This window comes from Eptesicus fuscus, chromosome 8 (genome assembly GCF_027574615.1).
Source record: "Eptesicus fuscus isolate TK198812 chromosome 8, DD_ASM_mEF_20220401, whole genome shotgun sequence".
Taxonomy (NCBI): Eukaryota; Metazoa; Chordata; class Mammalia; order Chiroptera; family Vespertilionidae; genus Eptesicus; species Eptesicus fuscus.
This window is the reverse complement of record NC_072480.1, coordinates 86,494,297-86,566,385: the sequence shown is the minus strand read 5'-3', so window position 1 is coordinate 86,566,385 and position 72,089 is coordinate 86,494,297. Positions and strand designations below refer to the sequence as shown.

Genomic DNA, 72,089 nt, shown 5'->3' with positions numbered 1-72,089 from the left:
ACTTCATTGTGATTCATTGTCATTCCAGTGTGATCAGAGAATATATTTTATTTGATTTCAGTCCTCTGAAATGCCTTGAGACTACTTTATGATTCTGTATCTATTTTGGTAGATGTTCATGCACATTTGAAAAGTATTCATTCATTTCTTCCAGTTTTATTGAGATATAATTGACAAATAACATTGTGTGAGTTTAAGGTATATAACTTATTGATTTAATATGCTTATATGTTACCACAAAATGATTACCACTACAGTGTTATCTTACACCTTCCTCATGTTACATAAATATTTTCTTTTTGTGGTGAGAACATTTGAGACCTAGTCTCTTAGCAACTTTTAGGTATATAATTCAGTGTTATTAGCTATAATCACTATGGTGTACATTAGATCCCCAGAAAGTATACATTTTATAGCTGAAAGTTTGTACCCTTTACCCCCTTTGCTCTCCCCACGTCCAACCAACCCCCAGTTCCTGGTAACCACAATTCTGCTATCTGTGTTTTTAGATTTCATATACAGAATGGGGCAAAAGTAGGTTTACAGTGGTGAGTACGCAAAATAGAGTTTATTCTTGTATTATATTTATTAATTATTGTATTATTTTCCATTCAAACAACTGTAAGCCTACTTTTGCCCAACCCCATGTAAGTTATATCATAGAGTATTTGTCTTTATTTGTCTAACTTATTTCACTTAACAATGGCCTCAAGATCCACCCATGTTCTCAAAAACAGCAGGATTTAGTGATGCTGAGTATCTTTTCATGTACCTGGTGGCCATTTGTATGTCTTCTTTGGAACTATATCTGTTCAATTTTTCTGCCTATTTTTAAATTGGATTATTTTTTGTTATTGGTTTATATGAATTCTTCATGTGTTTTGTATATCAATCTTGATCAGATATACATGGTTTGAAATATTTTATCCCATTCTATAGGTTACCTTTCTATTTTGTTGATGTTTCATAAAAGTATTTTTAAGTGTTTATTTTGGTTAATCTCTGAATTATTTTCTTTTTCCTCCCTTTTGATTATTAGTTACATTTTTCTAACTCTACATGTACCTAGCTATTTTCTATTTTATGACAGGTAATGTGTATAAAAGAACCATGGAGAGTGTAGATGATGCTATTTTCATTAAAGAAGGTTCTCACCGTATTCTGTTAGGAAGGAAGTTTGAAGGACACCCCACTTCAATCTAGTCATGAATTGGTCTGTGTTCAGACTCTGTTAGAGTATTTTTAAGTTACTTGTGGCTCTCTATATCCTTTGCATTGACATACTAAGAGGGTTCAATTTGGACCATTGCAGGTTTTGAATATAAATCTGCTTTTCCAGCTTAGTCTCCCCAGCCTCCTGTGCTGCCTCAGATCACAACGGACCCATGGCAAAAACTGACCTCATATCTGGGACTTCCCTAGTTCCTAATACATATCAGTAGCTACGAAGCCTCTGACTTCACAACTTCCTTTTCTTTTCCCATTATAGTCCCTCTTCGAGAGCCAATCTCAATCCTCGTGCCGATTTCAATGTTGTTAAATGACCCCAGGAAAGAAATTGGCTGGTAATTGTCTACTCTTCCAGCAAAGGCTTGTTAGAGTATGAAATTGTAGTTCTAGTCCTCATTGACTCCACAGATTTCTTATATATTTAAACATATTATTTTTGTAATTTATGTGTGTTTTTCCCTAGTTGCCAGGAGGAACATTGACCTGCCACATCTTTTCTACAAGTGAAGTTCATTTCCTGTTAAAGAGAAAAAGAAGTGAATCCCTTGATCTGTAAATCAGTATGTCAATTTAAGCTACTGAGCAAAATTCTAAAACTTACTATTTAAAAGGTAGATGGAGAGTCATTGCAAAGGGGCACAACAAAATAAATCTAATATAGGTCATTGGGAATATACTATCAGTAAATAGTTTCATTTTTTTATTTGTTAAGGTTACAGAAAAAATAGATATAGTCTACCTGAAATTTAGAAAGATATTTGATAAAGTTTTCCATGATATCCTTGTTGTCAAGATGAAGAAATGTGAGGTTGTACTATCACATTTAGATGGATTTATAGAGTCAGAGGATCTGACCTTATGACTCGAATGACTTTTTAAAAATATGAGTTTGAAAAAAAATGTGTCTGTGAGGATAGCACAAAGCTCCTTATGCAGACCACAGGGTAGATTTTAATCAATGAATTTGATGAAGACAAATGCAGTGCACAGGTTATGTAATGTCCGAGTGAATTCTAGTACATTGAAAGAATCAAGAACCAAAATATTTTCAGCAGGCTGAAACAAATAAAACTTAATGGGTACAAATGTAATGTCCTATAGTTGAATAAAACAAGAACTGTTAAAATGAAGGCTGAGAATGCCAGGGCTTAACAAGGATACAGGTAAGAAACACTTGAGAATTATTGTTGTCATGAGCCCAGAATGAGTCACCAGTGTGGAATGGCGGCCAAAAAAGCCAGTCTGATTTAGGGCAGCATTTGGTAGAGTATAAGGAACAGAATGAGGTAGCTGATGAGTCCATTGCAGTGAGTGCTCCTTGGACACATGCTGTTGCAGTATGTTGTGAGCATCATATTGTTAGAGAGGGGCCATATCTGAAGCTCACCCAGAGGAGATGAATAGAGTTATACCTACTGCTTAGTATATGGATTTTTAAAAAATGTAATATTGAGTGAAAATACTATTTATAGAATGATATATATATTCCATCTCTGTAAATGTTTAACTGCAAAACAATATTAAATAATGTCTATGGTTATAAATATGGAATAATATATAGAATCATTCATGATTGAGATTTATTCTTTGGAGGAAAGTAAAGAGAAGAATGGGGAAGGGTAAATGGGAACGCTTAATTCTATCTGTAATATTTTCTTTTTTGAAAAGTAAATCTGAAGCAAAATTGGAATGTAAATATTTGATAAAACAGGGTAATAGGTACATAGGATTCATTATATTGCTCTTTCTACCTCCATGTTTAATATATTTCATAAAACTTTTTTTAATGAGGACTCTCTTTTCCATGTCCTTGCTCACTTTTTCTTGAAATGAAATGAGTATAAGACGTAGTGGACTAAGATCATGGATTGGCCTAAGAAAAGGAAAGCTTGACTCTAGTTTAAGCCTCATCATTTAAGAAGCAAATGAGATTTTCAAGTTTTCTCTTTGGTTCAGCCCTTCACTAGGTTTGGTTGTCATACAGAAAATTGAAATTAAAGTGCTAGCTAGCAATGAAAAGTATTCAAAAATCTCTTATAAGTTGAGTGTGTTTTGAAGTAGTACAATGAGAGCATGTGTCCAAATGTTCAGAAACCCTGATACTGTTCACATAGAGAGATTGAACTAAAAGCAAGTTTCTATGGGAAAGGGAAACAATAGGAGAACTCTGGCCAGTTGGGGTCAATGTGGAGCCCCTGAGCACTAAAGAATAAAGGTGGCATTAAAGAATGAGTTGTAGATAGCAGGCATGAAAGCCCAAGTTAGCAACTTAATATTTTTGCTTGGGATAGTCTGGCAATAATCATCCCAGAAAATTCAACCATCCAAACAAGAATGCTTGGAAATGTGGCTTAATGATTAACAAAGCTCATGCTACTTTGCTCACTGGAAGAATTGTACCTGCATAGATGTCCAGAGAGCAACTTGGTCCTTTCTCTCCAGGGTCCTGTGGAAAGAACACAGAAGGGATGCTGCTCTGCCCCATCGTGCAGTGGAGGGAATGGATTCCCAGCATGCCACAGTCTGAGGTTGTAGTTCAAATCCTCCTTCTGATCTTTACTGAGAAGCCTTTATTCACCTCCTAGTGTCCTTAGAGAAGAATGTTCCGTATTCAGCAAGAAACTGACCTCTTTTAGATGTACTCAGTGTTTTGTATTTGAGCAACAAAGGAAGTGGCCTTGAGGACTCATGACAAGTATGTCTTGTCATTCAAGAGTATCAAGGGCTCTTAAAAATGCTCTCTAAAGAGGAAACTTTGCCTTAAGTAATAATGGTAGAGAAAGAAGTTCAGGAATTTAATTAAGGAAGGATTGGGAAACTTTAAAATTTAGATGTTTTTCCAGTGTCTATATTATGTGTATTTTAATATATAAGGAGGACTGGACAAATTGGTAGAAGAAAGTGAAGAGTTACAGATGTGAGAGAGAGTTAAGATGTGTAGCAGATAACGACAGTATGGAGAAGGCTTTTTGGTTCCCAATGTGGAAGGAGGTTTATGCTATAAAGACTCTGCATCAGGTTATTCCTTTTTTCACTTTAAAGACAATTTAAACTTCCATTGTTTAGCCTGTACTGCCTTCTCCTGGTTGGTTTTGGATTAGCAATGAAGACAGAACATAAGTAAACCCTGTATCAATGAACCCAAATATAAGACAGATGATATGTGCAGATGTTATCGCCTGCCCATTGTCCTTCAATAGAATGCTGGTTATCTATCTATCTATCTATCTATCTATCTATCTATCTATCTATCTATCTATCATCTATCATCTATCTAGGTCCTGAGGGCTGGCTTAGAGCTGTGATGGTCTCATTTCATGACCCTTGCTGTTGTGGTCTATGCATCCTTTCTAATAAAGAGGGAATATGCTAATTGACCCTCACACTATCGCAAAGATGGCGGCGCCCACAGCCAATAAGGAGGGAATATGCTAATTGATCGCCATGCCCTCAAATATGGCAGTGCCCACAGCCACAAGATGGTGGTGCCCAGTCCTCTCAGCCCCGCCGGGGTGGCAGGCACACTCTGTGCGCCTGCATCCGGAGTCCTCCAGTCCCCTCAGCCCTTCAGCTGCCCAGGGCCAGCCCGAGGTGCAGACAAGCCTTGGATGGCGGCTGCCCAGCCACCCAGGGCCACCCGAGGCTCAGGTAACCAGGGCTGGCCGAGGCTTGCGCTGCTGACAGTGGCAACAGCAGAAGTGTGATGGGGCATCGCCTTCCCCTGATCACTGGGTTGCCTCCTGCCCCTGAGGGTTCTCAGACTGTAAAAGGAGACAGGCTGGGCTGAGGGACCCCCCCACTCCAGTGCATGAATTTTCATGCACCGGGCCTCTAGTATATTAATAAAATGTCCAAGTAGAACAGTTAAGCTATTCCAAAACTGAGGCAGGCACATATGTGCAGACTGAAGTGTATGTGAGTTGCTTCCTTCCAAATGAGGGAGGTTGTTTTAAGCTCTAGTAATATATTTAAGCTTGTGAGTTCTTTTGTGAAGGGACATTTCTTGCAGGCCTCCAGAATTGACTTTAATCTTTCTTCTATGACCTGGCAGGAGTGAAGTAGATAGATTAAAACTACAGTGTAGTCTCCAGAACCATAGACAAAACTCAGTTCAAAGAAAAGGTAATTGATCTTTTCTCAGTGAGAAGAATTCTCATGTATAATAGGCAGATTTTGACATTCTGAGAATTATACCTATAAAGTGAAAGAAAAGGAAGAGACTATGAAAAAAAGGAAGCAGAAATATAAAATCACTGATTTTAAACAACAGGGAAAGCCAAAGCTTTACAAACACACATACACACAGTGTATGCACATGTATGAGCATGCACAAACACATATATTAGTATGTGCACATATATGTATGCATGTATATGTATCACGTCATACCTGAAAATTGTACAATATAGGGAACCTGTCAACAAGAAACTAAAGAAGATGGTACAGGACCAGGAAATGCTGATATAAAAGAAAAATATTAATGGCGAGAAACAGGACTGGGGGTCTGTCTCTAGCCTTCTATTAGAGCATCCATGTGTTTGCAAGTGCTGGAGAGAGAAGAGGTTCATGGATGTAGCTGGGTCATAAATAAAAGTCTATGTCCAAATGGTGGAACTTTGGGAGGCTAGACCAAGCCAAGGGCTAAAAGCAGGCTATGGTCAGCTACCCACACTGAGTAAGAATAAGAACTAAGTGAAAACCAGAAAAACTGAAGTGGGAGCCAGAAAGCCAAGACTGTCACATAGAGAAGAAGGCAGTGGAGCAGCAGGGAGGTCAATCCGGATCGCATCCCAAAGAACACGTAAAGTCACAATGGGAGCACACAGTGCTTACACTGGCCGAGTCCGAATGTACCTTCGTAGTTCCCTGTATTCTCAAATGTCTTTCAGTTCCTGGCCCCTCCATGCAGAGGCTCTACCTGTGGAGAGCCTAAGGCAGCAAGTGGTTTCTGAGGAATGTTGCTGGAAAAAAAATACCAGCTATCCTACTGAAAAGATTAGTGACAAATAAGTGTGTATTATAGTGTGTGTGTGTGTGCGTGCGTGTGTGTGTGTGTGTGTGTGTGTGTGTGTAAAATCAGTTTGTGCAAGTGAAAGGTTGGACACTGTTGTTTGTTTTGTTTCTTCTTAATTGATTACTTTGTCCTTAAAGTCCTAGAAAAACCCCATTCATGGACTTTTAAACCAGAAATAAAGGTTGACTGGGGTAAACTTGGAGTAAACAATACAGGCATAATCAGATAGGGTCCCCTGGATCCAAACTCCAACCTGCTGGTCCGCCAATTTCTAATAGCTTTGCTAACAAATTGATTTAGAACCAGGGACTATGTTCACCTAGTAAATAAGGACAAAAAGATCACAAAGACACTATAGAGTGATCTGATTGTCTATTTTTTTTCTTTAGGTTATGAAGCTGTGTGGGAGCCGCCCTGTCTGTTGTTTGTTAGAACCTAGAATTCAATAAATATTAGCTGACAATGATAACATGAAAACCTTCTTGGCTGCTCCAGAGGTAACAAGCCAAACCTCATAGCTTTTCCCAGAGATCCAATAAAAGCTAAAATAACTAATTAAGTAAATGAATGAAAGCCAAGCCAAACCACAAGAAGATGATCCAAGTTAAAGGACATGACCAGGCAGGTGGCTTTAGTTCTAGGAGGAATCTTTTGATAACTAGGAGCAAGATGAAAATGTCACATTCGTAATCGTCATTTTCCTTCATAGTTAAGATATCAGAAACCATAGCCTGTGAAAGCACAGCCTCTGATTCTAAGAGGCAATTTATTTTACTCTAATTGGAGAGGCTGGAAAGACTTTTGAGATTGTTATTTTAAATGCCTTTGCTATTAAACTGTGGTTAGGAAATCGGCTCAGTCAAAATGATGCTGAAAGAACATTGAGTTTATGAGTCAGGAAAGCTAGAATGATGCCAATTAGTTTACTGCATGTTAGCACAATCGAAGTCTTTAATATACAATGGACACTGCTTTAAAATTGATATAAGGCAGGGGATCAGAATCTTGGCTTCCCCCCACACCTTCCTTGATTACTGACCAATTTAAGGTTAGGTAAGCTATTGTGTGGATGCATATGAAAGACTCCTCTTCTGTAGAATGGGGTTAAAGATGGGCCCTTGGTTCTTGTGGGACACAGAGCAGGTTATTGTTGTGTCTTTTCAGAGTGAAATCTTTTATACACACACAGCAGGAGTGGGAAGCATTTCAGGTCTGACTTCCCCTTAGGTCATCAGATCTAACTTTCTTCATGCCCTCCTTCCTCCTTCCTCTCTTTTTTTCTTCCTCCCCTCTCTCCCTGCCACCACCCCCATTTCTTTTTCTTTTCTTTCTTCCTTCCTTCCTTTCTTTTTTTTTTTCATTTTTACCTTTCAAAAATCATCTACAAATTTCAGTTTAACCTAATTCCATCTGGTCTCAATATTCTGGGCAGGAAATGGCAAGGGAGGTGATGGAGGGCACATGCTGTATCGGGATTAATGGGCACAAATGTAATACCAGCATGCATGGATTAATGGGCACAAATGTAATACCAGCATGCATGGATTTCTGGGAGCCCTGGGGGTTCTTGACAGTCAGTATTCTCAAGGGTTGTCTCTCCACATACTATTCCACAAGGCCCAGAAATGCTTAATGAGATGGATCACTCAGATGCGGAGGAGGAGATCTGACTAATAGGATAACGAGTTTTACATGATTTTACTTTTAACAGAAAAATTTCAAGGGAAAGGCAAAGGACTTTCTCAGATCTCGGACTTCAGAGTGGAGGAAAGAGATACCAATGCAATTCCTGATGTGCTTTTTGCCCCAACTATAAAAGCAATATATGCTCATTTTAGGAAACCTGTAAAAACGCAAAGCAGTAACAAAAAAGCAAAAAAGAAAACTGTAATCTCACAACCAAGAGAAAACAGGGCTTGGTTTTATGCTCTTTCTTCCCAGTCTTTTTAAAAATGCATTTTTGTCTTTTAGATGGAATAGTATAGTACAAACTGTTTGGTGTCTTGTTTTTGTCACTTAATATAACAAACCTTTTCCTAGTTATTAAACTTGATGTGGATTTGATTATTTTTATTTCGTGTTTAGTTTTCTTGAATTCCTTCTTTTTAATTTATTTCTATCTCTTTTAATCTTTCAGATTGCTTATTAAAAAACCCAATCCCACCATAACCTAATGCGCAAAATCTGCACAATTCTGTTCTCTTTAAAGAGAACATATAGTTTCCTGAAATTCTCTTCTGAAAACTTCTGGAGATTTACTTTTGATTACTGGTTTGGAAGCATTTCTATTTAACTTACCCCATACTTCATATTTGTTATCATTTTATATGCTGTTCTCTTTATTTTTGGCAAGCAAGACTTTTCTATACTTGTTTACTGTTCACATGGGTGAGTGAGTGGACTTTGAAGCAGCCGTTTCCCCTTTAATTTGCTATGTTTCTTATACATAAGCTTTTTACCTTTCTGGAGCCCAAGGGATAAGGTAGAGAAGTCAGCTCAGGGTTGGGCCGCAGGAAGAAACAGAATTAGCAGGACAGAAAAAGGTCTCATGAGATGTCCTGGGAAGAACCAGTTTCTCCAGAGAGATTAAGACTATTAAGACTATTGGATACCACATGAATGAATACAGGTTTGAATAAAAACATATGCCTCGTATGTATTTCTTGTACTTCGAGATTCCAGGGCTTTGTGGTAAAAATAACACAGATCTGTACACACAGAAGGGGCAGGTTGGCAGGAGACTTCAAATGGCAAAAGTGGTAGGTGGGGAATCAAAGATACCTCTGGACTCTGTGTGCTGTGTGTGTGTGTGTGTGTGTGTGTGTGTGTGTGTGTGTTTTGTTGTCAAGCAGTGTTGGGAACCTAAGAAGAAAGCTCTCTGTTTGTGGAGAGTGTTTATTTCATCCTACTCTATGTAGAAAGAAGTATGGAGAAGACTAAAGGCCTGTTTTATCCTGGAGGTAATAACAATGTAATGCCCTGAGAATGATGTTGGGCCCCATGAGCACTTTTCTCAAAAGTAGAAACCTTTAGTCTATTTGAACCCATAATCTGATGAGGACTAATTATGCTGTCGTTATACATATGAACAATCATGTCATTAGAAACTGTAATTGCCTAATTATGACTTGTACTGATGCGGTGATTCTTGTTAGATCTGAATTCCAGCTATGGGACTATTCTGCCAAATCTGGAGATAGAAATCAGAGTCAATTTGAGTGAGGTTGGTGGTTCTTATTTTTTGGTAGCCTTGGGTAAATTCACTGGTACAATTTCTCCCTCCATTGTAGATCCTGAACCCTTGACCTTCCTCTGCTATATATTTTACATCATCCACTCAAAATTTGCACAATTGCTCTTTAAATTAAGTCATTCACATGTGACTACTACCTGGAAATGACAATAAAGGTATTGATTTAGCGTATGTGTTATTTTTAAAATTAGCATGGAAATTACATTATTCTTCAAAATCCCTTGCAGACTGAAACCATTCCCTTCCCCACGTCACTGAGATAAAAACAGGGTCAGGATATTCCTTGGGAGTCACATGCAAAACTAACAGGCGCCTAATGTCCTGACAACTTTCCAGCAAGCTCTTCATTACTGGGCTGCTCTCCTCCAGACCTCCTTTCTCCCACTGGTCTTTATTTTTATTTGTTTCCTGGAGGAAAGTCTTGCAAAACAGACTCCCCAAATCTTATTTGGAAGACCGATGTATGGGAACATTTACTCCTGAGCAAGTGAGCTGTCCAATGCTGCAAGCAGAGGGAATAGTTCATTTTTCTCTGTCTTTGGAAAACTTGATGGCTAGCAGTCGAAGTTTGCAGAGAGAAAACAAATGATGTGTAGAAAGTCCTGTTTGGAAGACTACGTTTCCCGCATTTGGTGGTCTCTTCGTAGTATTACGTGCTTCCACAATGGCCAAAATGAGGCTGGTTCTACAGGAGCCTTTCTGCTTGGAGGCATTCTTTCTTCCCGGTTTTAGGTGCACGAGTGTTAAAAAGAAGTCAACAGGGCATCTTTCATAATAAGTCCAAATTGGATGACATCCAGGATGAATCTGTACACCAAATTCTGAATTATAATGAATAGTATTATAGCAGAACCCCAGAGTATTTCTCTTTGTGTCCTTGAATGTTAGATATTTTTGTCTGGCCGGCACATAGGCAAGTCCCAATCTTGCTCTAGTCTGATAAAGCTGTTCTTGCTGTTGATCACCATGCCAAATGTTTCCATTACTCCACTTTTTCCTCTGTTTGTAAACTGCTGGGGATGTGTGTTAACATTTGATTTCAGTGTCACAGGGAGTAAAATTTGTGATGGTGGGAGGCAGAGGCAGGGGTGGGGAGGATGTTGCGTTATGAATACACCTTTTTAACTCTACTATTTCCTCTTTAAAAAATCTGTTTGAAGAGGTGGATGAGCCCTAACTGGTTTGGCTCAGTGGATAGAGCGTCGGCCTACAGACTGAGGGGCCCTGGGTTCGATTCTGGAGAAGGGCACATGCCTGGATTATGGGCTCGATCCCCAGTAGGGGGCATGCAGGAGGCAGCCGATCATTGATTCTCTCTCATCATTGATGTTTCTCTCTCTCTCTCCCTTCCTCTCTGAAATCAATAATATAAAGAGATGAATGAGTATTTGTTCTAAGTTAAATGTAGTTCTGATCATCACAATTCTATGCTTATGTTTTATTGCTAATTAGTTTCCTAAGGTTGTTGCAATGAGGTACAACAAATTGGGTAGCTTAAAACAATAGAAATTTATTCTCTCATGATCTGGAGGCCAGGCATCTAAAATCAAGGTCAGCATGATCATGTTCTCCTCTAGAAGAGAATTGTTTCTTGCCTCTCTCCTAGCTTCTGGAGTTTGCTAGAAATCCTTGGTGTTCCTTGGCTTATAGATGTATTACTGAATCTCTGCCTCTGTTGTCTTCACATGGCCAGCTCCCCAATGTCTCTGGTCAAAATTTCAATCTTTTTATAAGGAAAGCAGTCATTGGATTGGGGCCCAGATGGTGGCCTAATCCAGTATGACCCCATCTTAACTTGATTACATCTGCAAGGATTCTATTTCCAAAAAAAAGTCACATTCTGAGATAGTGGGGGTTAGACTTTAATATATTTTGTGTGTGGGCATGTGTGTGTGTGTGTGTGTGTGTGTGTGTGTGTGTGTGTGTGTCTATGGTGGGAAGATAACATTCAAACTGTAACAAATGGCAAAAGGGAATGTTTTATTTTTGCATTTACTCACAGAAGGGTCCCTCTGCATAGTTACCATCATATTTAGCAATTTTCCCTAGAAGCCTCATAAGAGATATCAGGATGAATGGGCCTCTTTTACATATAAAGTAAGCAGCCACCCTCCAAGATCACCAAATGTAACACTTTATTGATGAAGAAATGTGTTAGCTCAGTCTCAAATAAGTTGCCAAGTTCACAGAGCTGGAAATAAAGGGCTGAGAGTGTAACCCACTGTTGCTTAGGGCTCTTCCTGCTAAGGTGCCAGGCAGGTGGGCATTGGGCGAACAAGGCCTCTAAGGTTACCCAGCAGAGCAGTGACAGACAGCTGGGATGCTTCTCATCACACTGTGAATCCATGAAGTTTCTCAGTCTACCTTGTAGCTAGGCACCTCAAACAGTTCTCTGTAAGAGTTGAAGTAGAAGCCAGTCAAATGAATAAAACAAAATCTTAAACTGTTGCCTCTCCTTTGGAACATTTGCATTTTCATGGAGCATCCCAGGCCCCATCCCAGACTTACTGAATCATAATCTCTAAGGAGAGTCCTGGGAAAATCCTTATTTTACAGAGCCCACCAGGTGACTCACATGATAGGGCATGTTTAGGAAACACTGGAATAGAGGAATCCTGACTTCTGAAATAGTACGGAGTAAATTTTATTGAAGGGAATTTTAGGCCAGAATTAGGTAGAGGTAGGGGAGGAGGGAGAGGGCAGGACAAGTGAAAATTAATTACTCAATGTCTTCCAAGACACACCAGAATCAGATGCATAATTTTCTACTCTCTGTGCCAAGTTTAAGGTCTGGTGTCTGCCCTGGGAGAGATCTAAAGGAAGCAGGTTTTCTGGGCTCAGAGTTCAATACCCCTCTTAGGAGAAGCTGAATCGATTTAGAATTGCTTATTAAATGCAGAGCCGGGGGCCCTTTGGAGATTGGAGGGCCAATTTTGTATTAAGGAAGTGTATTGGAGAGAACTGTAGCTCAGTTTTATTGCCTCCTTTGTTATATTGCAGACAGACAGTGGTTACACACTCTTTTTCTAAAGAGTTGCTCATTATTTGTTTTGCATCTGAAGTTATAATCTAGTGTCAGTGACAGCATATTTGATTGCTTTTAAATGAAAGTGATAGGAGAGGCAAAGAAATGGCTAGGGGAAAAATCTGGGGAACAGATGACGAGATAACAGTGTTTTCAATTCGCTCAAAATAAACATGGTATTGAAAAATTGTTTTCTTGAAAACCATACTACGTCTGAGAAATATTTTTGTGATATATTTTTAAGTTTATTTTTCTTTGAAGGCTGGTGCTCTGAAATTGAATGTGAGGGCTGTCTAGTACCAAAGTGTGACAATTTGTTGTTTCACTTATTTATACATTCATCGGTTGATTCTTGTATGTGCCCTGACCTGGAATCAAACCCACAACCTTGGTGTATTGGGACGATGCTTTAACCAACTGAGCCACCCAGCCAGGGCCAAACCTCTTTGTTTTTTAATCCCAAGCCTTTTCCTTTCCTGGTTTCCTCTCTTAGTATGGTGCCTACATTCTCCCAGTTGCACAAACCAAAAACTTAGTATTCCTTGATATTTCTTTCTCACTTACACCTCTTAATTAACTTGAGGTAATCCTCATTAGCACTACTTTCAAAGTGTATCCCAAATATGACTTTTCATCATATCCAAAGCAAGTTCAAGTTACCCTCATCTCCTTCCCACAGTATTAATATAGTCTCCTGAGTGCCATACTTCAATTCTTCTCCTACAATCTAATCACTCTACAGGGGGCAGAATATAAATTTGATCATGTCATTCCACTGATGAAAACTATCAAATGGCTCCCACCTACCAATGTTTGCATTATACGGTAGGCAGATGGCTCATGAGAGAAAAAAATAGGACAGGAAATCTTAAGGCAGGGTAGGAAGCCAATCTTTATATTGAAAAATGAGTATTCTTTTAATTATTTTCTTTAAAATATTATTAGGTTTTCTGCTTCACATACTTACATGCTATTCTTTATTCTAAACTTTATATTTCTTTGTATACATGCACAGGAAATGACAGAATTCATTTGCTTTGTAGTTTTATTCAGAACTTGAAAATCAGGTTTTGAGGTCACATTTATTTCAGCTAATTGTTCAGACTTTTGAACTCTGTCTCATATTTTTAAATATAATTTTTATTAAGGACTTTAATTGGTCATAGTTATTTTTTAGTTTTATTAGCTTTGATTTTAATTTCTACAGAAATACATTATTGTGCAATATTTTCAAATGCTATTATCTATATGTTTGGTAGAAGAGTCAAAACATTACTCCAGCAAAACCTGGCAGTAGATTCCTCACTCATTAGCAAACTGAAAATGTAAATTTATTGGGAAAAAGTAATAATTTCTTATCTGATCTTAAGTCTTGGCCCTGTTTACAAGATACTTGTAGTCCAAACAGCTGGGATCTGAACAAGTACAGGAAAGAGGCCAATTTACTAATGGAGATTGCAATAATAAATAAGAAAGAAAAAAGCAGGATGCAAAACAGAACACTCTAAGAGAACAGTGTCTGATATATTCATGATAGTGGAGGGAGGATAGGAATAGTAGCTTTTGAACATATCACAGAATGTTAATTGCATGCAAAACAATGCATTGCTAAATGCAGAGAAGTGTGAATGCTATAAATAACATGTTACTAGCTTTACTAATTTAATGGAGGAAAGAATTTAACTAGATACTAAATATATATCAAGTGCAATTTATGTATTACACATCATGCTACTTATGTATTTCACATAATCATTATCAAAATGTAATACATTGCCAAGGACTGGAAATAATCACTGAAGAAGAATAGTTTAATGAAAAGACTAGGATTAAGTCAGATTGGGTATCCAGAAAAGAAAATCTTCCTGGAGAATTTCAAGCAGTAATTTATTGGAGGAAGATAAAATAGTTTTCCAAAGAGAAAATGCCAGGAAATACAGAATAAAGTAATTTAAAATGTGAGAAGCAGAGATTTTGTTTCAGTAGGAGAGGGTAAATGGATATACATCTATAGATTATAGCTGGTGGAATGTAGATTGTGACCAGAGCAGTGATTCTCATGTCCTGTAAGAGCACAGTGCAGGCACTTTTCAAGGGCCTTAAAGGGATGCAGAAATACAAGTTATTTGTCAACTTTTTCTGGTCAAACAATACTTTTTTAAATATTATTTTTGTAAAATAACCAAAGCTTCTTATGATTTTCTCTTAAGCAAATTATGAAGGGTTATTAAAAGTTGCTGTTCATTTAAAAATTAGCCTATTGTGTAGTATAGTTTATTGAGGGCTTTGATTCAGTTTTCTACTGAGTTGCATGAGACTGCTCCTCGATGTTGAAAAACTACAGTGCACATAGGCACATGCTTAGCGTTTGGATTCCCATAAAAATGTAAAATCATGATGAAAACTGAAAGATTGACTTAACATTAAAAGTAGTATGTCACTTAAAAATTAAAGAAGAAATGAAAGAAGAAAAGTAATACAATAATCTTAGTAGATAGAGAAAAACTTAGGTATCAATGATAAAAATTCTTAGAAAGTTCAAAGCAGAAGGAAACTTAACCTGAAAAAGAGTTTTTACTAAAATCCTACAGCAAATATTACACTTACAAGAGTAAGTGGTGAAAACAGTCCATTTAAAATCAAATCAAGACACAGATGCCCCACACATGTGTTTTTTTCCTTTTATTTTTTCCTTCTCACTCTCCTGATCTCTCACTCTTTTCCCCAGTATTATATTAGTGGCCTGAGTCTGCCCAGGAAGATAAGGAAACCAGAAAATATTTAGAATATGAAAGAAAAATATATTTAAACTAGAGGCCCAATGCACAAAATTCATGCATGGGAGTGGGGGGTGGGGGTTTGTCCCTCAGCCCAGCCTGCATCCTCTCCAATCTGGGATCCCTCTCATAATCCAGGACCACTGGCTCCTAACTGCTCGCCTGCCTGCCTGCCTGTCTGATCGCCCCTAACTGGCTCTGCCTGCCTGCCTGCCTGATTGCCCCTAACTGCCTCTGCCTGCCGGCCTGATCACCCCCTAACTGCTTGCTCCCCCAAGCCAATCTGATCTCACCCCTAACTGCTTTCTCCCCTGCCAGCCTGATTGCCCCTAACTGCCTATGCCTTGGCCCCCCGCCACTGTGGCTTTATTTAGAAGGAAGTCAGATGTCTGGAAGATGTCCAGTCGACCCAGTCTAATTAGCATATTACCCTTTTATTAGTATAGATAGTTAATTATTTAAATGCGTGTGGAAGAACAAAGGCCAAGAATAGTCAGGATCTACCTAAAGAAACAAAACATAAGGGTTTATTAAAACCCTATAGTAATGAAGAATGGATGGATATAGGTCCATGGAACAGGACAGCAAGTTAAGAAGCTGACCCATTCCTTCAGAGGAATGTAGCATTTGGGGAGGTGGCACTGCAGATTAGTAAGAAAATAACTATTTTATTAAGTTACCTTGTCTGGCTGAGTAAAGGTTGGTAGTAGGTCCTTGTAGGTACAGAAGGAAAGCAGAGAGGCATTAGATAATTCCCCTGGGAATTAATGACTCCAGTCACTCTTTGCTTTCCTCTCTACCCAAGGACCCTGCTGCTTCACATTCCAAGAAACTAGATAAAAAGAAAAAGAAAAAAAAAAAAGGAAAAGCATCTCAACTCATTAAAAAAATTAAATAACTCACACACAAAAAACAGACTTCAAGAGTATGTTAATATAAGTACAGTTTGTACTAAACCAGTTGGCGTATTTAAACACACAAAAAGACCTTAATTAAAAATGAGTTTACTTTAAGAAAACCATGAGTGAATTATTTAAATAACTGAATCAATGAAGAGTGAAATTAAAATAAATGTATTCAAATAAAGATATACAGTATAAGTGAAAAGAAATATGCTTCAAATCCTGAGTTTTATAAAAATTATATTTATCTACAATGCAACTATCAAAAATAATCTCAATTGGGCTATTGTTGCCTAAGGTGTTACTGTCTCAGGATAAAGAGCAACAAAACAAATGAAAACTCTTTGGTTTAGATGTATAGAGGAAATCCAAGCTATGGGAAGTACAGTGCAACCTTCACTGTACATACGTACCTGGGCTGGAATTAAGCTATTGCCTAAATTTCAGTCCCACTGTCATATCCTTTGTCTGTGTGCAGGGCCTGGGATGCTGTAAATCACACTTCCTTCTTGCCAGCTGGCTCCCTATCAGGCTCTGCTAATTAGAGGGTTCTGGAGGCTGCCTGGAAGTCTGAAGGAGGAGGAAGGGACACATTTCTTCCTGCTCCTTCCCAGCAATTGTTTACCTTCCCAGCAGCGTTAGTTTGTTCCAATAGCAAGAGTTGGTTCCAGTTTGTGGGTTTAAAAAATATATATATTTTTTATTTATTTCAGAGAGGCAGGGAGAGGAAGAGGGAGATAGAAACATCAATGATGAAAGAGAATCATTGACTGAGCACACAACCCCAGCATGTGTCCTTGACCGGAATTGAACCCAGGCCCCTCCAGTCCGAAGGCTGACACGCTAGCCACTGAGCAAACCAGCCAGGGCCAGTTTGTAGTTTTGACAACAGTCCTAGACCTAGTCTCACTACGTTCCTTGTAGAGACACCAGCACCAGCCAACGAGCGCCCCATCCTGAGCTGTGTGCCCCCAGCTCTGAGAAGTCACTCAAGCTTCTAACTTGTATTAATTCAAACCTCTTTCCTTTGTTCTCAGCCCTAGGGGTGATAGCTGCTTCCTACAGTCGCCTATTCCATGATATTTTAGTATTCCCTTTTGCCTTTTTGATTTTTCAATATCTGGCTGATTAACAATACTTCATATTAAATTATCTGTGGAAAAAATAACTGCTGTGGTTTCTATTCTGTATCTCAGTGGGCCCTTTCTGAGTGACTCATTCCGTTTCTTAGAGCATAGAGCAGTATTATTTTAATACACTTTGGTACTGAGTTAGCTAAGGTAGAAATTATGTTTATGTGCTTGTCAGTGCAAATGACCCATCACTGCCTTCCCTGCCACTGTCTTTTTCTGGTTTTTATATTAGTGCTATGATATAGCACCAATAACATAGGAGTGGGCTTGGAAGCTCATTATGTTTTTCAATTAATTAATTAATTTTTATTAAGACATTATTTTTTAAAGTAATTTGAGGTTCATAGCGAAGTTGAGGGGATGGTGCAGAGATTTCCCATATACCCCCTGTCCTCACACACTCATAGCCTCCTCTGTTATCAACATCTCCTACATTAACACACTGTGATCCCTCAAAGCCCATAGTTTACATTAGGGTTCCCTTTTGGTGTTGTACATTCTATGGGTTTAGACAAGTGTATAATAACATGTATCCACATTATGATATCATACCAAGTATTTTAACTGTCCTAAAAATTCCCTGTGCTCCCCCTATTCAGCCCTCCTCTTCCCCTTAGTTCAACTGCTAGCACGTACTGATCTTTTCATGGTCTCCATAGTTTTGCCTTTTCCAGAATGTCATATAGTAGTTGGAATAGGTCAGACAGCATTTGCAAGTGGTAAATAATGTCAATCGTTCTCTCTCTGTGACTTCTGAAAGTTGGAAATTCTGTATTTATTCATCTGGTTAGTTTTTATTTCCATAGTCAAAACTTCAATCTCCTTAACGTTTTATTGATTGTATTTAAGGATAATATATTCGCTTGTCTATTTTGGGAAACAGTGTTAGAGTAGGCAATCAGAAAGATATAAGCTGGGAAAAGCAGTTGGGGGCTTGGAGGGAATACATGTGAGATGTGACAAACAAAAAATAGACAATGGAGGCAATAGACGCCTATATGAGGAGGAAAGATTTAGAGCCCCTCTAGGATGTGGTCTGACCAAAGGCATAACACCTGGGTAAAGGAACCTTATAGCTTAAGGATATCTTTTTTTTGAGAAATAAGGGAGGAGAAGACTTACTGAGGGGACTTTAGTCTAAGGGTATAAGTATCCCAAACCCAACCTAAACAAGGCACTTGGTTTGATTTTGGCTGGCCAAGTTGCCCACTCAGGTTCTATCCGAATGTATTTCTTTCCTACAAATAAATCCTTGTCTGCTTTTGCTGCTATTTGTTGTCTCTTGTTTGAATTCATTCCTACAGGAAGACACGAGCTGGGGATGAAAAGTACTGTGTCTGGCCAGAGACCACCCCAACCACCACTGACAATAGTATCTGTAATGATAAAAAAAAGTCCTGTCCTACTCACTCTTTAAATTTCCTTTCTTTGCATGCAAACATCTTTTCTTGTTGAATTTCCTATTGCTTTTTCATGGCATTGGCTTTCTTTAAATATTTGATGAATCTTGCACATCTTGGAAACTGAAATTCTCTTTTAAACTCAGAAAACACTGCATCTATTTTCCTTGATGCATCGGTTTTTGAGTGGGATAAGAGGCAGATAGAACTCTGTGTCCAGAGCTCACCATTGTCGTGGGGGTTGGCAGTTGACAGAAACACCACTGGGTCTCTCCACCCAGTCTTGTGCCACTCTTACTCACCCAGAGGAAGATGTTCTTGTTTCTCTTGCCTGGGCCTTGGACAGGTAGAAGAGGGCAGGGTGGGGAGGAACACTGTGTGCTGGACTCTCTCCTGCTTCTAGTATCTGCCACCTTCAGGCGGGGGACACCTGTGCTTTTCCGCTCTTTCACAGCTTCCCGCTCTTAGTAGCGTCTTGGGCTGTAGTTTCTTTCTTCAACTGAATCCTCTGTTTTCTGCCTTTTATGGAGTCCTCACAGTGTGTCCCTTCTTTGTTTTCCACAGTTGAAAGGAATTCATTTATTTCATTTTCTGGGTTTTCTGGCCTATACAGGGATTTATGCTAAAAGGGAAGGTAGTACTGTATCCTCAGCCCACCTTCCTGAACAGGGACCATCCTTGCTTCTTAAGAGAATATTCCTTATGCAGAAACAGCAAAATTTAGTAGTTCATTCATCCTATATATGTTGTTTGGTTTTGATTTTGCTGTTGTTTTTAACTGCAACTGACAATGCATAAAGGTAGTAGCTAGAATGACATTAAGCAGTTAAGAGCTACTTAGGGCTATAGGTTTTAGTTATGTGTACACATTCTGTATTTTCATCCTATGTCCTCACATTTTAGAAAATATAAGATAAAGCAAGGGCTATATATGTGTATTTTTAGTCTCAGAGAATATTAACATTTTTTCATTTGTCAATTGGAATGTTTTCTTTCTGTTCAACCACATGAAGATGTAAAACAACAAACATATTTTTGCAGAGAAGGTAGACATATCCAAACAGTGTTTTTAAAGTATGAGATCTAATTTGTTTGCATTCTACTGTATTCTGAATATCCCCATAAATGACATTGAAAATGATGAGAGACATTCACTAACCATTCCAAAGGAACTTCGCTGATGAGATTCAACTACAAAGCCTCCCTGTGAGCATTGCTGGCTAAAAAAAGCTGCAATATTGACCACTTTGCTTGTGTGGACTTTACAGAGAACATCCCTGGAATTTAATGGGGGAATTTTTATTGTATTCAATGGTCTAGTAAGAAAAATTCACAAAACTTTTTCTGGGCTGATCCTCTGACGTATCAACATTAAAATAATCTGTGAAGTGTCTGTGGGTGTGTGCTTTTATTCTAGGAACCTTAATAGATTGTTAAGTGGGTGTTTGCCTCCACACACACCCACCTCAGACCCTCATTGTCACATGTGACTCTTTTCTCTTCCAATTTTGAAAATGCTTCAGAGAAAGATATTAGATAATATTCATTTCAAAGCCCAATATTCCATGTGGCTGGCATTATGTCCAATGCCTCATCTCAATATTTTGTGCTGAGGATGAACTTAGTTCTTCTCTTCTTTCCTTACTGGCTGTAATGATAATCACTACTACTTTTGGGCATTGGTTCTTCAAAATATAATAATGCACTTAAAAGTTATTTGTAAACCACGAAGCACTATACAAAAAAATAAATATTATCTAATGCTAATATCATTAGTATAATACATTATCAGTATCATTGATGTTAAATTAAGTCCTTTTAAAATTAAGTTTTAAGTTAAAGAATTTAAATTAGGCTCTGGGTTTCTGTCACAGGATTCCCCAGAATGCAGAATCTCAGGCAAAAATTAGCATGTGGGAGGTCTATTAGGGAAAGTTTTAGGGACCAACACTATGGAAAGGAAGAGAAAGAAACAGGATTTGTCAGAGAGAAATGATTTACAATGCAGTTTCAGTGGAGTTCTTCAACTGATGCTGCAAAGAATTTAGAAGATGGAATGACCTTCAACTTGTCTTGAGTTGGAATGAGAGAAACAGGCCTTTAAACTTCCATGCCTGTGGTTATTGAGTAATGCAGGGGTCCTGGGAAGGGGATGTGGCATTGGGTGAAGCAGCTCTCGTTTGCTGAGGCAATTCCCAAGTGGAAGTGACATCTGTTTGCAGGTGGCACTGCCAGTGGCCAAAGGGTAGAATTCCTTTATTTCTGAAAGAGGGTCTGAGTGGATCATCATAGCATCCTCCTCAAATGATATGTTTTAGAATTAGCTTTTCAATTTGGGCTAGAAAACTTTCTTCTGCCTTTGATATTAGGATTATGTTGTTATTATTGACTAGAGGCCCGATGCATGAAGATTCGTGCAAGTATGGGCCTTCCTTCCCCTGGCTGCTGTCACCACCTTCGCTCCAGCCAGAGCCACCTTTCCACCTTCCCAGGCTGCCCAGAGGCCCATAGTGGCTGGGGCGGTGCGGAACACCACTCAGCGCCTGCATATGCAAATTAACCTGTCATCTTTGTTGGGTTAATTTGAATACTCACTCCTGATTGGCTGGTGGGCGTCGCAAAGGTACGGTCAATTTGCATCTTACTCTTTTATTAGTGTAGATACATTTAGGGAGAAAAGATATATTAACAATGTGAGTCCTCTTTTTCATTAATATGTTATTTAGCTCTTCTTTAATTTTTGTTAGTAATATTTTGTAGTTTTCAGTGTGCAAACCTTAAATACATTTCAATACATTTGTCCTTAAGTGTTTGTTGTGTTTTTGATGCTATTTTAAATAGTATACTTAATTTTTAATTTAACAATATTTATTGCTAGTATATAGGAGTACACTTACTGATTTTGTATGTTGGTCTTATATTCTGCTACTTTGTTAAATTCACTTAGTAGTCTCAGTGGTTTTTTTCAGTAAGTTCCATAGAATTTCTGTGTTTATGATCACATTGTCTATGAATAAAAATAGTTTTACTTCTTTATTTCCTTTGTTGCCATATTGCAATGGCCGGGAGCTGCAGTACCATGTTGAACAGAGTACTGAGAGAGGACATCCTTCCCCTGTTCCCAATCTGGTGGGACAGCACTGTCTTTCCTTAAGGAATATGCTAACAAATTACTATAGCAGGTGAATTAAATTTCTAGAGTGGCAAATGGAAAATATCCATTAAGAGTCGATTGCTTAAAGTCTTATATTCACTTTAACTGCATCAGTACTAGATTTGACATATTGAAATGACCTTAAATGATTGCCTATGTCCTAGCTTTGAAAGAGAGTATGTTTCCCATCCTTATGGAAACATGTTTTCTACAGTGATGATGGACTAATTTTTTAGTATTTAGAAGAAACATAATGTCCTGCAAAAATAATTGGGGAGAGGAAAATTGAGTAACTCTATCAGATAAACATCATTACTGATGTTCACGAGACGGTTCGTGCTTCAGACAAGCTTGTCTGGGATAAATCTTTTTGCCTGGCTCCCTTTGGAGGGCTGTTGACATTTTAACATTAAATTTATGGACATATTTCATAGTTATATACTACCCAAAAGCCAGTCACTGGTGCAAGAAGTATGAGCATACTGATGGGCTGCTTTGTCTACCACCTCCTCCCAACCCAACCCTGCTTTTAGAGGAAATGAGCTTCCTCTTAAAATCCCCCTCAGTTAATTCTGGCATTTTTCAGGACAGTTTCTCAACAGTGCCCAGAAACAATGCTGCTCACATTATAGTTCTTCTTCCTTCTTTTTCATGTAGATCTCACTTGCGTTGGCTGGTGCTGCCCTCCGTGAAAATGTCAATGTTTCTGCAGTGGATACTGTACACTGAGGCTCCCGAAGAGCTGTCCGTTAGGTGCCCAAATCTGTGAAGGGCTTTGACTTTTATGCCCTAAAGCATCAGTGGTCAATATCATAATCTTACATTGTCTTTCATTAAGTCAGCTCCTTCAGCCTTGTCACAGTCACTTTTCCCTCCACCGGGGTCACATGAGGAGGGTGGGATGTTTCTTGTCCTCTCTGTGATCTTTGCCATTTCTCTGATCTTCTCCAACCAGTCATACCACAAACAAGCAAACAAAAGCAAACATTTTCTTCCTTTAGTCAAAACAGTAAAACCACTATGTATACTAATCCACCTACTAACCAGTGACAAAGAAACCAGTTTGACCTCAGTTGGAAACCTGGCTCCTCAACAACGCCTCCATTGACTAGGGTCAGCCAGTTCAGTGTTTCAGTTTGCAAAATCACTCCAGCAATCAATTACTGAAGACTCATAGAGTGTTAATGGTGGTAGGGGGTGGGGAGGAGATAATGAAATGAATATAGATGGGGGAAAAAAGTAATCTTCTCAATGCCTTGTATTTAGAACAGCTTCTACTTCACATGGCTTTTTGTCTTGTCATTATTTTTTCAAATTAAAAAAAATCCAGCTCGTTATTTTCCAGGCACAAATATTTGTTCACTATATTTAAATGCATAAATATTTGATGCCTGGCAATTAGCAGTGGACATTGACTGCAAATAGAGTAGACCTGATTGTGACATTCTATGCAAATGAAGGGTGCTGAATCTAATCATGTATTGAGATTCCTAGTCAGTTAAAAATTACATCTTCAAAAAACCCAAAACTGTACATACAAGGGTACAAAGGTGTCACTGGATGTTACTGCTTGTACTACTTGTACTCATTTAATTTAATCACCAGTGCTAAGAATGATGTTTAGAGGATGATGAGTATCCTACAAATATTAACATGTTTCTGAATCCTTTACTTTCAAGCATAGTCAAATATTTTCTTGAGTCTCATTTTTACTAAATTGGAAAAGCAAAAGCTGGAACAAAGACACCACCTCATTATTTTATCATCACTTCTTAAATAAATATAATAGTTATTACTCTTATTTATAATAACTAGGAGTATAATAATGCCTCCTAAAGAGACAGAGTTTCATGCATAAGACAATTTTCTGAAATCCTCTGCTCATTTATCAAACTGGAAGTTTTGATAAATACATCAGTTAAAAATTTAAAAAAAAATTTAGTTTGTTTCAACTCTCTGAAAATTTAATGAGCTGATCTGGCTCATCCTATATAATAAAGAGGTAATATGCAAATTAACCCTCATGCTCTCACAAGATGGCTGCCTATGACCAGGTCAGCACGGGGGTTAGTGAGGGACAACCAAATGACTAAACAGGGGGGAGGGCAGTTGGGAGCAACCAGGCTGGGAGAGGGGGGCAGTAAGGGGTGACCAGGCTGGCAGCGGGGGGCCGTTAGGGGTGACCAGGCCAGCATGCAGAGGTAGTGAGGGGCCATCAGGCTGGCGGCGGGGGGGGCGGGAGAGGGAGCAGTTAGGGGCGACCAGGGAGGCAAGCAGGTGAGCGATTAGGAGCCAGCAGTCCAGGATTGATAGAGGTGTCAGGCCTAAACTGGCAGTCGGACATCCCCCAAGGGGTCCCTGATTGGAGAGGATGCAGGCTGGGCTGAGGGGACCGGGCCTCTAGTAACATATAACAAGACTGTATATATTCCATTCTTCCATAAAACTTTGGCAGGCATACAGATAAAAATGGCTTAATTCACTATTTCTTTGTTGCCTCAATTAGAGGTTTTAAGCCTATTCCTTCAAGCTGCCACTTCATGAGTCATATCTGAAATATGAGGAAGCAACATCTTGAAATAACTTGTATTGGGTTTTGGTTAATGGTAGGATGGAGCGGTATCTCACAAAATGAAAGCTTTTTATTAGTTCTGAAAAAATAAAACCATCAATGGGCTAGATGCCTTTAATGGAGCTTGAGAAGGATAACTTCCCCAGTTTGGTTGTAGATGTTTTCATGCTGAGGAAAACTGGCTCTGCCCAAATCAGATGGCAGTGACCTGCTCATTTCCTGCGTTGGCTATCATCAACATTTCAGCCCCTGTTTCATATCTGCTGATTGGTTTCATATCCTCCTCTCTCTTCTCTTCCTGCTAAAATTGGAGCCATTTTTCAAGGGCTAGCTCAGGTCCTTCCTCTGAAGTTTTTTCTGATCCTCCCAGAGTGATTAAATCTTTTCTTCCTCTTACCTGCCACCAGCATTTCTAATCTGTCCTAGTCATTTGACCCTTAATCATAGGCTACTTTATGTAGTTCATTGCATTTTCAAACCTATTTGTCTGATCTCCTTAGCCAGATTAAAAAGTCTTTTTAGGGCAGGGCTGTTTGTTTTAGTCTTACATAGCTCAATAGCTTATACAGCGGAAACTATTATGTGTTGATGATCTGAAACCCCAGGCAGAATCCTTTTGCTCCAGGAGGCCTGATTTCATTGGGATGTAAAGGCATGCATACCGTCTATTCTAATTCGTGTTATCATAGATATGGTCCTGGAATCAGACAAACCCACGTTCAAATCCTAGATCCACTACTTTTTTTATGTACTAGAGGCCCAGTGCACAAATTCATGCATGAATGGGGTCCCTCAGCCTGGCTGGCGATCGAGGCCGATTGGAGGGAGGGACCACTAAAGGTTGGCCGGCCGTGGAAGGTTGGTTATAGGAGTGCACTTACCACCAGGGGGCAGCTCCTGCATGGAGCGTCTGCCCCCTGGTGGTCAGTGCGTGTCATAGCAACCAGTCAACTGGTCATTTGGTCGCTTAGGCTTTTATATATATATAGATGAATGTTGGGCAAGTTTCTTAATTTCTCTAAGCATCAATTTGCTTATTTGAAAAGAAAGGGAATAAAAAAATTGTTTAGAGGATGAAATTAGATAATTTTTATGAAACACTTAGCATGGTTCCTGGCACATGATTAACACTAACTAGTGGTAACCATTAGTATTACCAGTGCTATTGATGTTGAAGCCTGGTGGTTTCTCAGTGGTACCGGTCAGTGGGGAAGGAGGATTGCTTGAGAAGTGCATAGACTTGTGGAATAGATCAGCCAGTGGGTAGTCAAAGCTCACAGGGTCAAACACAATCTGGTGCACTCACACTTGATGTAGGCCAGTGTCCGGAGGGAGGCAAAGTGTAAATGAGACTCCTACCAATAGGAATCTCTAGCAGTAATAATATTAGACCTTTGGCATCTGAGCAGTACAGGTTTTGGGTGGTCTTTCTGGTTCATATTAGCACACTGGACAGTATCTGAGATTTCTGAAAATAGGGGCAGTTTTTGTGAAAAGCTGATCTGGGAAGGGAAGAGCAGGAATTCAGATGCCTAGTCAAGCAGATACAGTTTATTTAATTTTTAAAAATTTATTGTTGACACTCTTAAGATGTCCCCCAATTCCCCCCTTTACCCACCTCTACCCAGCCCCAGCTCCCTCCTCCCTCTGGCCATCATCACACTATTGTATGTGTCCATAGGATATGCATATATGTTCTCTGGCTAATCTTTTCACTTTCTTTTATTCAGTTCTCCTTCACCCCCATACCCCCTTTGACTCTTTCTAGTCCAGCTCTTTTTTTTTTTTTAATAATATATTTTATTGCTTTTTTACAGAGAGGAAGGGAGAGGGAGAGAGAGCCAGAAACATCGATGAGAGAGAAACATCCATCAGCTGCCTCCTGCACACCTCCTACTGGGGATGTGCCTGCAACCAAGGCACACGCCCTTGACCGGAATCGAACCTGGGACCCTTCAGTCCACAGGCCGACGCTCTATCCACTGAGCAAAACCGGTTTCGGCTCTAGCTCACCTCTTATTCTTGAATTTTTCTCTGCTTTTTTCTGCTGTCATACTGTTTGGATATTCCTTTTTTATTTTCAGCTTCTCTCACAGTTTTTTTTTTTTTTCTTCAGGTTCCTCTTTCTCCTATACTTGAAGTGTTGTTATTTCTCAAAATTCTAAGTTTCTCTTTTCTTCTAAGTCTACACACTCTCCTTTGTTGATCTTGCCTACCCTATCAAGTAATGTTCACGAGTTCACTGACCACCTTTATGTTAAAAGACTTCTAAATCTCTAGTGTCAGTACACATATTTTCCTGACCTCTGACCTAGAAGTCTGATGAACTATTAGACATCTCAAACATTATTCAAAAGAGAACTCTTCACTTCTCAACTCTCCAAATTTGTTTTTTCTCTCATGTTTCTTCTCTCAGGGAATGACATCACCACCTACTCTGCTGCTATTCAAGTAAAACAAATGCACATCCTCATTGACGTCTTATTTTCTATATCCAATTAATCGCCAAATTCCTACTTCCTAAATCCATGTTCTTCTGGGTAGATGTGTCTTGTTTTGTCTGCCATCTGGTGAACTAGTATTTACTTAAAAACTTTTCTCTTGTTTTTCTTTTCATTCACCAGTTACCACATACTTAATCAGCTTTGCCACATTTATTTATGTATAAATTTAGAAAATATACCCACAAAATGCTTTAGTATTTTGAAACTTCATAATGAGAGATTCTAAATATTTCCTATGGTAAGCCAAACATGTTGTTTATTAATAACTAGAGACCCGGTACATAAAATTCCTATATATCGGGGGTGGGGGGTGGGGTGGGGGGGTGGGGGGGGCGTCCTTCAGCTCAGCCTGCGCTCTCTTGCAGTCCGGAAGCCCTCTGGGGATGTCCAACGGAATGGGTAGCGGGCTTAAGCCACAGTTGGACATCCTTAGTGGTGCTGCAGAGGCAGGAGAGGCTCCCGCCACTGCTGCTGCACTCACTAGCCGTGAGCCCGGCTTCTGGCTGAGCGACACTCCCCCTGTGGGAGCACATTGACCACCAGGGGGCAGCTCCTGCATTGAGTGGGATTGGGCCAAAACCGGCTCTTTGACATCTCCTGAGGGAACCTGGATTGTGAGAGGGTGGAGGCCAGGCCGAAGGACCCCACTGGTGCATGATTGCTGGGCCAGGGAGGGATGTGGGAGGTTGGCCAGCTGGGGAGGGACTGCGGGAGGGCTCCAGGGCATGTCCGGCCTGTCTGGCTTAGTCCTGATTGGCTGGACCCAGCAGCAAACTAACCTACCTGTCAGAGTGTCTGCCCCCTGGTGGTCAGTGCACGTAATAGCAAGCGTTTGAGCGACCTTCATATATCATTAGCATATTACGCTTTGATTGGTTGAACAGATGACCAGATGACTGGACACTTAGCATATTAAGCTTTTATTATATAGGATGATAAATGAACTGGGCATCATTTGCATTATGGAAACTATTAGGCATGTTGATTATAATCCCAACATCAATGGAGCTTATACCAGTACTATTTATAATATTCCTACTTGAAATAATAATCACAATAAACTTCTATATTTCTTAAAATAGCAGTTGCATGTAATTTAGAAAGTCAAAGAATGCTACAAAGCCTATAATAAAAATGCCAGGCAGAGTACCATGCACTGATTATCAATCCCAAGAGCATAGAGTACCATGAACCAGTTACTGATCTCAGGGGAGGTCCCCAGATACTTCTTCCCACTGCATGTGTTATTGGAGTTGCCAAGGTAAACACAAGGTAAACAGTGGATGGAACAAAGCTTTACTTACATAGAAAGAAGACAAAGCCAGATCAGCTTCAATAGTGGGCTGTGTGGACTCTATCTCCTGGTGATAAACTTGACCCTACGAAATCCATTTTTTCACTTCCCAGAGGCAACCACTTTTAACTGTTTTAGTCATTTCTTCAACTGTTGCCTCTACATCCTATATAAAAGAGCCTAATATGCTAAGTGTCTGGTTAACTGGTTGGCCGTTCAACCAATCAAAGCGTAATATGCTTATGATATGCTAAGGCTGCTCAACTGCTCTCTATGACGTGCACTGGCCACCAGGGGGCAGATGCTCCGACCAGTAGGTTAGCTTGCTACTGGGGTCCTGTCAATTGGGACTGAGCGAGACCAGCCGGATATGCCCTGGAGCCCTCCAGTGGTCCCTCCCTGGCTGGCCAACCTCCCGCGTCCCTCCCTGGCCCTGATCATGTACCAGTGGGGTCCCTCAGCCTGGCTTGCACTCTCTTGGAATCCGGGACCCCTCAGGGGATGTCGGAGAGCCAGTTTCGGCCCTATCCCACAGGCCAGGCCAAGGGACCCCACTGGTACATGAATTTGTGCACTAGGCTTCTAGTATCTAAAGAAAATGCTTATACTGTGAATTCTTGATTTTAACTGTAGGTATTTTTTAACTTCTTGTTTTAAGGAGTTTGCTTTCTTTTATCACTTCTGCTTGTTCCCTGCCCTCCCATTAGCACCCTCTCCACCTTCCTAATACATCTCTATTTAAGTTTCTGTTGGTGGCTCTAGTTCCAAAATGGACCCAGTGTTCTGAACCATGAGAAAATTAATTTTTAAATTTTATTTTAGTGGAGTGTAGGGAAGGAGAAGAGACAAATCTTCCCTGTAAACAGGGCTGACTGTTTCTTGTTTAACTAGAATTGTATAATAAATTATTCAATCCAAAGTACTTGTAGATATTCTTGAATATATTAAATGGATTTTTCTTTTTGGGAATGAGAATAGTACTTCATTTTCTATGGGTCCTTCAAAAATAATTTAGTGACTAAGAAAGTAGACATGTTTCCTTCATATCTCGTAAACCTCTTAGTTAAATGCTAAAGTTATATACAGGATGTCCCCCAAAAATGCATGTACACTTTAACAGTTGATAGCTCAATTTTGAAAATGAAATATATTTTAATAAACACTGTCTTTATAATTAGTAAAAGTGTGTGTGCACATTTTTTGGGATACCCTATATTAATACTTATTTTTTATAATCATATTTAAATTGGTTCATTAAGTTTTATTTTAGTATTCTAAATAATTTGGTTTTGTCTTATTAGAAAGTCTTTTGAATTTTAAGATATAAGGTATTTTTAAGATGTGACTTCTAGGTCTAACATTAAAAAAAACACACACTATCTTAGCCAATGTCATCAGAAATAGTCAAAGATCAAAATTTTATAAACATCTACTCTGAGCCTATTTGATTCCTTGGACCATAACATATTGGAAAGATCACTTGATATGAAGTCAATAAACTTGGAATTTAATGCCAATTCTACTATTGGCTTTATGACCTTGAAAAAAACACACACATAATTTTTGATTCCCAGATTTTAATTTATAAAAATAGAGCTTAAACTAGTTGGTCTAACACTAACAGTGAGTGACTCTTTGATAATTATAAATATATAAAAATAGACTAGGTATATGAGTAGATATATTATGAATGTCATGGTCCTTATTCACAAAAACCTGGAAAACTGCAAAGGCAGCACTAATGTCAAACAAAAGAAAATAACTCTTAGTTTGTCTCCTGTTCTTTAATATCTTTTTCAAATTTATCATTTTTAATAATCTTACTAAAATGAGGCTGGACTCATGTCATTTTGTACTTGAAGAATCTCTCCATGGTCCACAGGATGAGTATCATCACTCCTTTTCCTCTGAATCTGCGATCCATGCCCCATGTAACAGCCATTGCCAATTGATTTCATTTCAAAAAATTTGTGCCTAACAAGTGCTCAATAAATAGCCACTGATGTGAATAGAAATGTGAACAGACTAAGATGGTATGAATACCTTTTCATGTGTGTAGTGATATTAGTCCTAAAACCTTATTTTCCTGGTCTATTTATATACTAGAGGCCTGGTGCACGAATTCGTGCACCACTGGGGTCCCTCAGCCTGGCCTGCGGGATCAGGCTGAAATCGACTCTCCGACATCCCTCAAGGGGTCCCAGATTGCTAGAGGGCACAGGCCAGACTAAAGGACCCCACTGGTGCACGATCAGGGCCGGGGAGGGATGTGGGAGGTTAACTCCCATGACAGAGAAAAGATGCAGAATAGGCAGCTAGGGAGGGCCCACGGAAGGGCTCCAGGGCATGTCCAGCCCATCTCGCTCAGTCCCGATCAGCTAGACCCCAGCAGCAAGCTAACTTACCGGTCAGAGTGTTTGCCCCCTGGTGGTCAGTGCACATCATAGCAGGTGGTTGAGCTTATGATGGCCTTAGCATATCATTAGCATATTATGCTTTGATTGGTTGAATGGATGACCAGACAACCGGACACAGCATATTAGTCTTTTATTATATAGGATTCTGTGCTGGCAGTCATATGGCTTAGATTTCTAAGAAAACATTTCGTTTTTTCTGGTTAAAAAAGACAGGTATTTTGTGTGTGTGTGTGTGTGTGTGTGTGTGTGTGTGTGTGTGTGTGTGTGTGGAGGGTGGGGTGTCAGATTATGGAAATCAGTGGGAAGAAAGATTTTAATAGTAAAATGACTCTTGAATAGTTGAAATCTGAGCTTTTCTACTGCTAAGTCACAAGGGTTTTCCCAATCTTTAGAGGAAAAAAGTTCACAAGTAGATTTTGCTGAATGTTGAATGTTTTTCTCATATAGTCTTTCATATCCTTTTGATGCTTACTTGTCTATACTGGGATTAAACTAAATGATGATTCCTAATTTATTACAAAATCACCTTTTTTATGGTTTTCAATCTGTCATTATTTCATGCTGCTATCTGTGTGATTAGGAATTAGCTATGCATAGAAGCAAGGAAGGCATGTAAGGAAGAGTATCGTGGCACCTACATTCGGAAGAGTCTAAGCAGAGGAAAGAGGAAACAAAATTGAGAACTGGTGGGAAATCCAAAAAGGAAAGGGATAGAGTAGGAAAAGGAGACTCCTAAACTGGAAAAGGCAAGTTACCACACAACAAAATCTGGCTCCTGAGAACAATTTATACGCTTCCTATTGCTGTTTTGTTCACACAGGAATACTTGGCTTTTCACTGTTACTATGGAGGCATAATAGAAAATATAAACTTACTGGTACAAAACAAGAAATAACCTATATAGATGGTGGAAAGACTAGAAAAATCACATTTATTTTGTTCTTTTTACTGCAAGCTCCAATTCTTCATGATACTTCCCTATTCACAGAATATTCATTAAGAAAAATATTTGGTGGTAATATTATAGTGACACATCAGCATTTGAAATTAAATGATCAACAGGTAATATAAAAAAGGCCAGCACAGAGTCAATTTTGCAATATTTTAAGTTACACTGATGAAACACTTGATAAGATTGGGATTTGCTTTTGTTCTGGCATCCTCGTTTGTTTTGAGGAAAGCTGGAAAACATAATTTGCATAATGAAACCACTGAGAATAAATCGCTGCCATTCATCAGAGGTATCTGTACCATTTTGACTTACAGTTTAAATTCATTTAAGTTTATTTCTCCCCTTACCCTAACTAAACAATGCTTTTGATTTATTCTTGCCATTTAGTGTCATATAAAATAAAGTGTTCCACTAGGATGAGAAACAATTTGTCAAGTAGAAACAATATTAAGTGAAACATTCCCCCTGATATGTTTTTAATTTGTTTTATTCTCATTTTGCTCTTGTAATTTTCCCACCTGCCAGTAGAGATAAGGGACCGTTTCATTCTTAGCCCTTTGGCTCACTAGAGCCCCAGGCTCATTTTATCAAGGAGAGTCTACTCTCCACCCATCTCCAGCAGGAGAAATGGAAGTCCCCTTAGGAAGGGTGGCCCTGCAGGGGACCAGTCAAGAGATCTGACCATCCTGAGTCAGTTAACAAGCGCCCCTAAGCACCTGTCTCCTATTTATCAAACATTGTTCTAAGGGCTGCAGGGAACTGTAAGAGAGGCAAGACCCTGTTTTTATGCAGGCTGATGAAAGCTAGCGCTCATTTAGGTTACTCTGAATACTTCATTGTGCTTTTTGAATGTCCCTACCCTTTCCTTCCTTCTATGGCAGGAGTGTTGTTTATTTTTTTGTGTGTGTTTTTAAATATATATATATATATTTTATTGATTTCAGAGAGAGAAAGGGAGAGAGAGATAGAAACATCAATCATATGAGAATCATTGATCAGCTGCCCCCATGCATGTCCCCCACTGGGCATCAAGCTGGCAACTAGGGCCTTTGCTCTGACTGGGAATTGAACTGTGACCTCTTGGTTCATGGGTCGACACTCAGCCACTGAGCTACACGGGCCAGGCTGTAGGAGTTTTTAATACAGAACCCACAAGAATCCCTTGGAGAGAACTCAAGTGGTCTGCAAAAATTCCATCTTTTAAATTATTAATCACTAACAGAAATGTAACACTTCCTTCAGTTATATATGTAGGCACAACCCACAGTAGTATTAAGGATATCTGTGATATTGTCACCAATGGAAATTACAGGTATTTGCATATCACATTACAGTTGTTGCAGATATCTGGAAATGCCCTTTATACTTTCTCACTATTTTAACATTAGAGTAATTACTCGACCTGCAACTAGGGTTTTTAATCTAGTTAATGCAGAAACACATATATCAGCAAATCACAAATTTTTCTTTTGATATTTTTATAATTGTATTTCAATTTAATTGTTGTCTTTTGTAATCCTGCATATTTTCTTCTGTACATGGTGGGGCAAAAGTAGGTCTACAGATGTGAGCACAGGAAACACAGAGTTTATTTCTGTATTATTTTTTATTAGTGACTGTATGATTTTCCATAGGGACAATTGTAAACCTACTTTTGCCCTACTCTCTATATTAAAAACATTAGTCTAAGTGGTCCATAGACTTCACCAAATAGTCAAAGGGGTCAGTGACATAAAAAAGGTAAGAATCCCTGTTGATAGTGATCAGACTGGGTAATTTCTTTATTCACACTTCCAACAGAAAAAGGAGAGAAAATGGGAAGTTAAAGTTGAGGGTTTTAAGCACTCATCTGTATTGTGCCTCTGAGTTATCAAGGCTTTACATTTTTTATTATTGATAATTGAGATTTATCCATGAACTATCTTGGCAAATTTTTCTGCCTATTGCTTACTAAACTTTTCCTCTAATCTCTTGTGACCTTGGGATATTCACATCCCAGCCTTACATATCTTCATTTGCTGGATAGAGATAATCGGACCTAGTTTGTTGGTGTTTTCTGTTCATGTGTGAAGGTTATGTTTCTGGTTCATTGTAAGATCTTAAGAATACTGAATAAATTTGATCAAATAAGAATATTATTTACAGGCAATTACTAGTAGAAAACTCTAAAGCATAATAAAAATTTACAAATGCCATGAATTACTATTATGGATGGTATGTCATAGAATGCTGGTTAGTCGACAAATTCTTAAAAGAAAATTCTTGTCATGCCCTGGCCAGTGTCGTTCAATGGTTAGAGAGCTGGCCCATGCACTGATGGCTTGCAGGTTCGATCTGATCTATGACCCTGATTAGGGGTCACGAGGGAGGCAGCTGATCGATGTGTCTCTTTCACATTGATGTTTCTCTCTCCCTCTCCCCTTCCCTCCCTCCTTTCCACTCTCTGAAAAAAATCAATGGAAAAAAATATCCTCAGATGAGGATTAACCAAAGAAAGAAAGATAAATTTTTTTTTTGTCTATGAACTGAAAAATGTAATATCATTGTTGGTTAAGGCATGAAGCCTAAATAATATCAGAAGTGGTACCCTGTGGCCATGGGAATATGGTGCTCAGAAATGTTATAGTTCTCCATATTCTGGGTTATGATGTACTGATGTCAATTTCCTATTAAACATAGCTCTCACATGGTGAATAGCATTGTGCATTTCCACAGTTAGAGTGGATGGTGGAGTGAAGGAGGCTTTAGCATCATTTGGTGCATCCATGCTGGTGCTCCTGTGACCATACTTCCTTCTCAATTGTTGAAGGAATTGCTGTCATTTACCCTCACAGAGCTGAAAACATGTTACACTGGTAGAGTGAAAGAACATGCTGGTCCATCAGTTATGGGGTGCCCTTTGTGTCCCCACCTGTTACTGGTGGAAATGGAGCTCTTGGGGTGCCACAAGGAAAATAATTTTTGGGGTCCCCGTGGGAGAATAAAGTATTATGGAAAACTTGATTGATAAAGTAGCAATAAAGGCTTTCCCCTCCAAGGTTCCCTCTCCCTCCATTTCACCATGAAGAAGTCCAGCCTTGTCTTCAGCAGAGCTAGAATTAAGGCAACTGCCTGGAGTCTCCACTCTACATTAAAGCACAGTCCAGTCTGGCATCTGGCTAGCTTAGCTTGTGTTCCCAGCAGCAGTCCATGGGCCATGTGGAGGGAGGACTGGCGAGTGCAGGTCACAGAGTAAGCAAGAAACAGGAGCGCAAGGGCCATCAAACAAAAGAGTAAGCAAGAGCAAGCTAGAGAGTGAGAATTCTTTGGGGATTTTAAGCTAGAAGCTTAACCAATTATGCCTTCAGGATTTCACAGGCTTGCAGTGGCTCCACCCCTCTAGCCCATTACCTTTTTCCAGGTTAGACTATCAGGCAAGCACTTTCCCTACGTCACCCCGACTTCCCTGCCCATGTGTCCATCTTCCTCTTTGTGGGACCTCTTCCCCCAGTGATCTGCAGAGAATGGATCGGTGGTTCCCTGGGGAGTGTGAAGTTGCTGCTTCCTGGTGAAGCTGCCCAGATGAGCATGCTTAATAATGTTTGGTCTCCCCTTTGCTCTGTTTCTATTATTAATATTAACGAGCTAGTTATGACAGTAACACATCCATCATCTTTGTTCTTGCAGACATTATATTTTCAATATAGCTGAGAGACCAAGTATTTCAATAAATAACAAATGCAAACTTTTCTAGCACCTAATAGTGTGTGCTGTGACCGAAGTACATCGAAGAAATTGAGTTTGAATTTCAAATAGATGGTGGTAATGCAACACCTCTCTTGTCACTTAAATCAACATTGCAGCCAATATATTTTAAACTTTAGGTTCATGGTGATTAACCCTACATCCCCCATGTGCAAGGCATTTTATACTTTTTTAAAATTAGTTATTGTTAATGTCCCTTGGTGGCACTGCTGTCCCCATTTTGAGCTGCACAGAGATCTATGACTATTTGACACAGATCTCCACGCCTATCTCTCTCACTGTGCAAGGTTAACCGACTAGGGGAGTAGTGTTTTAGAACAAAAAGGCTTTGAAGCAGACAAACATTTACTTCTCTTCAGGAGGCTTCATACCCAGCATTCTTATTTCTCCTAGCACCTACTGTGGCATTAATGTTGCCTCCCAACTTCATGTTAGTGATATCTGCCAAACAACAGGATGTGTGAGTAGGTTGTGAACTGTGTCAATAAGCTCCCGAGTCCCATAGTTGCTTAATCAAAAGCGTCTGATCAATGTCAATCTTTGGTGACATCATTATAGCCTTTGCAATTATAAGCTACTCTTTAAAACAGAAAAAGAAAAAAATAATTCTGCAATAAACAATGAATTATTTCATTGACCTGATGAGATAATAAGAGGCAAATTCTTTCATCTTAAAACTAAGGCATTGAGCCCTAGCTGGTTTGGCTCAGTGGATAGAGCATTGGCCTGCAGACTGGAGGGCAAGTGCCTGGGTTGCAGGCTCCATCGTCAGTGGCATGCAGGAGGCAGCCAATCAATGATTCTCTCTCACCATTGATGTGTCTGTCTTTCTCTCTTCCTCTTCTGAAATAAAATTTTTAAAAAACCCAAGGCATTGAGAATAGGGTAACTAGGACAACTTTGGCATTTAGAGAGGTTCAGAGCAAGAATACTCAAAATTATGATATTTTAGTTTAAAGGAATTGGGTTATTACTCTCTTACTAATTCAATGCCATTGAATATTTGAAAAGATAAAAAATACCCTTGACATTCATTGAACATTAAGGAATAAACAAATTTCCAGGAAAGAAATAAGCGACAGGAGCATCTGGGAGACATTAACATAGTAACCCCACCAATTCTTACTCCCCCCGCCCCCCCTCTACCGTGAAGTCACTGTTTCACATAGCTTGGAGTTTGTGAACCATGCCAATATATATTTATTTTAATCATGGTTCATTTTAAAGTACTTTATTGGTTTGGGGAGATGAGAATAAGAGGAGGAGGCACACTCTTATTGTTTGATTTAGAAGGTTTTCACTGTAACTTTGTTACAGGTGAGCACCATGCCCTTCACTTCATGGACTCTGTTGGCTGTCAGTCAGGACATGAGTGAAGATCTTCCTTTAGAGAGTAACCACTTTCTGACATTAACTGTGTCTTGATGGAGAGCCCAGCATGTGAGTTATACGTTTTGGCCTGTGAGCTGTGAAAGATGACTCAGAAAATACAGCCTTGGAGAACTGACTGAGGAAATGCCGCTGGCAGCAGTAAGTCCTGAACAGACTCAGCTCACGTCTATTTTTGGCTCCTCTTCAGATGTCCAGACTGGCACAAGCCAGACACCAACCTCATTTCTTACTGCTCCTATTGCAATGGGCTTGACATCTCTTTTCTTCATGAGAATGTGTGGGGCCAGTTAGATGAGAGCAGAGATAGAAAAGGGAAAGGAGTTGTTTTAGGAAATCTCTACAGTAGTGTCCAGAAAGAGGTACAAATGAAATAAAATGGAACAGGAAGGTAGTAGAGAAAGGGGATTAGGGGACAAAAAAAGCATTTGGCACAATTTGAAAATACTTCTTAAGAACTTCAGTACTAAATACTTTATGAATATTGAATAAGAGAAGCAAAGTTAAAAAAAATCCATATGATACAATAGAAGCTGTAAAGAAAGGGGAAAGAACATGAAATATCTTAAACTAAGCTTTATACTAGTTGTATGCCAACACTGAATACTTATTTTGCTCCTATATCATTTATCCAAAGTCTCCTAGGGATGGGAGATAAAAGTACATGCCAAAAAATGGATTTAAAAAAGATCAATAAGGAAGACACAAAGAGATGAGAAAGAATGAAGTAATGGGACTTAAAAAGTATTCTTGGCAAGGACCTTATTTTTTTTCATAAGAACTTAAAATTTTTTTTCTAGGCAATGAAGTTATTGATAAAATTGAAAATGCCATTTTAAAGGCTATGTTACCGAGGTAATGATTGTGGGATTTATATATTTAGATGATAGGCTATTAGAGCTCTAAAGGACACTAAAGATCCTTTGGTCTACCGTTCATTTTAGTAATGGGACCAGAAGCTTGGAGTGATTTTCCCAAGGTCAACTAACAGCCACCCAGGAACTGAAATTCTGGTTCTTAGTCTAGGACTGAAGACCACAGTAATTTCTTTCCCTTCTTATACTAAAGTGATGAGGAAAATAAAGGTTATATGGTTTATTGACTTGCTTGAGGCCAATTAACACATTAGAAGCAAACATGTGCCTAGACCCAGTCTCTTGATTTCTCATCCAGAGCATGAGTTTACCTGCTGTGACACCATCATTGTTTCAAAGGTTGGGTTCTCTGAGATAACCTGGAGATGAGTGGGCAGGAAGCTTATTAGGGGATTGTCTTGGAAACAACAACTATGGAATGGAAGGGAAGAAAACAGAATTGGGCACTGGGGAAAATTGAACTGTGACACGTCTAATGAATGTCATAGGTGACCCAGGGAGAGTCTGAAGCTGAGATGGCCCTTGGGGATTGTCATGATTTGAGACAAAGGGATCCATGACCTTGAGCAAGGACACTCTCTTCAGCCAAGGACCTTCACAAAAAGGGCTGAAAGCTAAGGACTGGCATCTGGCAGCCGTTCCAAGAGCTGGTAGAATAAGATCTTCATTACATCTTGGCAGCATGTAAGTGAACTGCTTGTACCTCTTGGATTCGCTTCTTCATATAAATACTATAGGAATCAATCTCCCAGAATTCCAGTGGCTTTCTTTTCCTGGAGGAATGGTATAAGAATAAGGTTGGTATGCTAAACGGGCACCCCTGCTGATGCAGCTAGTTTAAGATCTCAAGTGATATTTACCATCTGCTTCCTCTACTACCCACGCTTAAATTTCCCTCACACTCTCTGGTCTTGGTGGCTTTCCTAGCGACATGACCCTGACCATCCCGAGCTTGTGCTCACCATGCCCTATTCCAGCCATAGTTATACTTGTGCATTTACCATTAAGCTTAGGCAAGTGGATCACATGGGTGCCAAACACATTTCTTCCTGTCCCCATTGTATATAAGCCCTACTTCCTCTCAATGATCAGGGTTTATTAACACTGCCAAGATGATGACTTCTTTTATTATAAGATTGTCACCTGGCCTGAGGAGCCTGAAATGATCAGGTGCCAGCCAAAACTATAGTACAATTAGAACATTTCTGTTTGTTCCTTGGTGAAAACACTTCCCCCTTGGGAAATAGGACCTCAAGTTATGTAGTTCCCAGAGTTGTAGGAATGGGAAACAAATTATCCAAGTGGGTCACTGGGAGTGGTGATAAATGGGGCCACTCTTGCTTGCATATCTCTTCATGCACCCAGGTGTTCAACCCACTGGCACCATATAAAGATCATTGCTTTAGAATATACTATGCATTTTGGAGGATAAAGTTCAATATTAACAGTATTACTTCAGCTATACCTTCAGAAGGCTACTCCATTGGGCCAGCAGCTTTTGTTTGGTGTGGTAGGTGACCAATGAACTTACGGTCAGGTATCAGGTACCCATTCCTTCATCTTGTTTCTTTAAAGTGGACCCCTTTGTCTGAATCTATATTATATAGGATGATACTGGTAAATCAAACAGGGTAAGTCTTAAGTAGTGTTACTAACTGACCTACTGTGGGCAGTAAAGCCAAATCCTAACCCAGAATATGTGTCTGTCCCTGTCAAAATGCATTAAAGCTTCTTCCAAGTTGAAAGATTCAATGTATTCAACTGGTCACCAACTGGCTCTTTGTTCTCTTACAGGGATGGTGCCATTCTGGGGAATTAATCTTGTTTTTTTGTTTCTAGCAGATCGAGCATTCAATCAGATCAGTAGCTTGGTCAGCCTTGTTAAGTGGAAGCCATGCTGTTGAGCCCATGCATAGCTTCTATCCTTCATTCCTATGTCCATTGTGCTATCACTGGAGAGTTTGATGACAGACACTGGAGGATGTCAATTGATTAAGTTATATTGTTTACTGAGTATTTAGTACCTCTTCCATGATGGACACTTCCTCATTGGTGTTAACATTTGGTACAAAGATCTTCATTCTTCATGCCCATTCCCATAGGTCTACCCAAATCCCTCTACCCCAGACCTTCTTTTCCTGCCCTTGCAGTTTTTGTTCTTCTTAACCACTGACATCCTAGTTAAGCCATGACATCCTAGTTAACCCCTGCTTATGAGTCCATGCACATTATAAGCTCAGGACATTTCCCTTTCTACACAAAGAACATGACCACATACACTGTCTGAAGCTTTGCCTATTGGGAGGATCTCTTCTTGCCCTGATGTTAAGAGCCACCTCTAAGTCAGACTGTACTATAGACTCCAATCATTTTCAGTTTTCACCCACATACCAAGCCAACCTATTTGCATACCAAACTTGAATATTTTTATCTTCTCTAAATTAGCCAAATGATTCCTCTTTATGGTGATAGGTATGAGTCACCAGTCAAGTGCTACAGCAACAATAGTATGTGACTTCAGGATCTAAGCCATCTGCTCATGTAGCTTTCTTGTGTCTCCTGGTCCTATTAATGTTTGACCTTATGTGTACCACGTTCACTTCATGATGTGTTGGTCTTGGACCTACCTGACCTGATGACACTGTGGTCTGATACTACTTAGCTCCTAATAAGCAGTTAAGGCCTCATGGTGATTTGTTGTACACAGCGAGGCACTGCATTTCTACCTGGATTCACCAGTATCATGCCACGACCTACTTTTCAGAAGATGTATAAATATCTATTGTAGATGGCATGGCCTTACTCCAAAACCTAGACATCTGTGTTGTGATTCTTCCATTTGGACTTGCTATAAACACCACATGGCACCTTTTCCTACACACAGATATCTCTAATGCTATGCCATACTGGTGGGTTATATTACTCAAGTGACAGGGATACTTGCACCACAGTGTGGATTACTATATATTCTTTTTTTGCTTTGGTCTTTACTAGAAGATAGAAGCTTTTTATGCCTCCTGGCTTATGATTTGTTGCTATATTATCACCAGCTATGGAATATGCTGCCTCCAGAATATGGGAGCACTTACCCAATGAGGTACTTCCTTCCTTGGGGCAAAAAGTGCAAACTGCAATAATCGGTCTTTTCTTTGGAGGAGATGTCCTCAAATGCCCAAGCTCAATAGACTTCTAAACATTTTACTGATGTGACAGAATCTGAATCTTCATAGGGTTTATCTCCTAACTGGGAGGGGTGTATTTTACCTCTGTTTACAATGTACTTGCTACTTCTTTTTCACCTTGTCCAATTTGCATTATATCTTAGATATAGTGGACCAATGAGATTTTCTGAATTATTTTCAATAAATTCAAATGAATCAAGATCTCTTAAAAACTGTATTATGACAGAGAAGACGAGTTAACATACTCTTGGGCAATATTGCAGATGCATACTTTTACCCAACCCAAGTAAATGTGAGCTCTTTATGGCCTTTTCTATTATGATTAGAAAATAATTTCTTTTGGTCACATACCATGTGCCTGAGGTCATAGTAACATGGACTAGGAGAAATGTCACATTTGGCAGCAGCTGCAGTTGGGCTATTACTACTTAGTTGAGATTTCAGTAGCCCATTGTTATCCCTCAGAATTCATCTTGTTTTTAAGGTGGGTGACTAATAAATTATATGGAGATATGATGGGAGTTCATCACCTTTGTATTCTTTAGGTCTTTAATGGAAGCCATTAAATTTATGGCCATTTCCCTGGAATGTGATAGCTTATTAGAGAGTGCTCTGGAAAAAGATACCTATAGAAGGAAAGAAGTAAGAATGAGACAAAAAAAAAAATTGGGGCTGGGATGCAATCTCAATGAGTGCCACTGCTGATCCATGAGGAGCTTTTGGTGTGGACTGGCCTTGCAGGGTTGTCCTTAGTTGAGGCAAGGAGACTTGGCTTTTATACTCCTGTGTTGAGAAATCACTGAATGCAGGATGTCCAGGGAAGGAGCATAACCTTGGACAAGGCAGCTCTCTTCAACCAAGGCACTTCTCAAAAGAGGGCCGATAGCTGAGGACTACCTGCTGGTAGCACTTCTAGCAGCTGGGAGAATAGGTCCTTCATTCTTGAATGTGAACTGGGGCAGCATATCATGAATCATCTACCAAACGAAATATGGGAATCCTTCTATAATGTGGTATGACCCTGAAAAGTATAATAATATCCTTTATAATAAAAGGGTAATATGCAAATAAACTGAACTGCAGAACAACCGAACAACCAATCAAAGCATAATATGCTAATGATATGCTAAGTCTGTTCAACCGCTCGCTATGATGTGTACTGACCACCAGGGGGCAGACAGTCAACTGGTTGACCAGTCACTATGATCAGTGCACTGCCATCAGGGGTAGATGCTCTGACCAGTAGGTTAGCTTGCTGCTGGGATCCAGCTGATGGGGACTGAGCAAGATGGGCCGGACAAGCCCTGGAGCCCTCCCACAGTCCCTTCCAGCCCAATCGTGCACCGTTGGGGTCCCTCAGGCTGGCCTGCGCCCTCTTGCAATCCAGGACCCCTTGGGGGATGTCGGAGAGCCGGTTTCAGCCAGTTCCACAGGCCACTCCCCTTGGGAGGGCACCAGATGCAGGGCTTATGGCTAGTGAGCGCTGCTGTAGCAGCGCGAGCCTCTCCCAATCGATGGGGACTGATTGGGCGCAAGCCCACGGCAGGCACAGTGGGGCCAGGATGAGCGGGAGTGACAGGTAGGAGCTGCAGGCAGCATTGGACTGCAGGTTTCAGCCAGATCCCTGCAGGACACCCAGAGGGACCCCACCCGTGCACGAATTCATGCACTGGGCCTCTAGTATTTTATATATTTTTGAAAAGAAAGGTAGAGGCTTTAGGGATTTATAGCATATTTGAAATGAAGGATAACAAAAGAAGTTGGAGTGGGGGAGAAAAAAGAAAGGTGGACAGTATACCTGAGCATGTACTGGAATATACTCCAACTATTCCATAATGTGAAGTGCCACTTGTTTTTCAGTAAAATGAAAGCCAGCCCGGGGCAACAAGTTTATGCTAGCCCGAGCCGCATTTAGGCAATTTACGGGAAGTAGTTTATTCCAGACTCATTTATCAGTCTACAAATACCATTCTCTTCTGAGTTCTGAGTCTGTTCAGTATGCTCATGATTAGTGGTACTCTTCAGTAGAGTATGGCAGTAAGCTTGGGGTGGTGAATACACAATAAAATATACAGATGATGTGTTTTAGAACTCTATGCCTGAAACCTGTATCATTTATTAACCAATGTCACCCCAATAAATTCAATAAAATTTAAAATTAAAAAAGAATATGAATTTGGTTTGTTGTTAGACTTAATTTCTGTTATTTAAAATATGAAAGGATGAATTTAATTAGGAATTTAAAAAGTGATAACTTATTTGAGAGGCCTTCTCTGACTTCCCCATTTAAGCAGCGTTGTTCTCATTATTCCTTGTCTCATTACCCTTTTTCTTTTTGTATTCATCACTATCTGATATATAATATTTTTGGGAGGAATGACTGAATCTTCCACCTCCTTTTGAAATGTCAGTTTCATGGAAGCAGAGAATTTATCCACTTTGTTTATTGCAATGTCACTAACATCTAGAAAAGTACTTTATACATGTTGGATGCTCAGTAAATGTTGGCTAAAAGATAAACCAATGAATATGAGTCATACTCTATTTGGTTAATAGACTTCTCTGCTTTTGGGACACATATTGTTAAAGTTAAGGTCATAAATTCGATTAAGAATTAATGATTGCTTTTGAAGAATTCAGACTAAAATTGCTGTAACTTTTCATCTATGAGAGTTTCTGGAGTTGCAGTCAGAAGAATTAACTATGGTTAATACCTCATTAAACACTTTAATGTCAGTAACCAGAGATATTAATATTTCATCAATTGTTCTGATTTTGTGGCTCTTAACAGCTACTGTAGCATTGATGATGATGATGATGGTGAAGCAGGTAATATTCACTGAACATGATTTTTGCTAGTCATAGTGTTAAGAGTTTGGCATTCATCAACTTATGTGAGGTTCACTACAACCATATGAGGAATAGTTGATCATTTTGCTAATGTGAAAGCTGAGGTGTAGAGAAGTAAATGTCCTGACCGGTGGTGGAACCAGCTTTTGAGCTGGGATGGGACTTCCACCAAAGTCTGTGATCTTACCTACTATGATATTCTGAGGCAGTAGTGAGGCAAGAGAAGGGAGAAGGAGGAGATATAATTTGAAGGAAAATACATCCCATACTTCCCTTTCAAAATAAGGGGGTAGGGAGGGAATATTTGAAGGTATTTAAGAAACACCATGTGCAAATAGGTAACCATTAGGCACAAAGAAAAATGGCAATTTCAGAACACTATTTGGAGGTTGGATATCCAGAATTTTGGGTAGAATCAGAGAGGAGCTTCTATTTCAATTGAGATTGGGAAGTGGACAAAGGATACATCAGAAAGAAGGGACAACAATGCTCACATATTGTCAGAAGTAAGGTCTGTAAATAATGTGTCCAATCATTGTAGTGAAAAAGCCTAGTGGTTAATCAAACTTCACTCTCTAAGTAGGATATTGCATTAAGTTGGAAAATTAATAAGACATATGTATCTAAAAAGAAACAATTTATTTCAAGAATTTTGTTAAACTGAAAGTGGTGGAACAATAGTGGTACTTTATTCCAACAACTCACATTCCTCATTCCTATATACTCTTTACCCACATTCCCTAATTGTTTACACTTTCCACATTTGTTTTATCTCTTACATATACATATACATATACATATACATATACATATACATAGTCATTATTATTGTTATAGCTAAAGAACTAAATAATTTGAGAGTAAATATCAGGCTTAATAATGCTACCACAAAATATTTCAACATGTATTTCCTAAAACAAGGAGATTACTTTACCTACCCACAATATAATGATCAAATTAATAAAAGTTAACATTGATGAAATTTTACCATCTAATATATGATCCATATTTAAATTTCACCAAATATCCCACTGGAGAAATGAGTTATTTATAACATCCCCCGCCCCCCCCCATTCTGGTATCCAATTCCAGTATCGCATGTTGCATTTAATTGTCATACTGTTTTACCTTCTTTAATTTAGGTTTCCTTAGTCATTTTTGCTTTTATAACATTAACATTTTTTGTTAAGTTTTTGTTGACATACAATATTATATTAGTTTCAGATGTGCAAGGTAGTGATTCAACATTTATTAGCTTATGAAGTAACCACCATGATAAGTCCAGTAACCATCTGTCACTGTACAGCTATAATGAGATTTTGACTATATTCCCTGTGGTATACGTTATATCCGTGTGACTTATTTATTTTATAATTGGAAGTTTGTACCTATAGACGAATGGATATATATAATGGAATATTACTCAGCCATAAAAAAGAATAAAATCTTGCCATTTGCAAAAACATGAATAGACCTAGAGGGTATTATGCTAAGTAAAATAAATCAGACAAAGACAAATACCATATGATTTTACTTATTTGTGAAATCTAAACAAGACAAAACAGCAAACAAATAAACAAAAAACCAAACAGAAACAGACTCATGGAATCAGAGAACCAACTGATAGTTGCCAGAGGGGAGGAGAGTGAGGGGAGGGGTGAAAACATTAACATTTTTAAAGTAGGGAGGCCAGTTGTTCTGTAGAATGAGTCTTAGTTTGGGTTTGTCTGTTTTCTCATATAGATACTCGTGTTGTGCATTTTTGACATAAACTTTATTATGCGATGCTGTGCCCTTCTGTGTGTATCACCTTAGGGCTGTCAACTTGTACCAATATTGGTGAAGTTGACTTTAATCACTTGATTAAGGTGTTATCTGTCAAGATTAACATTGTAAACATACCACGTTCCCTCTGAAACTAAATAAACTGTGGAGAAAAACAGTGTTTAAATATCCCAACACATTTTTACACAGTGATTTTGGTATCCATTAATAATTCAATTATTACTATATATATTAAAAATTTTCTAACTCCTCTTTTATTCCTTCTGGATTTATTAGTTGGCATTTTCCCCATCACTTTTTTTTTTTTTTTTTAGCAACTTTCTACTTTCTGGCACAATCAAGTATTCCAGACTCATCTTGTGCTTTATGTCTTCTAACTCTGGAATCAGCCATTTCTCCCAGTAGTCCTAGTTATTTTATTGGGTAATGGTATTTTGAAACGAAGATTTGGGTGCTAGGTGAGCTCATTGCTACTGAGGTTCATTGCACATCCATACAGTTTAATGTTGCTATAATGGGACATTGGTTATGAACACTAACCAAGTGAACGTTAAGGGTACAACATTTGGGATTAACTACCAGTTACAAAGAGTTAAAATCTAGTTGAAATGATGACCATAAAAATTCTTATTAGTTTAACAAGCAATCTATAATAATAAAAGCGTAATATGCTAATTAGACCAGACGTCTTTCCAGAAGAAGCTGGGGTTGCGAGGGAAGCCTGGGTCCTGGGTGCCTGCTGGCAGCTGGAGGGAAGCCCTGGTCGAGGGAAGCCAGTGCCAGCTGGCCACTGGGGGAAGGAAGGCCTACTCTTGCAAGAATTTCATGCATCGGCCTTCTAGTTATAATGATAAAAGACTGCATAAGTCACCTGGAGAGAAACAACCAAGTCTCATTTCCCAACTAAAGATCAGATTCTATAATATTAAATTTATGAGATTGTGTTCTTTATCCTGTTGCATTGGTAAGAATACTATAACTCTGGGATAGCATCAAAGGTAGCATTTCCATGACACTAACGATATGTAAGGAAATAAAGAAAACATAGGTTGTTAATGTTCTAGAACAGGTTTTAGTGTAAGTATAATAATACATTTGAAAGCATTGCATTCCTCTACATTTTTCTCTATTGATTAAGGTGTTTGAGGTTCTAAAGAACCAGCTGGCTAAATTTGTATATTCCAAATTGTTTAAAGAGACTTAAGTTTATAATAAAAATGAACATATTTTAAAAAATTAACTTACAAAAATTATTGTAAATGCTTTAATAAATTGAACATTCAAGAAATATAACTAGTAGGGGAGGGTGGGTGTAAGAGAGAGAGATCAACCAAAGGACTTGTATGCATGCATATAAGCCTAACCAATGGACACAGACAACAGGGGGGTGAGGGCATGAGTGCGGGGGATGGGGGAAGTAATGGGAGAATAAGGACACATATGTAACACCTTAATCAATAAAGAAATTTAAAAAAAGAAATGTATAGGTGAGGCCACGCGCCCCTGGGTCCGGGTGAAGCTGGATCCCGGGTCCGGGTGAGGCCGTGTGACCCTGGATCCGGGTGAGGCTGGGTCCCGGGTCCAGGTGAGGCCACACGCCCCTGGGTCCAGGTGAAGCTGGAACCCGGGTCCGGGTGAGGCCGTGTGGCCCTGGATCCGGGTGACGCTGGGTCCTGGGTCCGGGTGAGGCCACGCACCCCTGAATCCGGGTGAAGCTGTGCCCCTGGGTCCGGGCGAGACCAAACCAGAGGGAGTCGGATCTGCATTACCATCATTTGTCCACCATCCAGAGCTGAAAAGTCAGTGCTGACATGTACACATAAGGAACTGGTGGACATTGAAATTAGGTCTCAAAAGAACTGTTGGTCCAGAAAGAAACTCACTACAGACTGATTCATTTGCCTGTCAGCATAACTATTATTGCTTGTCTCACATTCAGTTCTTATAAGTATATTTCTAGTGACACATGATCTCGCTCATCTAGGGGAAATGATGAACAACATACACTGATGAACAAGAACAGACCCAGAAACAAGGAGGCATCGATCGGACTATCGGGCCTCAGAGGGAGGGTAGGGGAGTGTGGGGCTACGGGGGAGAGATCAACCAAGGGACTTGTGTGCATGCATACGAGCCTAACCAATGGTTGGGGACAACAGGGGGGTGGGGGCATCCGTGGGGAGGGGTGTGGGATGGGAATGGGGGGATGAGGACAAATATGTGACACCTTAATCAATAAAGAAATTATATAAAAAAAAAAGAAATGTAACTAGGAGTGAGTGTTATACATGCACAGAAGCCCCTTGATACAAAAAAAAAAAATGTTGAGAAATGAATCAGTGTACCCTGAACTGTAGCAGAGCATTGCAGTATCTACCACTATTGATATTTTTGTTTTCCCTTATAAGGTTGGATACAATGTCAGAATACACACAGATCATAGATTATCAACCCTGAGAAGGACCTTAAATGTCACACATTTTATTATTTGGACCCTTAGCACAAATGAAGAAATTGAAACACTAGCTAAGTTTTCTTCAAGGTACCAAAACATAGTTTAAGATGCTTCCCTATGTTTCAGCTCCTCATACTCTATGTTTCCTCATGGATGGATAATAAAGATTAAGGGACTGTCTCACTGCAATTGTGTCCTAAATCTCAGACACAGACTTTGAGAAGCCTTAGGAGAAGCAATGGATTACAAATAGATGCTTGTTCTGCTGTTTCTTTCTGCCAAGGTGAAAAAAAAAAAGAGAATTAGTTTAATTGTTGAAAATAAAACTATAATAAAGCTATTGCATAGAAACTAGGGTATACAATGGGAACATCACAATTATTACTCAGGATAGTTGAAATTAAGTACAGCCTGGAGGCAGGGAATTAAACCAACTGATCCAGCAAGGTCCCATCAGCCCTTTGGCTGTGAAACTAAATTGAGAAAGTATTATTGTTTTTAATTGGTTCCCATTTGACCTTATTAAAAGTTAAACGTGCTTTTACTCTAACTTTTTATCCTCTTGACATTTCTTTCCTTGTATTTTATAGGTCCTTTTGTCTTCCTTCATCATATTTTCTTCTTATATTGTACTGTTTCCTTCTGGAAAAATATGGTGTGTCTCCTTGCCACTTATTAAAGGGAACAACAGCAAAACATTCTTGAGTATCTAAATTGACTTTATTAGCTGTGTTACTGAAAGAATTATATGAGGTAATTATTTCCCACTTTTAGAGACCTTGGCCATGTATTTTAATAATGGCTTTCAACTATATTTGCCTTTATAATGTAATCTGTTTGAGAGCAAGTACATTTCTTTTCATCCTTGGTTCTCCAATAGCTGGACACAGAATAAGCTCTCAATACATGTTTATTGAATGAATGAATTGATCATTGGTAACATTATAATTGTTTATTCAAGTATACTCATCTCTTTTACTAGATTGAATTAAAAATAAGGATCAAATCTTATTCATTTTTATACTACTAGTTTTCACATTTATGTTTATGTAGTAGATATTTAAATTTTTGCAGTGAATAAAGGAATTAAAAAAGGAATGAGACAGAGTAGAAGGAGCTCTCCTTAATACTTAAGGGGTGTGGGAAAACCTCCCTCCAAAATTACCTTTCTTCCACACTGTCAATGACGTGGGCAATTCCACTGTAGGTTTATCCACTGTTTGCTGCTAAGGGGGAATCCTTCATAAAGTTAAGTACAGAATTTGGTAAGAACTCAAGGTCATTTTTAGAAATGCAATTACTTCTTCATAGAATGTGATCACTAGTGACCCAAAGGGAAAGAAAATGATGAATATGGGCAAAAGACACTGAAAGAGGAATCTTTGCTACTTTGTAATGTTGCTGTAGGTCAATCTGGAAGTAAGATGAAAAGACTGAGATAGTCTAGTCTAGCGTGTAAATATTAAAACCAGAAAGGAAATTCATATGTAGCAGTATTTCTATGGTGCCAGAAGCTAATTCCAGCAGGTCATAAATGCAAGAAGTTCATCAAAAGGTTGGTGGTCCTTGAGCCTTCATGTTATTGCCTGTTGGAAATGGCTGAGGGCATTTCCCCAAACCTGAAAAGGATGCATAAAGGATTGCTTGCTGCCATACAGCTGAGGGCATTTTAATCTACATGTTATTGCCTCCTGCTGGCCAAACACCTGAACAGCCATAGGTCCAATCCAACAATGCCTCTGTATACTAAACCTTGGCCTTTGATGTGTATATCTACCTTGCCTTAGGCCAACTTGTGTTAATAAAGAGCAAGGGGTCCTGAGACAGGGAGGACTTGGTTTCTTTAGCTAAGTCTCCTCTGGCTCCCCAAAATGCCTTCCAAAATTATGTTTCGTCTCTGGACTCTTGATTAATTTACCACACCCCTTCTCCAGATTCCTGAACCCTTCTAGATGCTGGACAAGACCCCCAGCATTATGGGACTAATGAGGAGAGTAATTTTAATTTTAATTACAAGGCAAACATATAAGTTATAAGCTTCATTTGTTCATAAACAAAAGTAACAAAATTATTTTTGAGTGCCTCTGTGTCCTAAGAACTGTGAGAGGTACTGTGGATATAGAAGTAAACAGCAAACTTTTTCCACTATGCTGAAGAGTTTATCAGCTTGTAGGCAAGATTGATATTGAGTAAATATCACCAAAAACTCACCCAAAAAACTATATATTTACAGTTGAAAAAGCAAATGTGGGGAAAAGGGCTGGTATTGTGATACATATAACAATGAAACCAAGAGTTGATTCTTCCAAAAGATTAATGGAATTGACTAATATTTGGCTAGATTTACTAAGAATAAATAAATGAAAGGCTTTAAGTAAAACCAGAAATGAAAGGGGAAATTATAACCAATTTTACAGAAATAAAAAAAATACTCTGAACAATTGTACATCAACAAGTTGGATGAACTAGGTGAAATGGACAAATTCTTAGAAACATACAACCTACCAAGACTGAATCATGAAGAAACAGAAAACTTGAACACATATATAATAAGTAAACTGAGTGAATAAGTAATCAATAACCTTCCAACAAAGAAAAGTCCAGAACTGTATGGCTTCTCTGGTGCATTCTATCAAACATTTAAAGAAGAATCAACACCAAACCCTCTCAAACTCTTCCAAAACACTAAAGAGGAGGAAATGCTTCCAAACTCATTCTCTGTGGTCAGTATTACCTTGATACAAAAACCAGATAGACTCACAACAACAACAACAAAAATTATAGACCATACTTCTGCTGAATATGAATGCAAAAATTCTTAACAAAATTAAGCAAACAAAAAAATATAAGGAAACAGAAATGAACAGCATATTAAAAGGATTATATACCATGATCTAAAGGGATTTATTCCTGGAATGTAAGGATATGTGAAACATAAGCCTAACATACAAAAATTGTTGAATGTAATACATCACATTAACAAAATGAAGGGAAAAAAACCCATGATCATCTCAATTGATGTAGAAAAAAAACATTTGACAAAATTTACACAATTTTCATGATAAAATCACCAAAAAAACTAGGAATAGAAGAAAACTACTTCAACATAATAAAAGCCATATATGAGAAGCCCACAACTACATATATAAAATATGAAGGGTAAAATACTAAATAGTATTATTTTATATTTTAAAAATTTATGTAAATGGTGTTATACTCTTTATTATCATTTGATAATTTGCTTTTCTGCTTACCTTATATTTTTGAGAGGAGGGTTTTTCAGTCCCTGAAGTAAAAATTACGAGTTTTCCTGTTGGTATCCATTTATAGAAACTATATAGTAATATAACATACAAATCCTATATAATAAAAGGCCAGAACGTAATGACCGGAACAACCACTCGACCAGTCGCCATGAGGTGCATTGACCACTTCTTGGTCCCTCCCCCCTATAACTCCCCCACCTCTCCCACCCCCACCTGCAGGCAAACAGGGAGCCACAAAGAAGCGGGTAGGTGGCAGTGGGGAGGGACTGGGGACTGGCGAGCTGGCAGAACAACTGATCTCTTGGTCCCTCCCCCTGGCCTGCAGGCTCTGATGGATCAGCAATGGTGAACGGGGGAACTGGGGTGGGTGGTGGGAGGACTGGGCTGGCTGTCAGGCTGTTGGGCTCCCCAGCTCATCCCCTGCTGCTCAGGCCTGTGGGAAAGTGGGTGCCGGCGACTTCACCTCCATGCGCGTGTACCAGGCTATCTGCTGATGGAACATGCTACCCGCTCGAGGTTGCTCACATGGGCGCCACCACTGCCGCTGCCGCTGCTGCTGGGGCTTATGGTACTGACAGAAGCTGCGGGGTGTGCCCACAACCTACCCACCCCGGCGGCAGAGGTGGAGTTCGGCCTGGGGACTGGCGAAAGGGCAGAAGATGGCCCTGATTGCAGGCTAGACCTAGGGACCCTACTCACATGATTTCATGCACTGGGCCTCTAGCATAATAATAAGAAGCCATGCTGTGTAATTGATATGCATGATATTTGATGATCAAAGGCATTAATAAACTTTGTATCGAAATGATCATTTAATTGCCGTTTGGAAAAGGACCTAAGAAAAACATTGGCAGGAAGGAAGACCTATCTATCTATCTATCTATCTATCTATCTATCTATCTATCTATCTATCTATCTATCTATAATTCTCACTGAGGATATTTTTTCATGGATTTTTAGAGTGAGTGGAAGAGAAAGGGAAAGACAGAGAGAAATATCGATGTGAGAGAAACATCAGTTGATTGCCTCCTGCGCAAGCCCCAACCAGGGCCTGGTCCAGGGAGAAGCCTGCAACCAAGATACATGCCCTTGACCTAAACCAAACCCAAGACCCTTCAGTCCACAGGCTGATGCTCTATCCACTGAGCCAAACTGGCTAGGGCAAAGACCTCTTTTTTTTTAATTATAAAGAATTTTTCCCTTTAATTTAGACACATTTTTCTGAATTGTATCCCATGTCACTTTTCCTAACAATATACTGGTTGCATAACCCAGTTACCAATTTTTGCTGAAGAAATTATTGAAATTGAATAAAACTGTTAAGTTTTTTCTTTGCTTAAGAGTAATTTCTGAACTGTAATGAGGGAAAATGCTCCCAAGGACCTCAATGATTGGGCCCTGGTGACTCCACACAGAGTTGTAGGTGCTGAGCTTTTATTAGAAATAATATTTGCTCCACAATATTCTATGTATTATTCATGTTGTATCTTCTACATTCCTAGGAAATGGACATTATTTCCTCATTTTTTTCAAATGAAATAATTAGAGCACAGAGACTTACAAGTCACCTAAGGTCACATAAATAAATGGTGGCATTGAGACTTACAGCTAGGTCTTTCTTCCTCAGAGCCCATGTTCTCTATATTATCTGCTGATGTAGGTAAACCTGGGAAAAAAGTAAAAGTCTGGGGAAAAATGTTTCTCCATCTGATTTTCATGGAATTTGTTGTTGCTTGTAAATAGTCTTTCGCATATTTTTATTGGCCCTGGCTCTGTGACTCTTTTCAAAGCTTAAAAATTAGAATTTTTTTTCAAACTAATTTTGGTAATTTAGAACTGAGATTATCAACTTTGCCAGAATGTTATATACATGCATGTTTATTTCATTTCTGCAGCTATTTCCTCTCTTCCTCCCCCTTCCCTGGTTCTCCTGTGCCCAGATTCAAATATAGCTCAAGGCATTAATATCTACTCTGCCTTCTTATAACTGGTTATTTGTACCAAATGAGAAAACAAGGGTAAAAAGGTTTTTGCAAACTATTATAAGTTATGTATGTCAAAGAGATCTAGAAATATATATTTCAATCTGAAGGTTAAGGTCACTCTCACCTATGTGCGGATTACCAGTGATGTCAATGAACAATAAAAGAGATGCATTTTCTCCATGTTTCATTAATTCCTTGAAAATTTATGGTCATTATGTTGTTTTCTGCAAATAAAGGGGAAAGAATGAGAGTACTAGTACAATGGTTTCAATTGCATGTAGAATTGAACAATCCAAGGAAGTGCTACAACCATGCACTTGTTCTGCGGTAGGCTGTTTCAGTCTCCTGCAATTTAAAATTGGTGATTTTTATTGTATGTAAATTTATTTTAATTAAGTTGACTTTAGAAAGTTTTGAATGTAAAGTAAAATAAAGGATACTACCATTGTATAACCCCTTAAGATGTAGGTACTGGGCATTGATGTCTGCTAATATCTCCAAAAGAGAGACAACTAGACATTATGTGCCTTCTGCTGAAAGAATGCACCACTACCTAGAGTAATATCAAACTCCAGGATCTGATCAAGTATCTGGACCCTGCATCCAATTTACAAATAATCTAGCAGCCAGAAGATATGTTGAACTACTCTGTGAGGATCCAATCACCAATATCCAAACTGTGAGAATCTTCATAGAGAAAAAACCTTTTAAGGACAAAATAAAAAACACGGGAGAGAAACCTGTAAATTAAGGCACATACCATATTAAAAAGAGATTGTAATTCCTCATCTTCTTTGTAGTCATGCTTTTTGTCACCAAACTTTACAGTGTCTTTCCACCATAGGAAGAGTTACCTGCTCCACCCCTTGACACTGCGCTTAATTACACTCAGCTTCCCTTATTATTAACTACAGGCCCGGTGCACGAAATTCATGCACTGGGGGAGGAGGGGTGGTCCCTCAGCCCAGCTTGTGTTCTCTTGTAGTACGAGAACCCTTGGGGGATGTCTGACTGACAGCTTAGGCCCTCTCCTAAGCAGGCAACAGGACGTCCTTCTCGCTGCCGCAGAGGTGGGAAAGGCTCCCGCCATCACTGCTGCGCTCGCCAGCTGTGAGTCTGGCTTCTGGCTGAGCGGTGCTCCCCTTGTGGAAGTGCACTGTCCACCAGGGGCCAGCTCCTGTGTTGAGTGTCTGTTCCCTGGTGGTCAGTGCATGTTCTGCTGTTTGGTCAATTTGCATATTAGCCTTTTATTATATAGGATTATTATATAGGATATCTTACATTAGGGTACTATATTGGTTATGAATAATTAACCATATTTATACATTGTTATTAACTAAAGTCCATACTTTCCTTAGATTTTCTTAGTTATTACCTAATTTTTATTTTCTGTTCAGGATTCCACCCAGGAAACCACATTACATGTAGTTGTTATGTCTTCTTAGGTTCCTTTTGGCTATGGCAGTTTCTCAGACTTGCTTTGTTTTTCGTAAGCTTGATTGTTTTGAGGAGAACTGGTCAGGTATTTTGTTGAATGTCTCTCCATTAGGATTTGTCTCATGTTTTTCTCATGATTAGATTGGGATTATGGGATTTACCACTATTCTTTTTTTAAAATTTATTTCAGATGGGATGGGAGAGGGAAAGAGAGATAGAAACATCAATGATGAGAGAATCATTCATCGGCTGCCTTCTGCATGCCCCCTACTTGGGATAGAGCCTGTAACCAGGCATGTGCCCTTGATCCTTCAGTCCACAGGCTGATGCTCTATCCATTGAGCCAAACTAGCTAGGGCAGGACTTTTCACTGTTGATATTGACCTTGATCATCCAGCTGTGACAGTGTTGGTTAAGTTTCTCCACTGATAAATTATTCCCCCCCCTTTATTTTTTACTACACTCTGGAAAGAGTCACTATGGAAAGCCAATACTTGAGGAGTGGAGGGAGTTATGCACTCTCAATTTGAGGATGGAATGTCTATTATAAATTATATGGAATTCTGCATAATAGTTGTCGCTTTTATGTAATCATTTATTTATATCAGTATAGACTTATAGGTATATTTGGACTATAATTCAACAATACTTTATTTATTTTGTTGATAAATTGTTCTAGATTGAGAGATTAGAGCTCTTTTAATAGCATCCTGTGCCCAATAACATATCTTCATCATTGTATAGGGGTTTTTGTTTATTTTAGCATTTCCTTACTTTCTGATACTACAAGGCACTCCAGGATCATCCTGTGTATTGCCTGTGCCAACCCTAGAACCAATCTTTTTTTCCAAGACTCCCTGGTTTCTTTTACTGGAGAACTGTATTGGAAACCAAGATCTGGGCACTAAGTATGGTCACTGCTACTGGGATATCTTTGCTTTTATGCTTTCTCGGCCAACAGAGCAAGGAAATATGTGTGTATTCTAATTTTCTATGTAGATACAGCTATAAGTATTGCCGAAATTCATACTGATGTCTCCACTCTAATCCAGCACTGCATGAATGATAGCTTTTTCTCTTGTCTTCCTGTAACTTTCTAATTTAATAGTGAGAAATCTGGCTCCTATTTGTCATCCATTTACTTAGTTGTTCAGTTCTGGTATCCTATATAATAATATGCAAATTGTCCCCTTGACTGGGAGTTCGACCAGGAGTTCTATGGGAGTTTGACCAGGAGGTGGGACCAGCTGGCCAACCGCCTCCACCAACCCCGATCTGGGGTGGGGCTGACTGGCCAACTGCCCGTGCTCCCTCCCCCGTGTTGGCCAGCTCCAATGGCCTGGATCAGGCTGGCAGGCCAACCTCCCATGGCCTCCCCACCCCAGGCTGGACAGCCAGCTTCCCATAGCCCCTCCTCCCAGGCTGGCTGGCCAACCTCCTACGGCCCTGATCAGCCCCAATCACTGGCCAGGCTGAGGGACCCCCACCCATGCACGAATTCATGCACTGGGCCTCTAGTATATATACATATATTCTTCAGCATTGCTAACCTGCACCCCATGTGAAAAAATTTTATCAACTTGAATACAGAGTTTATGTACATTCTTATGGACTCTGTTCATTTCTAAAAGTTGTTCCAGATTTGTAACACAGATTCTTTTGTCATATTGTGCATTCCATACTGGGATTTCCTGAACTCCTAAATGATGTTTACCATTTGCATATATTAAAGTTTACTATTTGTTCTGTAAAGTTCTATGGGTTTCAACAAATGCGTAGCGCCGTACTATATATCTATCTGTATAGCCCCATACAGAATAGTGTCACTGCCATATACATATATCCTTTTTCAGACTGCTTTCTTGCATTTAGCAATATGCATTTACGGTTCATCCATGTCTTTGTGTAGGTTTCCAGCTCCTCTGAATAGTATTCAATTATATGAATGTACCATGGTTTGTTTATCCATTTACCTGTTTACTTATCCATTTATATTTTGGTTGCTTCCACTTTTGGGCAATTATGAATAAAGCTTCCATTAACATGTGCATGCAGGTGTTTTGGGCATATACATTTTCAAATTAGTTGAGTAAATACTTATTATTATAGTTGCTGGATCATATGGTAAGATTAGGTTCAGGTTTTGTGCAAATGTGTCAAAGTGTCTTCTAAAGTGTCTCTAACATTTTGCATTTCCATCAGCAAAGACTAAGAGTTCCTGTTACTCCACATCTTTGCCAGCAAGTGATTATCAATTTTTTTTTGATTTTAGTCACTCTAATAGATGTGTTGAGGTATCTCATTACTTTAATTTGCATTTCCTTGGTGACATATGATATTGAACATCTTTTCATATACTTATCTTTCATCTGTATATCTTCTTTGGTTCAGATCTTTTTCCCCATTTAAAATACAGTTTTAAAAACCAGTGTGTCACTCTTAGGGGAAGCTTAAGAGAGGCAATATGGATGGGAAATATGGCAGGGAGATGGCATAGGCACTGGTTTTGAAGTTGCATTTGCATAACAAGATAAGTTTTTGTTAGATTTGGGGAGAGGGGGAAGGAGTGGCATAAAACTCTATAAAACACCTCTTGGCCTCTCCACTGATTAGGACTTCAGTTCTTCTTTTTTAAAAATCTCACTTGAAGATATTTTTCCATTGATTTTTAGAGAGAGAGGGAAAGACAGAGAAATATCAATGTGAGAGAAACACATTAATGGGTTGTCTCCTGCAGGAGCTCTGACCAGGACTCGGGCTGGGAGGACCCTGTGACCAAGGTACATGCCCTTGACCGGAATCAAACCCAGGACCTTTTGGTCTGCAGACTGACACTCTATCCACTGAGCCAAACTGGCTAGGGCTTCAGTTATTCTTAAAACCGGTTTTTATCTCAGCTTCTTATTTAATATTTATAATGATTGTATAGAATATATACAAAGGATCAAAACTTTTTAAAATCCTATTTTTATTCAGTTTGCATTCAAGTGCTTTAAAAATGGACATTTCATCAGAGATAATGTTATGTCTCTTTACCTTACTATATCCAGGACTGTGTGAGTCTTTACACTGTTATCCCCTCTTTCCTAGTAATACAGAATTAGGCTATGGCTCTTAAGTACGCAGTTTTGAGAAGGTAAATTCTAGATGCTGCTCTTTAGGGATAAATTGATAATCACACCACGGTGTTAGACCCAAACAAACCTACATATACATCTGGCTTAAATCAACATCTTTCTCCGATCTGTGGATAGAAATGCAATGTGTATTCTCTGCAAGGCTCACAAAAGAATGACTCCTCCCATTTCAAGGATCTAATGGTTTTAGGGCCCTTGAGGAATCTGGATTAATAGAGGCTACTCAGAGAATTGCAGAACATAGAAGAGCCGGCTAGTGAATGTATAACACTTGGATCCAAAAGCTAAAATGCAATCTCATGAGGCAAAAGCAAACAAAGAAATATCCACAGATGTAGTAAAATACTGATGATGTAAGATTTTCCTATTGTGTTTTTAGCTTTGCAGATGCAGCGTGAGATTATATATAGAACTACATCCATTATATCAGCTTAAAGTATAGATTATGGAGAAGCCTATGTTAATTGTTATCATTCAATTTTTTCCGTGTTCCCTCATGAGGCTGCTACCTATAATGATCAAAATATTAAGATGGGGCTTCCATCTGTAGAAAGTCATTCCTGAAAGTAGTTATTTTCCTTTTCAGCATTTAAATCACACGCATTGACCTGAAACCTAGAATTAAAATTCTATCAAAACAATTGCTGCAATTTTATAAGGTAAACCTCAGTTCACATCCTCTTGGGAGGGTCAGGGTTAGTTGTGTGGCTTCCATTGAAAGGCAGAGGAATCCGAGGTATAGGAAAGTGATGAGATGCACGATGTCACCAGTAATAAGTGGAAGGATTGCTGTGGGGACCAGTGATTCTCTAAGGAAATTGAGGTCTTTGTGCCTGAACCAAGTTCAGCCAATCCAACTGAATATATTTCTTCTAACTCTACTGATAGATATTAGTTTGTGAGTTCCCAAGATGAAAATTTATCTTTCTAATACCTGCTATTATAAAAGTTTGATGAGCAAACTAATAGTAAACATAAGATTTTAGAAACAAAAATAAAGGGTTATTATTTTGAATAACTTGAACAAAGTTTTAAGATAAGAAAATGAATAACCATATAATATTTGGTTGAGTGTTGTAAATTTAAGCAATTCCTATCTGAACGTTAATGTGAAAGCTTCCTTACTGGGGCATAGCAGATATCTGGCACCACTTATTCATTGTTACTTTGGTACTGACATCCTAGAGAGTTAAGGGACTGCTTGTTTTAGATTAGTTCAGATTTTTAAACTTCATATACCAGCAGAAGTTCACAGAATTCTGGAATTTATACAGAATTTTTATTGTGCCAAATAGGACCCTTAAAAACAACTACTATTTACAATCACCTTCATTTCAATAAAGAAAGAATTTTAACCACAAAAAAATATGGTAAGACAGATAATAGACAGAGGGAAAGTGGGCTAGGGGGAGGTAGGAGAGGTTAAAGGGGAAATAAATGGTGATAGGAGGAGACTTGACTTGGGGTGGTGAACACACAATAGAATATACAGATGATGTATTACAGAATTTTACCCCTGAAACTTATATAATTTTATTAACAAATGTCATCCCAATAAATTAATTTAAAAAATTGAAAGACATATTGTCAGAATAAAGCTCAGTTCCCCCAAATGAATAAATTCATCAGTATAAAAACTTGTGTTTTCCTTCCTTTCTTATTTTTGTTGTTGTTATTTTGTTTTGGTTTCTCATTTTGTAGAAGAGCAATGTTAATTTTGTCATGGGCTGTCATTGGCTTGAAGACCAGTGTCTAAGGCTCTCTGTGATTAAAACTTTTAAGTGATCTGACTAAGATATTTTTACATAGCTTCAATGAAGTGTGATGATATATACCATCTCTTCAAGATAACCTAGAAGGAACCAAAAGAGCCTTCCTAGTTGGCCAACATCAGAACAGATGAAGAAATAAACACATTCATTCCCTCTAATCTGTTTCCATTTACCCTCTAAAAATATTAAATGGAAAATCTCTGAAATAAGCAACTATTAAATTGCACGTCATTCTGAGTAGCGTGATGAAATCTCGCTCATTCATGCCCTGGATGTGACTCATCCCTTCATCCATGGTCTCCATGCTGTAGTCCTGCTCTGCCTGTTAGTCACTTAGTAGCCGTCTTGGTTATCAGATCAACTGTTGTGGTATCGCACTGCGTGTGTTCAAGTAACCCTTATTTTATTCAAGAAGGCCAAGGAGAAGCTGTACAGAGCTGCCTATAAGTGAAAAGGTGAGTAAAGTACAATAAAATATTTTGACAGAGAGAACCATTCAAATAACTTTTATTACAATTATTGTTATAGTTCTATTTAATTATGTCATTGTTCTTAATCTCTTATTGTGACACATTTGTAAATTTAACTTTATCACAGGTATATCACAGGTATAAGGAAAATTCATAGTATATATAGCATTTCATTTCAACAAAGAAAGAATTTTAATAATGTTTTTTGGGGGCCCACTGGGGGTCAAAACATATCCTCTGTGGATAAGGGGGGACTACTTTATATTTATGAAGAGAAACTGGCTGAAAAATAAAATACCAGTGATTTGTGAAAGCAGTGATGGAGGCAAGTACATTTCAATCTTAACTAAGACATAAAAAATAGCAGATCAGTTCAATGTTTAATGAGAAATAACAATTCTTAATGAGACAGGGGCTAATTTTAAAAAATAAATAGTTCTATTTATGATAGGCTCTACAAGGTTTATACTAAGAACAAATTATTTTTGAAAAAGGCATGTGTTTGGAAGGTCAGTTGATCTCCACAGTCATCTCTGCATGAACTCTCTTATATGTGAAATTTCAAAAACAAAGCACACAGCAAAACAAAACAAAAACTAGACTCATAAATGCAGAGAACAGAATGGTGGTTGCCAGACAGTGGGGGGTGAGGCGGGGAGAAGAAATGGGCTAAGGGCATCAAGAGGCACAAGCTTCCAATTATAAGATAAGTAAGTCATGGAGATGTACTATACAGCCTGGGGAATACAGCCAATAATATTGTACTTTGGTGATCATTTTTCAATGCATACAAATGTTGAATCACTAATATACATATAAAACTAATATACCAGTGTATGCCAGTTACACTTCAATAAAAAAGTAAATAAATAAAACTAAAACATTTTGAAGAATGTGTCAGCTGTTTGCATCACGAGAGCTCTACTTTCTGCCTTGTAGTAGCTGCTTGAGACAACACTTTGTTGTCAGTTGCAGGAACACTAATAGAAAAAGCAGAGTTTGTTGGTCCACATAGATCATCACCGAGGGCCATGAGCAATGTGCAGCTGTTCTTTCATTGCACCAGGAAAGCACATGTGTTGCTGTGTTACGTGTGTGTGTGCTTAGACCTCCCAAACTTGCTTCTTTCAGAATAATTTCCCCAGAGTCAAATCCCAGCCAAGTGCAGCCTTTACATTCCGAGGCGGGCATGCCTGCTAGCTGGAGGCTTTTTCTGAAGTTGTAAAGGTTCCGGGTACTTCTCTGGCTGGCTCAAGTATGAAATTGTGCAGGTTTTCATATTAAAACAGTGGTCCTTAAATTTCTCATCCAAAACACCTCTCCTTTTATTCAAAATCAGGGATAATTAGAAAAGTGACTCCGTAAGATTCCAGCGTTTTAAGAGAAAATAAAGTTGTTTAAAGGCACGCAAATTACGGTGTTTATTTTTACTTTTCTTTCATAGCAGTAGTTGTGCATTCTCTCACACTCTGCTTGGCTGTTTATGTTTGGTTTCTACATCTGTTTCTTTTCAGCTCTAAGATGCTCTTTTACTCCAATAAGAACAAATTCTTCCCTTATTTTTTCTACCAGAGATGACATGGGGAACCCTAATTATCTATGCGAGTGAGTGAAACTACAGCAAAATAAAATGGATTTTCATGGATAAAATTTACATCATTGAAAACAGAACATTTTATCTCTAAGGTAAGTAGTACCATCTTTTTTTTTTGACTACAGCTATGCAATTCTTATGAAAAAAAAAATAGAAATGAATCAAAAAGAAAAATCAACTCTGTCCCTTTACAAAGTGGTAAATATATATGTCAAACTTCCTAAGAACTGTAAATGGCTTTTATTAGCAAATTGTTTTATCCTGATATAATTACATTAAGTACTTTGGTTTCCAGAGGAGTTTGAATAATTAAAAAGCACCTGCTGATGTTCTCCAGTAGAGTAAAAAAGTATTTCAATGATATACCAACAGCAGAAACTGAAAAAGAAAAGACTTAAGTAGAAGGATCACCTTAACTAACCTATTTATTAATTTTCAAATTTCAAGCTTATCATACCAAGACATGCTAGCCATTAGTTATAGATAGATGATATTAGTGAGAAATTAGACATATTGTTGTTTTTTAATATAACAATGATAGATGCTTCTCCTCCCCTCTTGATCTGGCTGTTTAATATCCATATGGGAGACAGGAATTCCAGTTGACTTTCTGGATCACCTATGGAATTGGGATGAAGGCTAGCATGGATAAATGATATCTACAGATAAGCTCGGGACATTTTAACTTTCATCTCCCCAACCCCTGCCCCCCACCCCTTCCAAATTATTTCAGAGTCATTGAGATTCAGCAAAATGTGCTGAGTGTTTTTTTTTTCCCCATTTCCAACTGTGGCTGGTTACCTTAACAGACGTCTAGGAAAAATAGGCATGAGGAAAGAGACATTGAACTTAGCACCTCGTCATTAAGTAAGCATGGCTGGATTTGCTATGCTCTTTCCCTTGCAAACCGTGTCTTTTAGCCTTGGCAAACAATAGCCTACCTTCTGCTGAACTTGGTCTTAACCCTTCTCCATGCTTAATAACTGCTCAGAACCTGACTGGGATAAAGGGTCCAGCTGCTGCAGAAGCCAGCTTGCATGGCACAAGCAGGGTTAGCATCTATTCTCAAAGGTTGATTACCTAAGCATGGGGACAGCTGTCCTGTCCGTCATCCTAACCACTTTGGACCCGCGGATTGTTCTCACCTCATTCTGTGGTCGAGCTGAGGCTGGAGGAGGCTGTGCTGGGAATGAAAACATGACAGAACACCTGAAAATGTGGCACCTGGCCACACAGGGACTTTAACGAAATAGGCCCTCATTTCTCTTCAGGGTCTGTAGTGATGACAAGACCATATTTGTTAGTTTTTATGCACTGCTCAGTTCTTTCAATAAAAAGCACTCTGTGGGGTTAGGGATGGCTGGATGGCTAAAAAGAAACTCTCTGTTAAAAAACATTCCAATGTCACAGGAATGTAAAGTACAGCGTAGGGATATAGTCAATAGTATTGTAAAAACTATGTGTGGTGTCAGGTGGGTACACCTGAAAGTAACACAAAATAGTATTGAATGTAAACTGTGATTGAAAAATAAAAAAGAGCCTAAAATATTAGGAAGAATGACTAAGGAATATTTTAAGAAATGAATAAAAAAATCCCAATGTACTCTGGCTATGTTTTCTAAAGTTTGGACTATCCTGAAAGTAGATATATTTTTTTTCTATTTATTTTGGAAATCAAGGAGCAGATTCAAACCAAGAACCCCTCAGTTTATTTCTTGGTAAATATTTTGTAAATTTACTTATTGTATTTTCTTACTTTTCACAAAAAAGGGAATCATTCTAATTTCTCTGATTTTAGGGAAAAATAAAGACTTGGCCTTTAATCTTTAAACCTTTAATATCTAAACACTAGGAGGTGCTATAAGATAACATTAAAGAACATGTTCCCCCACTTCCCCTTCCCTCCCACAGATTTACAGGTTTGTAATTCTAGTTACACAAAGTTTATTAACAAAACTGTTTCCTCTGGAAGGTCCTCAAAGTCCAGATTCTAAGGTATCCAGAATAGCAGACCATCCCTATATCGATCAAGGGCGGACAATTTAGCCTTGTCACGACTTCAGGGCTATTAGTCAAGATTTGTGGAGAGACAGTTTCGACATGGCTATAACCAGAAACTATTTGTGGAAGTGTAGTAACTAAAGAATATTGATACTGTTTTTTATTTTGTGCAACACTGTTTAAAATGCAATCAGAAAACCAGATGAGACTGTCAGGTGAATTCTAGAGTCTGTGTATTACTTCTTTCATGCATGAATATTCGCTCTTCCATCTACATTATCAGGTAAGACTATGAAGACCATCAGGTACATAGTTGAAGAGAAATTCATTTGTATTTTTCTATTGAACTAATAGGGAAAGCATACCAAGAAACAATTTTAAAAACTGTCAGCTTCAACGAGAATTTACTTAAAATGAAACTACAATTTGAAATGTGCAATTTGATGAAGTTTGACAAATATGTATAGTCATGTAACCACCACTAAAATCATGATATAGAACATTTGTATCATCCCAAAAATGTTTCTTCATGCCCCCTTTAAATTAATATTATCACACCACATCCTGGACCCTGGCCACCACTGATCTTGCCTTTTCTATAACTGTACTTTTAATTTTCTAGAATTTTATATTGTCTTTCATGCTCAATTTTTTAACTTCTCATAATGCTTTTTTTTAAAAAAATATATTTTATTTTATTTTATTTTATTTTTTAATATATTTTATTGATTTTTTACAGAGAGGAAAGGAGAGGGACAGAGAGCTAGAAACATCGATGAGAGAGAAACATCAACCAGCTGCCTCTTGCACGCCCCCTACCGGGGATGTGCCCGCAACCAATGTACATGCCCTTGACCGGAATCGAACCTGGGACCTTTCAGTCCGCAGACCGACGCTCTATCCACTGAGCCAAACCGGTTTCGGCTCATAATGCTTTTAAGATTCATCTTTGTTGCATCTATTAGTAGTTTATTCATTTTCATTACAGAGTGATGTTTCATTACATGGATATAACTCAGTTTGACTTATATTCACCACTTGAACATTAGTGTTCTTTCCAATTTGGAGATGTGATGAGTAAAGGTGCAATGAAGCTTCTTGTTCCAGGCTTTATATGGACACATGCTTTTCCTTCTCACTTGAGCATCTGGAATTGGAATGGATAGAACATGTAGTAGTATATGCTCAACTATTAAAGCAAAGGCTGCACTATTTTCCAAAATGATTGTATCATCTTACTTTCCTCCAATAGGGTATGAAAGTTCCAAACCCTCTATACTTCACCAACACTTGATATAGTCAGTCTTTTTAATTTCAGCCATTCATATGATTTTAATTTGCAATTCTCTAATAGTAAAGATACTGAGTATCTCTGCATGTGCTTACTTGACATATTATATCTTCTTTGGAATTTTTCATTCAGATATTTTGCCAATTTATGATTGGCTTGTGTTTTTCTATTACTGAGTTGTGAGAGTTTTTTATACATAAAAACATACATCCTTTATCAGATTTATGCTTTACAAATATTTTCTTCCAGTTGCTGGCTTGTGGTCTCATTCATTTTTTTCAAAGAGAAGAAGTTTTCAGTTTTCATGAAGTCTTCCTTATATATATATTTTTAATGGAACATGCTTTTTTGTATTGTTGCTAAGAAATCTTTGTCTGACTCAAGGATAAAGTTTTCCTCTGAAGTTTTCTCCTAAAAGTTTTATAGTTTTCAGGTTTACATTACACCTGGGGTTATTTGTGTTAGTGTTGTATATGTATGAAGTTGGATCCAAGTTCATTTCTTTTTGCATATTTTTTGCACTTTTCTAGCATTCTTGATTTAAAAAGACTACCCTTTTCCCACTGACTTGCTTTCACACCTTTATCAAAAATCAGTTGTGTGGGGGGTTTCTTTCTGGGATATATATTCATCTAATGACCCAATTTTCTATCTTTGCACCACTACTACAGTGTCTTGATTGCTGTACCAAAGTTAGCTACATAATCTGTGGGGTCCAGTATTGAAAGAAAATATGGGTCTTTTTGTTAAAAAGTTATTGAGAATTTCAAGGCAGTGACAGCAAAGTATTGCACCAAGTGTAGGGCCCTTCCAGAAAGCTGACTCTGAATGTAGAGTTATAATTGTGTGTGTGTGTGTGTGTTAATTCTCACCCAAGGATATTTTTTTCCCATTAACCTTTAGAGAAAATGGAAGGGAAGAAGTGTCCTCTTTCTGTTCAGCATTTTCTTCTCCAATAATTTCCTGAAAATTCCAAACCACCTTAATATCCCCAGATTCTCAGCTCCATCTCTATCTAGTTGGTTCACCAAGGTCTACTTGGGTTCCTTGCATCAGCTCTGTGGACTAGAAATTCCCTCAAGGCAATATACTTAGGACAATCATATGGACGACATAGTTTGTTTCTTTTCTCTCTGGGATCACTCTCCTTCATAGAATGATGTCCTGTATTTTGAAAACCATTGTTACATACATTCTGTCTATTTTGTATTGCTTTTGTTACTTCAAGTTGGAGGTTGGATAGTAAATCTAGTCTCTTACACTTTAATTTTTTTATATCACTCCCCAGCCTCTGGCTTAAGTTTCTATATATATTTATTTTTCTCTCTCAATAAAGGTCACATACTCTATATCAGGCGTCCTCAAACTACAGCCCGTGGGCCACATGCGGGTGTTTTTGCCGTTTTGTTTTTTTTACTTCAAAATAAGATATGTGCAGTGTGCATAGGAATTTGTTCATAGTTTTTTTTTTAAACTACAGTCCGGCCCTCCAACAGTCTGAGGGACAGTGAACTGGCCCCCTGTTTAAAAAGTTTGAGGACCCATGGTCTATATTCTTCACTTTTTGGTAAACACAGTGAATGAAAACTAAATGAAAGGTATGATCTAAAGGAGATGTTGACAATGAACATGGAAATCTTAAAGCTTTCTATATGAACTATCAAGTTCTCTTGACTTAGAACTGTTCCGTAATAATAATGAGTAGCTCTTTTCTAAAGATCTTGAAGCTTTTTTACTAATAACTGTCCACTGTTTTTGTAGTACTCAAAGGGTCCCTTCTCCTTAGATTGTAGAAGAGAAAGTAGAACATTTTAAAAAGTTTTTGGAGTGTCAAGAAAATTTTGTTTGCATTATTAGATCAATGAAAATATTGAAGGTCTTCAATTTTGGAAAATACTGAATATGCAAATTGGAGTGCAAATTTTAATTTGTTCTGGGTAGTTTAGTAATAATTATAATTTAAATATAAGCTCTTGACATTTCTTTCTTTTTATTTTTTATTTTTATTTATTTATTTATTTATTTATTTATTTATTTATTTATTTATTTTCTTTCTTTTTAAATCAGTCCTAAAAGGGTTCTACCTTAGTGTTAATTTTACAAATTCTCTTTGAGAATAACCGAACCAATAGTGTTAAAAGAATATCCAACTGTGCATTACTCCTAGTTTCTAGTATGAAAAGTCTCTTTTGATTTATGGTGTGACAATATCTATAGCCATTATAGTTCAGTTCTGATAAATTTTTATTTTACTTAAAAATATTGGTGCAAGCTTTCCGCGCTGCCCAGGGAGGGCCCCATTATGGCATTGTTCTCGGTTCCCACGTAACTTAAAGGGAAACTTTTCACATTGGGGCCCCTGATGTCCTGCAAATGAAGGAGGAGGATGTCCTCAAATTCCTTGCAGCAGGAACCCACTTCGGTGGCACCAACCTTGACTTCCAAATGGAGCAGCGCATCTACAGAAGGGAGAGTGATGGCCTCTACATCATCAATCTGAAGAGAACCTGGGAGGAGCTTCTGCTGGCGGCCCGGGCCCTTGTTGCCATCGAAAACCCAGCTGACGTCAGTGTCATATCGTCCAGGACACTGGCCAGCGAGCTGTGCTGAAGTTTGCTGCTGCCACAGGAGCCACCCCTATTGCCGGCCACTTCACTCCTGGAACCTTCACCAACCAGATCCAGGCAGCCTTCCGGGAGCCGAGACTTCTGGTGGTTACTGACCCCAGGGCTGCCCACCAGCCTCTCACAGAGGCGTCTTATGTTAACCTGCCCACCACTGCTCTGTGTAACACAGACCCTCCTCTGCACTATGTGAACATCGCCATCCCTTGCAACAACAAGGGGCCTCGCTCAGTGGGTCTGATGTAGTGGATGCTGGCCTGGAAGTACTACGCATGCGTGGCACCATCTCCTGTGAACACCCGTGGGAAGTCATGCCTGATCTTTACTTCTACAGAGATCCCGAAGAGATTGAAAAGGAAGAGCAGGCCGCAGCTGGAAAGGCTGTGACCAAGGAGGAATCTCAGGGTGAAGGGACTGCTCCTGCTCCTGAGTTCACTGCTGCTCATCCTGAGGTCACAGACTGGTCTGAAGGCGTGCAGGTGCCCTCTGTACCCATTCAGCAGTTTCCTACTGAAGACTGGAGGGCTCAGCCTGCCACTGAAGACTGGTCTCCAGCCCCCACTGCTCAGGCTACTGAATGGGTAGGAACAACCACTGAGTGGTCCTAAGCTGTTCTTCCACAAATTCTTAACAGAACGGAAATAAGGTTGATGGTAAAGAAACAGTTTCTAAAAAATATATATGTATATACACTGAGTGGGCAGATTATTATGATCTCTGAATGCATAATAATCTGGCCACTCAGTGTATGTACACACACACACACACACACACACACACACACACACACACACACTAGAGGCCCAGTGCATGAATTCGTGCATGGATGTGGTCCGGCCAGCTTGACCAGGGGAGGGGACATGGGCAGTTGGCCGGCTTGCCTGCTGGTCAAACTCCTGGTTGAGGGGACAATTTTCATATTAGCCTTTTAGCCTTTTATTATATAGGATATACACTGAGTGGCCAGATTATTATGCGTTCAGAGATCATAATAATCTGGCCACTCAGTGTATATATTGGTTCAAGGTAAATTTTAACCCTTTGTACTTGCTTGCTTTTTTCTCGATTCCTTTATTCTACTTGGGATTTAATTTTTTAAATACCCCAGATTTTACAAAGCGCAGCAGTAGAATAAAAAAACTGGAGTTTCTTTTTATACAAAATTATTTATTTGGATTTTTTTATATTTCAAATTATTGATACATTCAATACAATTCGACATACGAGCTGCTACCGATGCTAACCGTGTCGAGTCACACTCGACATCCGAGTGCAAAAGGTTAAGCTTTATAAAATACTCCCTTTCACTTTATCTAACTTTGGCAAGTTTATGTGAGAGTATTACACCCACTGTTTTAAACGTGCTTTTTTCATTAACATGTCTTGATAATGTTTCTCTATTAACATTTATATTTATAAATATTTTTCTTTATGTGCATGTATTATAATTTATGTAATCAGTCCCCTTTTTCAGTTTTTAAAAAAATATATTTTTATTGATTTCAGAGAGGAAGGAAGAGGGAAAGAGAGATAGAAACATCAATGATGAAAGAGAATCATTGATTGGCTGCCTCATGCACTCCCCCTACTGGGGATTGAGCCCACCACCCTAGGCATGTGCCCTGATCAGGAATTGAACCATGACCTCCTGGTTCATAGGTCAGTGCTCAACTACTGAGCCACTCCAACTGGGCCCTTTTTAAGTTTTAAATATAATTTCTTAACCAGTTAAAAACATTAACATCAGCTACACTTATTTTATTTTCAATAGTAAACATCTAGAAACCTTTCAGGGTTTGTGTTTTATTTACCGAATTTTCCAGAACTTTTTTGCCACTTCAGTTGGCACATTTTGATTAGAATTTTTGGCTAAGATAAAGTATAAAGGCTTTAAAAAAATCCATAAAAGCAGCCTCTACAGCAGCTTCTCTTGGCAAAGCACAGCCCAGAACTAAGCCAATAGGTCGTTTAAACTTTACTGCATTGCCTTAGGGGCCATGAGTTGTCAGCATCCTTTCTGTAAATGTTTCAGAAGAATGCCTCAATTCACATTTAGCTGGTGGGATTCAGTCGTTTGGCATGAATGGATACTACAAATAGGTTCTAGTTTGGTGGCCACGCAGTACAAACTTTTTTGAATTTATATGCACCCATATTTGTAAATTTCAGGTTTTTAAAAATATTGATATTCTTTCTGTAAAATGAGGCATATTGTTTTCTAAAGCAGGTTTAAGATTACTAAGAAATTTCTGATACTATTTTTCAATGGACTTTATAAGGGAATATTTTGGAAAGAAAAATGTAAGAAAGGAAAATCACCTTGTAATTAAAATAAATGTGCCATGCATTTAATACTTTTTCTCCTAAAAGCTGCTTCCTTAGATATCAACAAATTAAATGGGACTAGATCCATGGAAAAAAGGTTAGTGATGAAATCACAGGCATCTATGATTTTGCTCCAGGAGAAAAGCAGGGACAACTAATATTTATTGCTCAAATCCTGTAGGAAAATTGCATTATTCATTGTCTCTTATAATTCTCAAAATAGTAGTGTGAGGGAGGTGTTATTAAACCTAAGATTAAGGGATCAATTAGAAGTTTGAACAACTTCATATAGCTAGCAAGTGACAAAGTTAGACTTGAACCCAGATCTACCTTTTACCAAATTCTGTGCTTTTTTTTTTCTCCAGAAGGAAGATTTTCCCACACTAGGATACCTCCTGCACATGTGTGCGCCTGGTGTGTGTGTGTGTGTGTGTGTGTGTGTGTGTGTGTGTGTGTGTGTGTGTAAATTTGCTCTGGAATTCTCAGTCATTATTATACCCAATGAAAGAAAAAAACAATTCACATAACCTGTATTTATTTTTGAAGAGGAAAAAAAGTAAATTTTAATGCGAGTGTGAGCCCTTACTACTTTGATGTCTCTCCACTGTCTTATATGCAAAAATTGATGGGGGATGGAGGCCTGATTATGAAATTTGATCCTAGATAATTTAGAGAGAACTACATTTTAAAAATGTGTGTTTTTTCTTTGGTTGTCACTAGAACTGGAAAAAAGAGAGGAGACTCCTAGCAAAATGGAAGCAAAGTCTAAATAAGGATGGACTTGTTAGTAAAAGATTTCCTGTGGTCAGACCTGGAAGTGATTTTTTTGGAACAGCAAAGTCCTACATAGAATTCAAAGTGGTTCCTGATCTATATTATTATTATTATTATTTTTTTAAGGTTAAAACAGGGGAAGGCACAATGAGAATGCGATGCTACAGAACAATTTCTCTGTGCCATTGAGTGACAGCTGCCACTGGCACAATCCCAGGGCAAGGATGCAATAAAGGGTTTTCTTTCAGCACCAGCTACCAAATCCCGGCCCCACTGCCTGGGGGACTGATCTATATTATAATGATTTGTATTTTGTCATTAACTCTTCCATTAATTTTGTTGTTGTTCCTATTAATCCTCACCCCAGTATATTTTTTTCCATTGATTTTTAGAGAGAGTGGAAGAAAGGGAGGAGGAAAGAGGTGGAGAGAGAGAGAAACCTTGATGTGAGACACATCGATAGGTGCCTCCCGAACCCAGGTACTGCAAACCAGGTATGTGTCCTTGACTGGGAATTGAACCCACAACCCTTCAGTACTTGAACCAATGCTCTAACCACTGAGTACACCAGCCAGGGCCAGTTAAAATGTTTATACATAACAACTTGGTGTTGCTTTTATTTTGGGTAATGAGGTAAGGGATGATCTCTAAGGGGTGGGGATAAAGAATATGAAAAGGGGATAGCAGCTACAGGGGGCTAGACAGGGAGTAGCAAGCACAAATTAAGCAGGGCAGTGATTTAAAGGGAAAGGTAGGTGGTTTTAATTCTCTTCCAGATCCCCATTCTGCACTGCTCTGAGACTCCTCAGTAATATTAAGACAATACACTGACCATGGTAGGTGGTAAAGAAATTGGGGATCCAGGGAGGAGGCTGGACAATTTGGGGACAATGGTTTAAATTACTCTCATCAATTTCTTGTTTCACCATTTGAGTAGTTATCCAATGCTTCACAAATTATTCCTGTAGTTGACCCTCAATAGCTTGGAAGTGATAACTTATTGTCAAGTTGATAATTGGGGCTTTATAATATATAGAAAATGCTGGATTGCTTTCTTTCTTTCTTTCTCCCTTTCTCTCTCTCTCTCTCTCTCTCTCTCTCTCTCTCTCTCTCTCTCTCTTTCTTTCTTTCTTTCCTTCCTTCCCCTTTTCTTCCTTTATTCTTTCCTTTTTGTATTTTGGGGGTTATGAGTACAGATGAGTAGAATTTTTATACATAGAAAGTGGCTTTCTTAAAAGGTATTTAAAATTCATAACGAATATATTGTAGATTTTCAAAACAATCTCATTGATATAAGAAGACTGAGAAATCAAACAACAAGAGAGTAACTTATTGCAGCAGAATACAAATATATGCACTAGGGCCCGAGGTAAAATGACCTGTGGTGTTTCTAGGTTGTGTGAACAGTCATTGTCATTGCCTCCTTGGTATTGTGTGTTTATTTTTTTGTTGAAATTATGGATCAACATAACAAGATTAAAGAAAATTTCAAGTTTACTTTAAGTT

The 72,089-nt window shown here is 38.7% G+C and overlaps 1 non-coding gene and 1 pseudogene across 1 annotated transcript; one reads left to right on the top strand and one right to left on the bottom strand.

Annotated features, from left to right (window-relative positions):
* The first annotated feature begins 36,886 nt into the window (after window positions 1-36,886).
* LOC103290342 (40S ribosomal protein SA-like) lies at window positions 36,887-68,141 on the top strand (annotated as a pseudogene).
* Window positions 68,142-70,758: 2,617 nt separating this feature from the next.
* Window positions 70,759-70,890, bottom strand: LOC129150141 (small nucleolar RNA SNORA30/SNORA37 family). Its single transcript, XR_008556872.1, has one exon. It is a non-coding gene; the product is annotated as a small nucleolar RNA SNORA30/SNORA37 family (small nucleolar RNA).
* Between the last annotated feature and the right edge of the window lie 1,199 nt (window positions 70,891-72,089).